Source organism: Dama dama, chromosome 17 (assembly GCF_033118175.1).
Source record: "Dama dama isolate Ldn47 chromosome 17, ASM3311817v1, whole genome shotgun sequence".
Classification (NCBI taxonomy): domain Eukaryota; kingdom Metazoa; phylum Chordata; class Mammalia; order Artiodactyla; family Cervidae; genus Dama; species Dama dama.
The window spans coordinates 31,412,508-31,473,844 of NC_083697.1; the positions used below are offsets into that span (position 1 = coordinate 31,412,508).

General features: G+C 38.3%; 1 protein-coding gene across 1 annotated transcript; it reads right to left on the bottom strand.

The window, feature by feature from the left end:
* Window positions 1-5,282: 5,282 nt before the first annotated feature.
* MTTP (microsomal triglyceride transfer protein) lies at window positions 5,283-60,198 on the bottom strand. Its single transcript, XM_061164348.1, has 18 exons — window positions 60,044-60,198; window positions 53,918-54,105; window positions 52,414-52,557; window positions 43,250-43,357; window positions 40,472-40,588; window positions 40,044-40,183; window positions 37,783-37,933; window positions 35,273-35,430; window positions 30,860-31,028; window positions 29,771-29,878; window positions 26,411-26,623; window positions 24,480-24,691; window positions 22,656-22,753; window positions 22,432-22,553; window positions 20,852-21,079; window positions 12,032-12,156; window positions 8,301-8,471; window positions 5,283-6,760 (listed from the first exon to the last, which is right to left on the bottom strand). Exons 1-18 carry the CDS (start codon window positions 60,102-60,104, stop codon window positions 6,589-6,591), a joined length of 2,685 nt encoding a protein of 894 aa, XP_061020331.1. The 5' UTR covers window positions 60,105-60,198; the 3' UTR covers window positions 5,283-6,588.
* Between the last annotated feature and the right edge of the window lie 1,139 nt (window positions 60,199-61,337).

The following is a 61,337-nucleotide window of genomic DNA, read 5'->3' on the forward strand; positions in this document are numbered from 1 at the left end:
TTTCTAAACACACACACACACAGTTTGCAAACTTGAGAAGAGACTGGGAGTCTTCTTATGACTTTAAGTATCTTCTTTTTCTCTAGGGCAAGGCTCTCCAAGTGTGGATCTAAGCTTGAGAAGCTCACCGTTTATAATTCCCAGGTGGGCGGTAGATGTACTAAGTGTACCTGCAAGCAGGTGGCTCAGTCATTGGCAGCTTCTACGCACAGGAAATATGATGGAAGCTGTGCTTGGGGAGATTCGTTTGGGCAGAAGGAAGGATGAGAGACGAGGAACTGGAACAGCCAAATGTTGGTGTGTTTGGAGAGTATATGTGGCAGGAACATGAGGGGCGCTGTTTGTGAAGAGTCATGTGGTTGAAGCTGGAATGAAATGTTGAATTTGAGTGTGGAGAGGAAACTGACTTCCAGATTTAGGAGCTCAGACTGAATCCTGGGTAGGTAGCAGAGGACAATGATTATGTGCTTGAACGCTAGAGGGAGATTCCTGGGTTAATCCTGTGTTCTCTACTGGTTATGGGATCTTACACAAGGCCCTGAGTCTCTCTGTGCTTCAGTTCTCCATACAGAAAATGTGTATAATTACAGTTTCTACCTTATAGGATTCTTTTGAGAATGAAATTATAGGCCACCTATGAAGTGCCTAGAGTAGTGTTTGATGCCTAAGAGGTTCTGTATAAAATGATGAATCATAGTGTAACTGGGAGACTGTGGAAGACTTTGGTGAAGTGCAAATAATTAAGTCTTAGGAACTGTCTGATCATCCCATAAGTGCTTTGGCTTCACCAAGTTCCCCTCAGATTTTACTGAAAAGTCAATGTCTTCTTCCCTAATTGGGGAATATATTAGAACATCTTCAGTCGTAAACATCTCTTCCTATCTCAATAATTTGATTCATCTCGCACGGAAATCTTACTTATGACTGTGTTTATATGGTTGATCTTCAAGCAAATTGAGTGGGAGAAGTTTAAAAAAGTGGGGATAGGTAACCCAAAGCAGAATGGAGGTGACTCACTTTCACCAACAAAAGAATCAGGTAATATAATCTAAAGCCTATTCTGGAAAGAGAAGGTCCAAACTTTTACATGTAATCCTAGAAGATTATGGCAGGAATCTTTTTAGTAAAAATAGAAGGATGAAAATAGCATACAGGTTTATGTGATGTTCCAAGTCAACTGTGAACAAATTAAACTCTTATTAATAGGAGGGTAGCAAAGGATTACTAACTCATTCTAGATTAATGTTAATCCCACTATGGAAGGTAAATGCTTAGTTAATATACCTCCAATGGTGGACTTTTTATTGATATCATCTTTTATGCTCTTCTCTAAACTCATCAAATAGAATATGCAATCATGCAGTAGGCTCTGCAAGTGTGAACTGCTTGTCTGCACACTTAAGCCGCAAACAGACCTGACTCTATCTAGATGTCCTGGATAGTAAAGGAGTAAAAGAGAAGCCAATCCTGGTTAAGTAGTAGCTGAAGAAAGGTAAAGAAATCATGTGGTCTTATTCCAAATCGCCCTCACGACTGTCCTCCCCTGCTTCCCACTCTCCTGGATGCTGCCTGTGAGAGGCTCAGATGTCCTGGCCACACTGCACCAAACCCTGAGAGTTAGAGAAGCGTGACCACTGCTATCTCACTAGTTGGAAGGAAGAGGTAGAAAGTATCAACAAATATCATTTTGTTGAAACTGATCATTGATGACTAAGAACATTGCTCATGACATCTCTAATACTAAAACAACATTAATTAAAGTGGAAAATAACATTTATCAGATGCTACTGTGTGCTCTGGTGGTGCAGTCGGTAAAGAATCTGCCTGCAATGTGGAAGACCTAGGCTTGATCCCTGGGTTGGGGTGATCCCCTGGAGAAGAAAATGGCAATCCACTCCAGTATTCCTGCCTGGGAAATCCCATGGACAGAGGAGCCTGGTGGGCTAGAGTCCAAGGGGTTGCAAAGGGTCAGACGCGACTGAGTGACTCAGCACAGCACTGTGTGCTCTGCACTAGATATATTCATTATCTGGAGGAATTCTTCAAACCACCCAGTGACATAGGATTATCATACCTATTCTAAAGGGGACAAATAGAGCTGTATGCCCCAAATCATTCAACCAACAGATTGTAGACCTGGAATTTCAAGCCACAACCTGCCAGTTCCACCCATCTTCCGTCCCCACTGTCTCAATTGACAACTAAATTAATGCAGAAAGTGCAGGAAATATTTTATCAACCTGAGTCCAGAACAGACTCTTCATGTCAGGAGCCAGCTGAAACATGTGGGACGCCCAATGACAGGATAGACATCTTGAACTCTGTCCCTCCTCCCTGGACAGGAGCATATTTAGACTATTTTCAATGTGTTAAGCTTTCAAATAAGTTTTTATGAATTTTAAAATAAATTAATTAGTGAGAATAGAACTGGGGTGTTACCAAGTGATTTGAGCCTTCCTTCACGTTCTGGGGTTATTATCGTCCCTCATTGCTCTCACCCCCAACACCATTGTCACTAGCACCACCATCTTTGCTATGTTCACATTCACTACTTCCATTCAATGTTCAGCCTCCAAGTTCTAGCCAGGGCATTTAAGCAATAAGAAAATTAAAGCAATTTATATTGGAAAGGAAGAAGTAAAACAGTCTTTATTTACAGGTGATATGATCTTTTATATAGGAAATCTTTAGGAATCTATCATAAGATATTAGAACTAATAAGTGAGTTCAGCAGGGTTGCAGGATACATGATCAAATACAAAAAATTGCATTTCTATACACTTGCAATGAAAAATTCGAAAATCAAAGTAAGAAAACAATTCCATTCACAATAGCATAAAAAATAATAGAACACTTGGAATAAATTTGACAAAAGAAGTGCAAAGCTTATACTCTGAAAATTACAAAACATCGCTGAAAGAAATTTTAAAAGATTTCAGTAAGTGGAAAGGTGTCTCACATGCATGGATCAGGAGACCTAATATTGTTAAGATGGTAATACTTCTCGAACTGATGAACAGATTCAATATAATCCTTATCAGAATCCCAGCTGTGTTTGTGGAAATTGACAAGCTAAATCCTAAAATTCATATGGAAACTCAAGGGACTCAGGATAGCCACAACAATCTTAAGAAAGAACAAAGTAGGTAGACTCATAGGTCCCAATTTCAAAACTTATCATAAAGCAACAACAATCAAAAGAGTATCCTACTGGAATAAAGATAACATGCAGATTAATGGAATAAAACTGACAATCCAGAAATGAGCCTTTACACTTACAGTCAATTGATTTTCAACAAAGATGTCAAGACAATTTAAGGGGAAAAAAAATACTTTCAACAAATGCTGTTGGGACAACCAGGTGTCCACATACAAAAGAATGAATTTGGACCTGTACTGCACATCATACATAAAGATTAATTCAAATTAGGTCAAATATTTAATTTGGAGCTAACTATGAAACTCTTCCCTGGTGGCTCAGACAGTAAAGTGTCTGTCTGCAGTGCAGGAGACCTGGGTTCAATCCCTGGGTTGGGAAGATCCCCTGGAGAAGGAAATGGCAGCCCATTCCAGTATTCTTGCCTGGAAAATCCCACAGACAGTGGAGCCTCGTAGGCTACCATCCACGGGGTTGCAAAGAGTTGGACACAACTGAGCGACTTCACTTCACTTATGAAACTCTTAGAAGAAAACATAGGGGTCTATCTTTGTGACCTTGGATTTTCAGTGGTTTCTTGGATGTGACCAAAAGTACAAGCAACAAAAGGAAAAATAGATTACTTGGGTTTCACTACAATTAAAAACTCTTGTGTTTCAAAGAACATTATCAAGAGAGTGAAAAGACATCACATAGAATGGAAAAAATATTCAGAAATTATTTATCCGACAAGGGACTTACACCCCCAATATGCAAGGAATTCTTACCACTCAATAATAAAGACAAATAATCCAATTTTTTAAAGGGCAAAGGATCTGAATAAACATTTCTCCAAAGAAGATGTAATAATATTCAGTGGCTAATAAGTGCATTGAAGAATGCTCAACATCATTAGTCATTAGGGAAACACAAATCAAAACAATAGTGAGGTACCATTTCACATCCGCTAGGATGGCTATAATTTAAAAAGGGCAGTAAGATTGTTGTTGAAGATAGGGAGATATCAGAAACCTTATACACTGCTGGTGGAAATGTAAAATGGTATAGTCACTTGAAAAACAATTTGGCAATTCTTAAAAGTCTAAATATAGAATTGCTATTTGACCCAGCAATTCTACTATGAGGCATATACCCAAGAGAAATAAAAACACATGCTCACACAAAAATTTGTACACAAAAGAATTCATAACAGAATTACTCATAATAACCAAAGGTGAAAACTTTGGTTTTCACCAAATGTACCCAAATGTTCATCAACTGTTAAATGGTATATTTATATAATGGAATATTATTCAACCATAAAAAAGTAAAGTACTGATCACTAGTGGTAAAGAACCCACCTGCCAATGTAGGAGATATAAAAGACGTGGGTTCAATCCCAGGATCGGGAAGATCCCCTGGGGGAGGGCAGGGCAACCCACTCCAGTATTTTTGCCTGAAAAATCCCATGGACAGAGGAGCCTGGTGGGCTATAGTACATGGGATCGCAAAGAGCTGGACACGACTAAGCATGCACACACACACACCACACAGGCTGTTACAGAAGTAGCTGGGATTTGCTAAGCATCACATGGCCAGGGCTTCTTAGCTCACAATACCTTGAGCTCAGTGCTCTGCCATCAACTTGCTTTTGCTGCAACAACAGTGTCTCTATAGAATGTTTCCTCCAAGGCCAATGTCACCACCACTACCAGTACCCCCCAAACCCTTCTGCTTTTTAGTCCTTTTTCTTTTCTCAATAACACAGTAAGTGTGCTGGTCCAAAGTTTTAAAAAAAACTGGGCTTAGAGCTTGTTTTTAAGAGCTTCTGACTGCTGCTGTTTTCAGCAGTGTATTTTCCAAAGGATTCTGACCACTCATTAGAGCACCTGGCCTATTCTGTAGAGCTGTAGAGCCTCAGTTGTATATGCGTCTGTGCTCAGAAAGTGAGGGTAACAGACAAACACGGTGCTCAAAGTAATGGATGGCTGGATGCATCGCTGACTCAGTGGACACCAGTCTGAACAAACTCTTGGAGATAGTAAAGACAGGGAAGCCTGGCGTGCTGCAGTCCATGGGGTTGCAAAGAGTTGGACATGACTTAGTGACTGAATGACAACAACCAAGTAATAGAAGACAAAAGCAATTCAGTAGGAATTCCACATATTTATTTCATCACATATCATCTTAAATTTACAATTAATGATAGGCTACTTAAACTTCCATTGTATATGTGTGTGTGTGCGTGTTTCATGGATAAGTGAGCACCTGTTATCTGTTTGGGGCCTGTCACTATTAACACATGTGTCTGTTTTATTAGTAAATACCTGAAAATGGTTAACATATGAAAAGGTGAAAACTATCCAAATGTTCATCAACTGTTAAATGGCATATTTATATAATGGGATATTATTCAACCATAACAAGAGTAAAGTACTGATCACTAGTAGTAGAGAACCCACCTGCCAATACAGGAGACGTAAGAGATGTCTCTTTTAATGTCTCTTTTAATTTGTACAAATAGAGACATTCTTTTCTTGATTTCATATTTTAGAACCCAAATCCATCAGTTCCTTAAAGTATTATTAAGTTCTCCCAGCCTTTGCAGATTATAGTCCAACAAGACTGGAACTTCCACCACAAAACAATTGATTGAAAGATAAAAAATGATGAATATTTGCGGATCTTCCTTATAAAGGACAGTGGACCACACTGAAGTCTCAATGAGACACAGCACAAGTCAAATGGAGTTCCTGAAGTTAGTATTTCTAATTCTGATAAGCTCAGTCTGACATTTTTGTAAGGCAGAAGGCAGAGGACTGACAGGCTTTCTTCTGGCAATCTATGTGGCCAGCAGAGAGACGAGATGGTACGTGTCAATTCTGTGTGCCTCCTACCTCAATGCTCAATAAAACTAACAACAGAAGAGATAAATATTAATTCTTGAACATAGCTGACAGAAGCCTTTAAAAGTCATGTCCCTTTTCCCTCATGACCCCTAAAAACAGCAACAAAAAGGTCTACTTTCCTGATTGGGCATGTTTGGTAGAGACAAGCCATGTAAGATTTTTACCAAGGACTTCATACAGTGATTGAACATTTTTGAAACACAATTATGCTCCCCCGAGTGTGTGTATGTCTTTTTTTTTTTAAACAATAGTTTCTTCTTAGGGCAGAACTGGTTTCACAGTAGTAAATGTGATTTGAGAGAGATGCAGGAAAACTAAGAATGCTACTAAAAGGATCACATAGATTGGCTCAGAATGACACTGTGGGTAGTATCGAATGATTCAGGCCCAAACTTAATTATGTGAGGTTTTTCATCACGTTTTACAAAACTCTTAAATACAGGTAAATATGTAAACACTGTGCTCTCAGAGAGCAATACTTAGGCGTGTCACATCGTATCCCTTCCAGCGAGATGGAGTCTAGTGAAACAGCCCCCATCAGTTTCAAAACCAACCACTGGAACTACTCTCTGGTTGAGGAGCAAACACCACCTTGCACATGTCAGAGTTCTCTTGGTGCAGCGGGAATTCACATCCTCCTATTAGGCTTTCTTTTCTCTTCCGAGAAACATAACCTCTGCCTGTAGACAGCCTTTCATATTTTGTCTCAAATTGCCTGCATGACAACAACAATAACAAAATCACACACATATTAAAGTCACGCCACACCCATCAGAGCCCAGTTATTGAATGAACACTTCAAGCTTCTGAGTCAAAGCCATTTGAGAAAGGATGTTAGTACCAAAGCTTTCATTCCCACGAGTGGGGTGATTTTTTCCTTCCCATTTCTTTTCCCACTAACAGATACACTTCACAGGCCTGGGATATGAGAGTCCTGCCACTCATTTTTCTGGAATGACCAAATCCCTCTCAGATTTTTGGAGATGCTGCTAGGCTTTCTAGGCTTTGCTATGTCCCCCATCGCTCATTCCAGGGGCCCTGCCTTTGGGGTACTCCCCTTTCAGTAAGGAGCAAATCCATCTGGGTTTAAGCCAACAATGCTGTCAGGGAAACATCCCCAGAGTTCTGGGCCAAGTGAAATGTGGAACCAGATCAGTTAGCCTTGTGCCTGGGCTGCTGGTCATTGCATTTTGACCACTGGAAGGTTGATTTTCTTTTTAATGTGTTAATGGAGGTTTATTCTAGATGTCTGTGTGTGTTAGTTGCTCATTCATGTTCAACTCTTTGTGATCCCATGGACTGTAGCCCGCCAGGTCCCTCTGTCCATTGGATTTTCCAGGCAAGAATACTAGAGAGGGTAGCTTTTCCCTTCTCCAGGGGATCTTCCTGACCCAGGGATTGAACCCAGGTCTACTGCATTGGCAGGAGGATTCTTTATCGTCTGAGCCACCAGGGAAGTCCATTCTAGACATAAGTTAATATAAATTAGCAACTGCTTAATAGCCTCAGAGAAGCTTCCCTGGTGGCTCAGATGGTAAAGAATCTGCCTGTAATGCAAAAGACCTGGGTTTGATCCCTGGGTTGGGAAGATCCCCAGGAGAAGGCAATGTCAACCCATTCCAGTGTTCTTGCCTGGAGAATTCCATGGACAGAGGAGCCTGGCAGGCTATAGTTCACGGGGTCACAAAGAGTTTAACACAACTGAGAGACTGAGCATGCACACACAAGTACTCTAATAAAAGCATGTTTTTTAAAATTCAAAATCCCCAACACTTACGCTTGGGCCAAAACTTAAACCAGGGCAAGTTGCTATTATACCGATTACATAAAACTTGTGAATTTATTTGGGCTTTTAAGCCATGGTAAATGATTGTCAGATGTTCTGTTTTGAGCTTTCTATCCAAGAGAAAACTGTGAAAACAGCTGATAGTAAATATGCATCTAGTGTTTTTGCTGAAACTATGTGGAAACTTACACTAAATCAAATCTCTTTGTTGCCTTGATAAATTATTTCTGGGCTAGAATATGATATTATCTCCAAAATCAAATGAACTTGTCATTATAGTTTCTTGGAATGCTAGAAACTGACATTATTTTTTTAGTCTTATCGATTATTCTTTACTCATTTAAAGAAAATTCATGTCTCACTGGGTTTTACCATTTTCCTTTCATTTCTGTGGAATGCTCAAAATTGGGTGCAAGCTCCTGGTGAACTCTAGATGGCCCTGGAACATTCCATAAGTCCTGTTTCTTACCTGTATGGAACATCTTCCTTGTCCATCTGCAGACAAACTAAAAATGGATACTGAGAAAACTGCACTGTGGAGATAAACTCCAAGCCTGCTTCTGTTTCTGCACCAATTTCCAAGCCAGCTTTCACAAAAGAGGAGTCCACCGTGATGTCACCAGTTATTAACACACTTACCCTAAAAATTGAGCAAAATAATCCATGAATCACATTTAATTGAGCTGAACTAACAGACCATGGGGTCTGAATTTCTGACATTGATAACTGGAAAGGGACTAAGAGGTGACCTAAATTTGCTTAGAATTCTGGATAGTTCTAGGAACTGGGCAGTGAAAATTTGCCTTACCTCTGAGTCCTCTCCCAGCCTTCAGTTCTAAATGTGGGAATGAAATGTCTATCTGGCATTAATGTTTGATATGGGCATACCAAGAGCCAAGAGGAAAAGATGCCTGGGATCTGGTCCTTTCAGAAAGTCAGAAATACCTGTTTATCTTAAAATCTAAGCTCACCCAGAAGACAGCTGATGTTTACAACAATTTTCTTGGTAACGATCTCTCTTTTGGCTTCTATGTAGCTATTTTAATTCATTTTATTACTTTCTCTAAAAGGTCTTTGGTGACAGAAGTCTCTGGTTGCCAAGATATTTTTTAAAAATACAGTATCATGAAGAACAATTTCTACAGCATGTACATTGCGTGCCTCAGAAAGGACAGGTACCATAGGTTCTCCAACGATCACAGACTGGACTGACTGGAATAAAGGTTTGGAGGAAAATGAAGAGGATAAGCAATTCTAGTAGAAGGCTTACCTCTAGGACCACGCTAATTTAACTGCAGACTTCAGATGAAATCTGAGTTGTACGTTATGCTCTTTTGATAGACCTACTAATGTCTGCTGTCCTACTCACAGCACACTTGCTGCCATTGCCAGTGAAAAGTCAGAGGTGGTATCATTTAAATCCCTGAATCCAAAAGGGAACCCTCTTACACTGTTAGTGGGAATGCAAACTAGTACAGCCACTATGGAGAACAGTGTGGAGATTCCTTAAAAAACTGGAAATAGAACTGCCATATGACCCAGCAATCCCACTGCTGGGCATACACACTGAGGAAACCAGATCTGAAAGAGACACGTGCACCCCAACATTCATCGCAGCACTCTTTATAATAGCCAGGACATAGAAGCAACCTAGATGCCCATCGGCAGATGAATGAATAAGAAAGCTGTAGTACATATACTCAATGGAATATTACTCAGCCATTAAAAAGAATTCATTTGAATCAGTTCTAATGAGGTGGATGAAACTGGAGCCTATTATACAGAGTGAAGTAAGTCAGAAAGAAAAACACCAATACAGTATACTAACGCATATATATGGAATTTAGAAAGATGGTACCGATAACCCTATATGCGAAACAGCAAAAGAGACACAGATGTATTGAACAGTCTTTTGGACTCTATGGGAGAAGGCGAGGGTGGGATGATCTGAGAGAATAGCATTGAAACATGTATATCATCATATGTGAAACAGATCGCCAGTCCAGGTTCGATGCATGAGACAGGGTGCTCAGGGCTGGTGCACTGGGATGACCCAGAGGGATGGGATGGGGAGGGAGGTGGGAGGGGGGTTCAGCATGGGGAACACAGGTACACCCATGACTGACTCATGTCAATGTATGGCAAAAACCACTACAATATTGTAAAGTAATTAGCCTCCAACTAAAATAAGTTAAAAAAAAAAATAAATCCCTGAATCCTTTACCATAGCTTCTCACATCTTACACTCAACAAAGGCTTAGATCATCTTTAAATGAGCAAATGGAAAATTGAAGATGAATTGGCTATAATGTGGACACTGGTAGACACTTAGTGATACTGTGTCCCTTTCAAAAAGCCAGTTTTTGGGGGGGTTTTTTTTTGGCATTGCTGCTGTTGACTTCCTTCTGCAAATAATTCAATTCAGTTTAATCTGGGAAAACTTCTATCCAGAAAATACATCAGAAAGAGGTGAAAGATGACTGATTCGGGGGGAATCCCTAAATTACATTGCTTATCCTTCTGAAAGTTTCTCCCATTCTCATTCTTTGGTTCCTTTTAGTAACCCTGAGCGTCATCTTCCATATTAAGTGTGCTACCTTTTGATTTTTCTCAGTTCTTTCATCCATTATTCAAAATAAATTTTAAAAATCTAATTTTAGCACTCCTATCTCACTTCTGCCCCACTGTATTTTTAAATATCCAAAAATGTAAAAATTAATTTCATTTTCATTTTATTTTCTTCAATACTATAACAAACAGAAGAATAATCCTTTTTATTATAACGCTGGTTCAAAGATGCTTTAAGGTCAAAATAAAATGCTTTCATTTGATCTAATGGGTAAATTTAAAAAGCTAAAGGACCTGAGAAAATTCTGTTTAGGAAAATGAACACTGATAAATACACTTATAGGACTCAGAATGTTTAAGACTTAGATTCTGCACAAAAGTGATCATCTTTCTTTCCTCCACTGAAGACAGCAAAACAAGAAAGATTTTAAATCTCAACAAGAGGGATAAGCTAAAATAATTTGCTTAAAAGTAAAGCTTTATGACAGCATTCTCAACTACTAAAGTGGAATATTTTATCACCCTGCTTGTTTCATGACTGTAGCCATGAAATTAAAAGACATTTGCTCCTTGGAAGAAAAGCTATGACCAACCTAGACAGCATATTAAAAAGCAAAATAAAGGTCTGTCTAGTTAGAGCTATGGTTTTTCCAGTAGTCATGTATGGATGTGAGTTGGACCATAAAGAAAGCTGAGCACTGAAGAATAGATGCTTTTAAACTGTGGTATTGGAGGAGACTCTTGAGAGTCCCTTGGACTGCAAGGAGATCAAACCAGTCAATCCTAAAGGAAACCAGTCCTAAATATTCATTGGAAGGACTGATGCTGAAGCCTCAATATTTTGTCCCTCTTTTGTGAAGAACTGACTCCTTGGAAAAGACCCCGATTCTGGGATATACTGAAGGCAGGAGGCGAAGGGGATGACAGAGGATGAGATGGTTGGATGGCAACACTGACTCGATGGACATGAGTTTGAGCAATCTCCAGGAGTTGGTGATGGACAGAGAAGTCTGGCGTCCCACAGTCCATGAGATCTCAAAGAGTTGGACATTACTGAGCGACTGAACTGAACTGAAAGTGGAATACTAAGAGAAGATGGACGTCTCACCTACTGGGCAAGCTGTCCATGGATGTCTTTAAAAGCAAAAAGATCCTTCTCTAAGTTGTATTAGATACCTACCTGCTCATAAGGATCTATGGTAAGAATGACTTCCCATGGTTACTACCCGCTCTATGATTTAATGATTACAAATAGAAAGCATAGAATTTGAGGTGTTGGAAGGTTAAAGAATTCCAAAAACATATCTCTGCATATAGAGAACAGTCTTGTGGTTGCCAAGAGGGAGTGGGGTGGGGAAGGAAAAGATTGGGAGTCTGCTATAAGAAGTTGTAAACTATTATATATAGAATGGGTAAATAACAAGGTCCTACTGTATAGCACAGGGAACTATATTCAATTTTCTATGATAAACCATAATGGAAAAGAATATGAAAAGGAACATATATATGTATCAATAAAACCAAATAATTTGCTGTACAGCAGAAATTAACATTGTAAATCAACTATACTTCAATAAAATTAGAAAAGAAACCTCTGTGGTTCTTTTCATAGAGTACTATACATAGGCTTACCGATTTTTCACTCGGGTTTTAGATTCACGATACCATAGACTAAACTCCATGGCACCTGTGATATCAATAGCTAGACCACCCCGGACATCCATATTGGCCTTAAGTCCAGATTGCAGCTGAAGCTCCTAGAAACAAAAGTATGTAATAACAGTTAGAAGGAGAAAGGGAAGGAGGAAGAGGGGAAAGGGGAAGGTGAAGGGAGAGGGGGAGGAGAAACAGCAGCACAATTCAGCCAGCCACTTTCTAACAGCACGTTCCTCCTGTGATACCATTGGAGTTGTGTTAATGATGAAGTCTTCCTCTAGGCTGGGAAACACATTCTAATTTTGATCACTGGAAGTAGATTACTGATATGCTACATTATTTAATGAATTAAAATACTGAAGAAGTAAAGTGTCAGTTGAGAAGGGTGCTTTCTCTCAATCTTTGCCTCACTTTGGGAGGAATATGGTTCTCAAAGTGTGGTTCTCTGATGAGTAACAGGAGCATTCATGGAACGTGTTAGGAATGCAAGCTCCCTATCTACTGAATTAGAAACTCTGAGGGTGGTGCCCAGGGATCTGTGTTTTAACAAGCCCTCATGTGATTCTGATGCACCCAAATTTGAGAGTCAATAGACTAGGAAAAATGAAGCCATCTCCATTGGAAATCCAGCATTGGCTTTGGCGTGGGGATGAGGGCTGGGATAAATGATTTCCAGAAGTCCTTTAGCCCTTCTATAGTTATGTGCTGTGTCAAATAAAGTAAACTGCATCTTGCTGGCAAATGTAAGGAAAGATGAAAGCTGCTGGTGCCGTGTACAAATTCTACAAAATTGCCTAGGAAAGGAAAGCTGGGAAAGAAAGGCAGGGTAACTTAATTAAGCTTGAATACCCTATTGTTTGACGTTTGGAATGACATCAATATAACAAAAACGATCAACATGAACCCCACAGCATATTCCAGAGCAACAGTAATCTTGTACAAACATAGTCCATCCTCAGCAACTTTGTAGTTGTCTGAAGCCCATTGTTTTATACTGATTGCCAGCATATACCTTTTAAGTCTTGCAATTTCTGTGTACACTAGACGGGGTGATGTTGGCTGAAAACTTCTTCAGCAGGGTTGGAATCAGATTGCCCCGGGACAATGTTGGAAATGCAACAGTTCTGCGAAAAAGGCTCAGTACCCTTAATTTTTATATTCCTCCAAAGATCTTAGGTTCATGGCAACTGGCAACATGACTAATTTCTTTATGTGACTGCCCTACTCAGACCAAACAAACCATGCTTTCATCAACCATTAACACTGCAATTTTAATTTCTAGAGAGGATTGTGTTGGTCATTGATCTCCCTGGATTTTCTCCAACTTTCCAAAAAGAGTGGCAAGAATCTCAGTCATAGAACCTGGTTTACTAAAAAAGTCTGATGGTGGCATGAAACTACCTTTGGTCTGAAAGACATTCAGATGAAAACATGAGATTCTTTATGCAGAGCTCAGGACACATTAGGAGACAGCCCTAAGGATACCTACTGCTACATTAAGTCTAGAACAAAATGTGGTTGTGGGAGGATGCAGGGGTTGTCTCAGGCATCACAACTAGTATGGAGGAACACAAATTATCCTGAAAAAAACTAAATTAGCATGTTCAAATTGTAACCCATGCCTATGAACTGCAGAACCAAGATACAAATTCTGTATTTGTACCATGATGGTGACCGCTTCCAAATGGGCCCTACTGTGTGCCCTGCCTCAGAAGTATTTCTTTCTTTGGATCACATTCTATTTTCCCAATTTTAAAGCTATAATCTTGTTAGTCCACCCAACTCAGCAGAGGTCTATGATGTAGACTTTGGTTTTCCCACTGACCATACGTTACGTGGGTGTCAAAATACACCAAGCACCATGGGAAAGAACATTTCACGGCTATTAGACAATGTGCCTTTTGTAGGGAGAGAACATTTCTACTGCAGTGTGGGTTTTGAGGAGAGCCTTGGCTTTCTGGGAAGATTCCATCTCTCACGCAAAGGGATCAAAGAAGAATTCTTACATATAATCACAGAGGAATATGTTCAGGATAGACCACTGACCCCAGTAGAAGGACAAACCACTCTTTCCTTCATGAAAGGGACTAAATCACACAGCACAGTGGTTCTAATTTTTGAGGGATGTAAAATAAGTAGAACAAATGGTTTTTTAATATCTATTGTGCCCCTTGAAGCTCTGTATTTTGTATCTCATTTAATTTCCATTCAAATCTTCCATGGTTGGCATTATATCAGAAGATTGAAAAGAAAAATGAGGCTTGGAGGCTACCTGTGCAGCTAGACTGGATATCCAGATGGTCTCTAGTGGGGAGACTTTTCTACTACCCTGCATGACCATCACAAAATCATAACTCTCACTCGTCTCCTACTGTGCAAGGAAGCCTGTTCTAAGAAATATTGCAAAAAAAGATGAAGTACAGGCTTATGGGTTTCCCTGGTGGCTCAGCAGTAAAGCACCCGCCTGCCAAGGCAGGAGACTTGGGCTCAATCTCTGGGTCAGGAAGTCCCCTTGGAGTAGGCAATGGTAAACTACTCCAGTATTCTTGCCTGGGAAACCCCATGGACTGCGGAGCCTGGTGGGCTACAGACCATGGCATCACAAAAGAATCGGACACAATTTAGTGACTAAAACAGCAATAGGTTTATGTCTTGTGTGACTCAGAGTGCATATTTAATTCTTGTCCATGAACTAGAAGAACAAGATACTGGAACTTTGTATTTGTAGCTAATGGGACCCCTTTGGTCTTTTACTTTTGGTCCTAAAGGTGTCCCTTATAGCTCAGACACCCATATTTTGACAACTCACCCCATTGCTTCCATTCAGGAAAGTTTGTTCTTTGCTGGCTAAAGAGGATCCCCCTATTAATCTTACTTTATCAAACATCCTTCTCTGAGGAGTAATCCAATTAGCCAAAAGAGAGAGAGAGAGAGAGAGAGAGAGAGAGAGAGTACAGGGTAATTCCATCTGCCCTGGTGGCTGTGACAGTCCCTCAACTGCCAAAATTTCCTTCAATGTCAGCACTTGACCTAGAGTGGTATGTGCCTCTCAAGCTGGAATTGCATTACTGGAGTGCTCTGCAGAGCCAGGGAGACTCAAACGGCTCATTTCTATAATAAATTGAGATCTGCCAAATACTTCAATTTAAAATACACTGCCACTGGGCTATGTTTCATAGCTAAGTGAAGATCTTTCTCCTAGAATATGTCTGTGGTGCCCTAACTTAATTAATAAAAAAAAAATACAATAACTTAATCACTTTTCTGTATGGTAGAAACTTACACAACATTTTAAATCAACTATGCTTCAATAAAAAATTGTTTAAAAAAAAGAAAAACCAAAAAAAAAAAAAGAAAAGAAAAAAAGAAAAACCATAAAGATAATCTAGATCAGGGGTTGGCAAACTATGGACTGCAGGCAGACCTGGCCCGCTGACTACTTTTGTAAATAAAATTTTATTGGAACACTGCCGCACTCATATGTTAATATATCATTTATAGCTATTGTCACTCTACAATGGCAGAGACCGTATGTCTCACAGAGCCTAAACTATTTACTTCTTGCCCTTTACATAAATTGTTTCCCAACCCTGGTCTAGATTAGTATTTATGTTTGCATCAAGTTTAATATCTGATTCAGACATTAAGCATTGCTGATGGGAAGGTGAGTACATATAGATGATATTGAACTGTTATTATTCCTGCATCTTAAATTGTGGACTACTTTCTCAGCATGCTTAGAACTTCTTCAGTCCTTAGTGGAGATGGAGAAGGCAATCATTAAGAATGCATTTCCCCAGCACTTCCCTGGTGGTCCAGTGGTTAAGAACCCACCTTGCAATGCTGGGGACACCGGTTTGATCTCTGGTCTGGGAAAATCCCACACACTGTGGAGCAACTAAGCCCATGAGCCCCAACTACTGAGCCCACATGCTGCCACTGCTGACGTCTGTGTGCCTAGTCTTCTGCACTCCGCAACAAGAGAAGCCGCCACAGTGAGAGGCCCGCACACCTAGAGAAAGCCCATGTGCAGCAACAAAGACCCACCACAGCCCCCTGACTGAAAAAAAAGATGCATCTCCCAGAGGTAACACTTTAGTGAAAATGTGCAGTGTAATGATGTGCAGTTCTCTGATTAATTTGGGAACAATTTTTCATGTGTGATTCTGAGAATTAATGGGTATTAGAGGCATTGCTGGTTTCCTTCTTTTCATTCATAGTAACAGAAACAAAGTTTTGTTCAGAGTGTCAGTACAACCACCAAAAAAACTACATTTACCAGCTTCTCTTGCAGCTAGAGAAAGCCATATGACACAGTTTTGGTCACAAGAAAGGACTTCCATTTGCAGATGCTTTTCTTTTTTAGAAAGAGATAGGGCTTGTAGGATGGTTCTTGAAAAGAGTCAGACTCTGATGCCCCTTACCCTTCCCTCTTCCTTCCTGGAATGAGAAATTAGTTCTGGAAGTACAACAGCCATCTGAGAATCACGAGGTGGCAAAATGAGGTTAAAAGCCACAAGCAAATATGGGAAAAGAACCTGCATCCTAATAATACGTAGGGTTGCCATATCAGCCCTGGACTATCTACTTCTATATATCTTTTACATGACAAAAATCAAACTATTTGGTCAAGCTACCCTAAATTAAGTTTTTGTTGTTGTTATACATAGCTATCCTAAACTGTTATCAAGAATAATAAAGAAAGGGAATTAATATCTAGTTGCAACCAATGATGATTGGGTGGATTGTTAGTAAATCTGATACTTCAGGTCACTTACAGATCTTAAAATCTTTGATTTAATAAGCAAAACCCAACAGATCAAAATCCTCGAGTTATCCAGCAAAGAACAAAACTAATAAAAACTTAGAATCATTTGTTCCAAATACCATACTTTATGTGTAGGAATTCCTAGTATAAAGCTATGAACTGCCCAAGAGTACACAGGACGTAACTCGGTTCAATTCAGTTCAGTTCAGTCACTCAGTCGTGTCCAAATCTTTGCGACCCCGTGGACTGCAGCACACCAGGCTTCCCTCTCCATCTCCAACTCCCAGAGTTTACTCAAACTCATGTCCATTGGGTCAGTGATGCCATCCAACCATCTCATCCTCTGTCATCCCCTCTCCTCCTGCCTTCAAACTTTCCCAGCATCAGGGTCTTTTCAAATGAGTCAGTTCTTCACATCAGGTGGCCAAAGAATTGGAGTTTCAGCTTTAGCATTAATCCTTCCAGTGAATATTCAGGACTGATTTCCTTTAGGATGGACTGGTTGGATCTCCTTGCAGTCCAAAGGACTTTCAAGAGTCTTCTCCAACACCACAATTCAAAAGCATCAATTCTTTGGAGCTCAGCTTTCTTTATAGTCCAACTCTCACCCCCATACATGACTACTGGAAAAACCATAGCTTTGACTACACGGACCCTTGTTGGCAAAGTAATGTCTCTGCTTTTTAATATGCTGCCTAGGTTGGTCATAACTTTCCTTCCAAGGAGTAAGTGTCTTTTAATTTCACGGCTGTAGTCACCATCTGCAGTGATTTTGACATTATTTTGCAGTGACTTTATCTTGCCCCCCAAAATAAAGTCTGTCACTGTTTCCACTATTTCCCCATCTATTTGCCATGAAGTGATGGGACCAGATGCCATGATCTTAGTTTTCTGAATGTTGAGTTTTAAGCCAACTTTTTCACTCTCTTCTTTCACTTTCATCAAGAGGCTCTTTACTTCTTCTTCGCTGTCTGCCATAAGGGTGGCGTCATCTGCATATCTGGGTAATTGATATTTCTCCTGGCAATCTTGGTTCCAGCTTGTGCTTCCTCCAGCCCAGCATTTCTCATGATGTACTCTGCATATAAGTTAAATGAGCAGGGTGACAATATACAACCTTGACATACTCCTTTCCCTATATAGAACCAGTCTGTTGTTCCATGTCCAGTTCTAACTGTTGCTTCTTGACCTGCACACAGATTTCTCACGGGGCAGGTCAGGTGGTCTGGTATTCCCATCTCTTTCAGAATTTTCCACAGTTTATTGTGATCCACACAGTCAAAGGCTTTGGCATAGTCAATAAAGCATAAGTAGATGTTTTTCTGGAATTCTCTTGCTTTTTTTGATGATCCAGCGGATGGTGGCAATTTGATCTCTGGTTCCTCTGCCTTTTTTAAAACCAGCATGAACATCTGGAAGTTCATAGTTCACATACTGTTGAAGCCTGGCTTGAAGAATTTTGAGCATTACTTTGCTAGCGTGTGAGATGAGTGCAATTGTGCAGTAGTTTGAGCATTCTTTGGCATTGCCTTTCTTAGGGGTTGGAATGAAAACTGAACTTTTCCAGTCCTGTGGCCACTGCTGAGTTGTCCAAATTTGCCAGCATATTGAGTGCAGCACTTTCACAGCATCATCTTTTAGAATTTGAAATAGCTCAGCTGGAATTCCATCACCTCTATTAGCTTTGTTCGTAGTGATGCTTCCAAAGGCTCACTTGACTTCACATTCCAGGATGTCTGGCTGTAGGTGAGTGATCACACCATCGTGATTATCTGGGTCACGAAGATCTTTTTTGTATAGTTCTTCTGTGTATTCTTGCCACTTCTTCTCAATATCTTCTGCTTCTGTTAGGTCCATACTATTTCTGTCCTTTATTGTGCCCATCTTCGCATGAAGTGTTCCCTTGGTATCTCTGATTTTCTTGAAGAGATCTCTAGTCTTTCCCATTCTATTGTTTTCCTCTATTTCTTTGCACTGATTGCTGAGGAAGTCTTTATTATCTCTCCTTGCTGTTCTTTGGAACTCTGCATTCAAATGGGAATATCTTTCCTTTTCTCCTTTGCCTTTCACTTCTCTTCTTTTCACAGCCATTTATAAGGCATCCTCAGACAACCATTTTGTCTTTTTGCATTTCTTTTTCTTGGGGATGGTCTTGATCACTGCCTTCTGTACAATTTCACAAATCTCCATCCATAATTCTTCAGGTACTCTATCAGATCTAATCCCTTGAATCTATTTCTCACTTTCACTGTATAATCATAAGGGATTTGATTTAGGTCATACCTGAATGATCTAGTGGTTTTCCCTATTTTCTTCAATTTAAGTATGAATTTGGCAATAAGGAGTTCATGATCTGAGCCACAGTCCACTCCCAGTCTTGTTTTTGCTGACTGTATAGAGCTTCTCCATCTTTGGCTGCAAAGAATATAATCAATCTGATTTCGGTGTTGACCATCTGGTGATGTCCATGTATAGAGTCTTCTCTTGTGTTGTTAGAAGAGGGTGTTTGCTATGACCAGTGCGTTCTCTTGGCAAAACTCTATTAGCCTTTGCCCTGCTTCTTTCTGCACTCCAAGGCCAAATTTGCCTGTTACTTCAGGTATTTCTTGACTTCCTAGTTTTGCATTCCAGCCCCATATAATGAAAAGGACCTCTTTTTTGGGTGTTAGTTCTAAAAGGTCTTGTAGGTCTTCATAGACCCATTCAACTTCAGCTTCTTCAGCAGTACTGGTTGGGGCATAGACTTGGATTACTGTGATATTGAATGGTTTGCCTTGGAAATGAACAGAGATCATTCTGTTGTTTTTGAGACTGCATCCAAGTACTGCATTTTGGACTCTTTTGTTGACTATGATGGCTACTCCATATCTTCTAAGGGATTCTTGCCCACAGTAGTAGATATAATGGTTATCTGAGTTACATTTGCCCATTCCAGAAGGTAACTAGTGGAGGCAAAAGTCAAACCTAGGCTATTACTTCTGAATAAACCACAAAAGCAAACTTCCTCAGAAAGTTCTATAGTCTGTACATTTTAATCCAATCTCCTCATACATCTTCAACATCAAAAATACAAGCTAGAGTGCAAGTAATCACTTTAAGGATTTTTCATAAGATCCTCTTTTTTGGCAAATATTCCACTTTTATATTGCTATGCTTAGTAAGGCAGGAAATGTCGTCATTAAAGAAAAAAAAAAATTAAGCATCAAACACACTCAAACTCAAAGGTTACTCCGATTAACCCTCTTCTGTTTCTGAGAAAATTCCATGAGGCAGATCACTCACACCCTACAGTAACCTGGTCACCTAAATCTTACCACACAGAATATACTATTGTCATATCTTAGTACAGTAATGTAAGATTTATGAGTGAAGAAAATTGAAAACTATTCTGAAGAATGCAGGTCAAGTGAATGAAAGTTCTCTTATTCTTTAACAATGAATGGACCTTTGTAAGGTTCTATGAACATGAGAATGTGGGGCAAAGAGTGTCCATTAAACATGTGGTTGGTGTCTGTGATTGCTTGTGCCTCTACTGATATGGCAGGGATGATGCACTACCTGAATCTTTACCACTGTCGTCATGTTAAATGTCATCAGTAACTTATGAAGCCTTGCAGTTCAGAGCTTGTGTTCAGGAAAAAATATCATCTAAGTACCCAAGAAAGCCAAATGAAAGAAATAAGGCCATCACTCCTCTGTTGAATCCTAAGTTATTTTCTCCATAGTTTCTTTTTTCTGGTCACATCAGTTTCCTTCCCCCACTTTTAGTTTTACTGAGATATAAATGACATTATATTATACTCATGTTGAGTAGTTCCTCTTTTGCCTCAACAGTGAGAAGATGTCTTAATCAGATAACATAGGCAAAATAAAACCCATTTTCCTGTAGGGAAGGAGAAAGGGCAATAATGCCAAGAGGGTCGAATGCTTAGAATGTGAGCCCCAAGGTGAGTGGAACTTTATCTTGTATCCTCCATGTGTATAAAGTGTGACTAGTATATTCAATATTCACGTGCAGACTGAATTACCTGGGAATGATCTATTAGCAGAAGAAGTCCTTTCACCACACTCATAGGGTCGCTAGAGGCTGACAGCATTTTAGACATCAAATCACTGTATCCGTTGAAAAAAGTGACAGGTCTGAGCTGAACATCAAAGAGGAGAGCTGACAAGCCAGCATAGGAGTCAAGGTTCTCTTCCCCCTCATCAGGAGTGGCTGCAATTAATGCCTCCAGTCCTTGGGCTTCAATGACCACCTACGGAAAACGGATATAGCGTTCATGACATTAGTTCCCTGCCTGTTATGTATGAGAGGATGAGCTACACCTACAACTTTCCTGGGGTTCCAAAAGTTGCCTGAAGCTGCAAAAAAATAGGCAAAAAATAAAACAAAAATAGCTCTGTGCGTGAATATGAGTTTGTTTTCTTCAATTAATTCTCACAGCCACACTTGGAGGTACATGTGATTGTATCCATTTTGTTGATGAGCCTGAAAAAAAAACTCAGATGGTAGAGATAGGTCTCAAACTTCTTCTGTCTGACTGCAAAGACCATGAACTTTCCATTTAATGGCATCATCCTAGAGACACAGCCTCTGCAGAATTGTCATACATAGTGGATTTCCTGTCTTGGGGAGCCTCTAAAAATGAGGTGGAGAGAGGTTGGCACAGTTGGCCCAAGTCTGTGCTATGAGAGGGTGTGCAACTCTCTAAGCCATGACTCACCCTCTTCCACATAAAACCTTTTCCAGTAAAAGAAGAGATGTTGAACATCGAGAGCAGGCTCACATCCTGAGCTCTACCACACACAGGAATCCTACATATTCTCGGTACTCCACACCCAGGGCCCTAGCCAAGGGCGTCTGGCATTTCAGAGCGCATATCAGAAAACAGATGGTGATTCCTCAGGACAGAGGCATGGTTTCTGACTAGAGTCCTGTCAAACAGTGTAGTAACACAATATTGATAAGAACTCAAGTTTATGGAACACTGGATCATTTCTAAAGATAAAATGAGCTTATTTAGAAGGTTATAGTTTTGATATGCATAAAAACTAAAAAGAGAGTATACTTTGAAGTTAGGAAGCCTTTCAAGATTGTCGCCAAATTTGGGGCAAAACTAAAGGGATGGAAGTCAGCCAGTTGTCAAATGCCTACACTTTATTCTTTTCTGTCTTAGAAGTATTGGAAAAATTAGATTGATTCTTTGGAGAACCATATTCTATTATGAGAGCTTTCATTATGAGGAATCAATCTCTCCATAGAAACACCAAGAGAAGGAAACACATTCTAGAATTAAATATCTGGAGCTCCAAGGAATACATCTATGAGTAAAAATAAAATATTTTTACAAAACATCTGTGAGAAATACTGGCATGACTTCAATTTTGTGAACATGTGTACCTTTGAAAAAATATGGATGCTTGCATATTTGAAACTCTTTGGGACCATAAACCACACAGCCTCTTGCAGATGATGGAATCAGGGTGACATGATAGATCCATGATTAATTTACACATTCTATAGTGTTGTCATTAATATATATTTTATCCTACTTCACACTAACTGCTTACATAGTCAAATAAGCAAAATTAATGAAAAATGAGATACCTGGATACCATGAAGAGGAGTTTTCTCAATGTACTGAAAGATGTTCAGGTTACTTCTCCTTAGAATGCCAGAACCAGAGTAAAGAATGTCAAGGCTGTAAGTAGATGCCGAATGGGAAGTCCCTAATGACACCAACAAAATAAAATCCCCGAATTTAACAACAGTCACAGCAACACCAAGAGGGCGTGGGGCAGGGAGGGAGAACCGCTTTCTGGGTTACGTACGTTCTACGTAGCCAGTATATGCAGAGGAGGAGCCACTCTTGGAGAAACGATCATAGTTATGAGCGACCATTTCCTTCAGAACTCGACGGACCATTTTGCTGTAACACAAAAAAAGGAAAAAGCTGCATTGTGATGGCTGTTTCCCAAGTCAGATTTGGAAGGAACCCAAATCCTCAGTGGAAAAAAGAAGGGGCCAAATTTTCCTCATGCCACTCCAAGACTAGGGAGGTGCCAGCTGGAGTGCCAGCACCAGGATGAGGGTTTTCCCCTTCATTCCTCAGATATCTGAAGTTTAGTTTGCAAGTTTAGGCAGCAAGGTGAGGATACCCAGATACTAGATGGTTGAAGCTGAGTGATGGACACAACTCAGAAGTGGAAAACAACACGTTCTTTGAATCATTGTGGTTCTAGTGTCAAATAGTATATACTTCTAAGGAAAATTGTACCAAACTGGGGAGGCTGCCTAATCTTTCTTTAAACGTTTTCCTATACCGCCTAGTGTTGTCTAATGTTCAATTAAAGGGACATTTCACAAGGGACTTCTCTGGTGGTGCCACAGTTAGGACTCCACGAGCTTCCACCATAAGGGACACAGGTTCGATCCCTGGTCAGGAAACTAAGATCTCACAAACCACTCAGCATGGCCATAAAAAAGGGGAAAAAAAGAAAAGAAACATCTCAATAAAATGCAATGTGCATGCTAAGTTACTTCAGTCGTGTCTGACTCTTTGAAACCCTATGGACTATAGCACACCAGGCTCCTCTATCCAAGGAATTCTCCAGGCGAGAACACTGGAGTGGGTTGCCATGCCCTTCTCCAGGGAATTTTCCCAATCCAGGGATTGAAACCACGTCTCTTTCATCTCCTGCATTGGCAGGCAGGTTCTTTACCACTAGCGCCCCCTGGGAAACCCGAGAGCCTCTTTCTAAGTAAGTCTTACCCCTCTAAGGGATAAGCTATGGACTTCAGTATTCTTGGGCTTCCCTGTAGCTCAGCTGGTAAAGAATCTGCCTGCAACGTGGGAGACCTGGGTTCACATCCCTGGGTTGGGAAGATCTCTTGAAGAAGGGAAAGGTTACCCACTCCAGTATTCTGGCCTGGAGAATTCCATGGACTGTATAGTACATGGGGTCCCAAAGAGTTGGACACGACCAAGAGACTTTCACGCTTGTTTTTTTTCTTTATCTTATTTACTTATCTAATTAGTGTTGAGATATTCCTGACTACTTAACATTAATTGCATCAGTAATAATAATATTTAAACAGCACAGCAAAAAAGAAATTAAGATAATCCACCAAAGAAATCTGTACCGAGGTCTGATGTAGAACATTATTGAGAGGAAGAAGAAGAATGTTGCCTTACAGGGTTCACCCCAGTATCACTAGGTGATATGATTTTAGCCTGGAGAAGAAAAGGTAAAGAGCAATTCTCAAATATTCACAGGGACTGCATGTGAGTGAGTGATTAGCTCTCTTCTGCTTTGCTCCAAGGATGAAGTCAGGTCGAGAGAAGAGTTCAGTCCTACTGAAAATGTAGTTGGATTTTAAAACACTACTAACATTTGGCAATATGATATTACCAGACCAAACAGGAGACCTAGAGTGAAAAAAAGAACCATATCCAGAGTTCCAAATCATAGTGCCAAAGCGAAGTTTAATCTGGCCTGCTAAATACTTCTCTTACGGGAAATTTGGCAAACTCTATGGTTTTACACAACAACATAACCCATCATAAAGACCACACCATTATTATTAGCCACACGTGTATCATATCATTATACAAACAAGCTCGGAGAAGCAGAGAAAGGGGCGCTGTCCCCTACCTTGCAGGCATTTCAAAACGTAGGATGTCTTGGACAATGGAGAGCATGTACTTATTCATTTCTTTGGGAAGTTCCCCAATAGAGAGCAGGATGTTTTTTACTTCCATGTAGGATGGATTGTTTTTTAAAATGATGGCAGCTGCAGTAGTGCGCACAGTTTTTTCATGTATTTTACGATTCTGGTGGTATATCCTGTTCATAGTCTTCTTTACCTGTACACAAGATGTTCAAGCTTGGTTAGCGCACATCTCCTTTCATGAATTGATACCATGGAAGGAATAGTTCATGCTCATAAAAATAGACACATGCCTCTGTATTTCCCACATTTCTTTGCATTTAGGATGGGGCCCTAGTTCTGGCTAACAGACCGTAAGCAGAAATTCTGCGGGTGACTTCTGGGCTGAGGCAGTTAAGAGCTGATATATCTTATCCCTCTCTTTCGTCTACTACTATAGTGAGTTCATGGCCACATTTTCCCTTAGCGTGGATTAGCCATAGCATGGATGAGAAGCTGATATGTGAGAAACAGATTTTTGAGTCTTGATTGTTATGCAGCGTATCATAGTATTACCTAACAAACACAGATTTTTCAAAGGTACTACTGCTACGAGGCAAAGGGCCTCTATAGAGAGATGGCTATATGAACCTATATTCCTCACAATGAAGTGCCTCAGAATTTTCCATCTTTTTAAAATTAATAGACTATTTTTTAGAGAAATCTTAGGTTCACAGAAAAATTGAGCTGCAAGTATAGCATTCCTATATACCTCCTGATCTCCATCCCTTCCCACTCCCCCTCCCACACAACCTCCCCTCTATCAACATCCTGCATCTCAGTGGTACGTGTATTACACTTGATGAACCTATACTGATACATCATTATCACCCAAAGTCCATAGGTTATATTAGAGGATTTTCTTTTTTCTTTTTTTTTTTTTAACAAAATGTTAATACTGAAGAAAATTCATCAAAATAATTACATTCTGTGGCAACAACTAATTTATTAGTCACTAGCATCACCTAATAATAGGTGATGTTTGGGGTTCTATACTAGGTATTTATAAATATTTCTTTCAATTCTATTCCCCTCTGCCTTGTTCTCTCTCTCAAATGTTGACCTTGTTCTCAGGTCTATAGGAGTTAAGAAACTCATCAAAACAAAAACAACTAAGAAGAGACTGCGCTAGCGTCTAAAGAATCTGTCTCTAAGTCTGTCTGTCTCAAAAACTCTAATTATCACACTTCACAGCCTATCAACTTTGATAGAAAACGTAGCTGCAAACTTAGAACATCAGTTTCAGCAGGCAGTTTATCTTATACTTTGTAAACATTCTCTGTCCTAAAAAAATTTTAATTTGGATGGCTTCCTGAATGGTCACACTTAAGCCAGGTAATTCCCATGTCAAACAATTTAAGAGCATCTTAAAACTTGTGGGGGGTGTGTGTGTGTGTGTGTCTGTGTTAATTGCTCAGTCATGTCTGATTCTGCAACCCCATGGATGGTAGCCCATCAGGTTCCTCTGTCTGTGAGATTTCCCAGCCAAGAATACTGGAGTGGGTAGCCATTTCCTTCTCCAGGGGGATCTTCCCCACGCAGGGACCGAACCTGGGTCTCCTGCATTGCAGGCAGATTCTTTACCGTCTGAGCCACTAGGGAAACAAAGATATTTTGGAAAAGAATTTGTTTCTTAAAGTAAGAGAAGGTGCTTCAGTATTTATGCTTCAGGATATAGGACATTATCTACTCAGAATGTGAGGCTACTTCAGAACAGCCTTAAACCCAATTGAAGTTATTTCTAAACAGGAAAAAAGAGATTCTTAGTTTGGGAGGGAAAATAGGGTGACTTCAGAGAAGTTTGCATTTGACTTGTGATTATGCATGCTTTTTTTTTTCCTTTTATGAAGGTTGCAAATATTCTTGGAGAACTTACCTCATCAGTTATGAAAGGGACATCATATCTCTGGAGTGTGGTGGCAGCGAGGTGGCTGATGGGCCCTTCTCCGGTCTCTGTGTACTTCAGAAGGAGCGGGATGCCTTCTGGAAGCCGGGCATTCTTCAGAGCCAGCAGGTACATCATGATGTCCTCTTTTTTCTCTGCTTTTTCAAGTCCTCCCAAAATTAACTTCTTGGCTTCTATCACTCCCTAAAAGAACACATTCTACATTAGACATATGTGTAACCATACATGAAACAAAGCTTGGGTAAGATCAGCTTCACTCTTGTGTCCAAGACAACAGGTTAAAGTTTTACAACTTTTTGCACTAGTTGCTTGACTGAGGCATGCAATGAAAATGAAAAAGTAAAGCTTGATAAAGGTATTGTTGTTATTTTTTAAATACGTACATTAACACATCTGCAAGAAGCAATGAGTATAATTAACAACGGGCATATTTACTTTTGAACACACCCTGAATGTATAAAGTCATTTTAAAAATTCCCTTGTGGTCGATTATTCCTAGAATTACTCATTCATTGAAATTCTAAAATAATGGTTAGAAGATGCCTAACTGGTGGCAATCACCTTTTCTTTTGTAATAACTATCATGAAAGCACCTAGGACTCAACTGTAAGATCTTGTTCTAAATGTTTAAAGAGTGCTCATTTCCACTCAATTCCAAATTTCATTAATGCTGACATACTGTTCAAAAAACCTTTCTTGAATGCCTTCTGTGTAGCAGGTACTTTGCAAACATATTCTTTAACCAGGCGAGGTCTTTTGTTTTCTGGCCTAGAAACTATTAACTAGTAAGTTAATGGAAAAGTAAATTAGAAATAGGCTCTATTTTACCTTTGTTACTAGGTGTGTTTTAGGGGCTTCAGTGTCATCTGTAGGCTTCAGGTACACACACACACACACACACACATTGGGAGAGATGGGGGGTAGTGAAGACACAAAAAACTCTCAAATAGAATGAAGATGCTAAAGTTCAAATGTAATAAAGAAGTGCTATTTCTCAACTATCAGACTGATCTCTAAAAACCCAAAAGTTTGATAACATACATTGTTATTGAGCCTACTGGGAAATAGGCATCCTAGTGGGAGCCTATAATGTTACAATTCCCATGGAAGATAATTTGGCAAAAGCTAACAGATAGGCATTTTGATCCAGTACCCTAGCCCTGAAGCTATAGTTCCAAAAATAAGAGAAAATGTGCCCAAGATTATCCATTTAAATATTATTTGTAAGAGTAAAAACAGTGGACATCACCTAATGACCTTACATGGGAGAATAAACTGGTGCCTCAGTTTAACACACAATGGAGTACTAGGCAGCTGTAAAATGAAGGAGAAAGCTCTCTGTGAACCAGTGTGTGCTGATTTCCAGAATATGTTAAGTGGAGAAAATAAGATACAAGAGAACGTATATAGAAGTTTATAGTTTGTGTAAGAAAAAAGGAATAAGAATGTGTGTGTACACCTACTTACTGTTGCAAAAAGAAACTGGAAAGAGAACCCAAAACTAATGATACTGCTTACATAGAAAAAGTAGGTAAGAATGGGTGGAAGGGTAGGAAAGGGAATGAGACCTCTTTGAGAATATTTTTAAAATCAAGTTTTGACTTTCAAATCATGTTCCTATTCCATATATTCAAGAAATAAAATGAAGTCAACAAGGATGAAAGGATGCTAAAATTGAATTCAAACAAAATCTAATGAACATGAATAAATATCAGATTAATAACATAACTAAACAAAAGAGAATAAAAAAGAATTAATCCAAGTAATGTTTGAGCATAGTACTCTGATTGTATGCCTTTAGTGTAATATATTCTAAAGACAAAAAGATTGTGAAGTCTTGAACTTTACTAAAGATATTTTGTTTTTTGTAGTGATATTCATGTACAATTCCAAAGCTATTGTACAAGTGCACCTTTTAGGATTGAGCAAATGAATCAGTATCGATGTTCTTGAGAACTAAGTTTCTCACTGTGGGAGAAGGAAGATATAATTATGGATTAATGGAAGGAGAGAAAGAACCCTGTAGAACTGGGTTAGAATTAGAGGTAGCAGTATGAACTCATAATTTAATAAATATAAATACATGTATCTTGTCCATTGTAAGAGCCTAGATGCAATGGCCTTCAAGTAATGAGAAGTAAAAGATTTTAGGGGTAAAATGTCAGATGTATGCATCTTACTCTCAAAGGGTTCAACCAAAATAATATAAAATGAAATAAGATAATGCAAATAGGACAATATAGTAACAATGGTCAAATCTAGATGAATCAGGTATACAAATATTCATGGAATTGTGCTATTCTCACAACTTTTCCATAGGTCTGAATTTTTTTCCAAATATAAATTTGGTGGAGAAAAGAAATTAGGATGCAGTGAGATAAAAATGTAAGCAAAAACAATATATTTTTTCAAGTTAGAGGTTTTGTTTCCTTTGGATATATGCCCAGAAGTAGAATTAAAGTAGTTCTATTTTTAAAAAAAAAAAAAAAAAGTAAGCAAAAACAAATATTAGTAGGAAACAGAAATAGAAGTAAAATGCTGACTAAAAGCTGATTATATAATAAACACGGATGGAAAAAAGACTATATTTGTATATATTTAACATCTTTAACCTATTTGCCTTACAGAAAGATGAGTTGTGTTGGATATTAATTCATTTAGATATTCCATATATTTTTTTTTCCATATTTAGTTGTGCTTAAAATTTAGTGTTTTGTCATAGTTTAATGAGAAAGATGTTAAAACTGATAGTCTACTCAGGCAAGTGGAGAAGCTTTGAGGAAATGAAATTAAAAATAAAATATAAAGTTCTAAAGTAGTTAGAAGTAATTAAATTTCTACCATAAAAACTCAAAACTGCAAACCATACTTACTATAGAAAATAGTCTGCTCTAGGAGGTAGCCCTAGAATCTAATATCAAAGAACAAGAACTTTACCATATATACATATATACATCATTCAAAGTTGAGTACAGTACATAGTGGGTACTCAATAAATATATCTTTATGGGGGATTCTTGGACTATTCACTTTCAGCAAGCATTTATTGAATATTACCTATGTACCAGGCACCATTTTAAGCAGTTGGTGTGGAATAAACAGAGATCCATTTCTGCAGTGAACTTATATTTCAGTGGGAGACAGAATAAATAATCCATGTAATAAATAACTGAATTATAAAGTATGTTCAACAGCAATAATTGCCATGCAAGTAATGAAAATAGAGTAGGGTGAGGGGAATTACAAATACCAGTTGGGGACAGCATGTGAGTGTTAAGTAGGATGGTTTGGAGCTATATATGCAGTGGCTGAGATTGGATTTGCACTTACTTTCAGTTTGCAGCCTTCGTTCTGACACAGCTTCCTGACAAGGGCCCCGATGATGATCATAACGGATTCTCTGATGTCATTGCTTCCAAAGGAACCTTTGAACTTACTCTATTAGCCAAACAGGGATAAAATAGATTACCAAAACACTTTAACATTTCCATGGCATATTTTTCAGTAAGAAACAAAGTAGCCAAAGCCTAAAGACACTGTTTCCATATTTCTAGATTGCAAACTCTGAATTTGGCTTTGGGGACACATAAATTCACTATCTAGCTTTGAACTGAAGAGTTGGTAGAGTCTTTCTAGGTATTTTTAACATAGATCTGTGAATTCCTGAGAGGTTTATGGATTATATTCACTGCATCAGTGAATCCAAAAAATGGTCTGTAAAATCGTATGTGTGGGTAATGAGGGGCTTCACTGATGCTATTAAATTTTCAAACAAGCCCATTTTCCAAAAAGATTATGAGTTATTCCCCTAAATCACAAGTGAATAAGTGCACTTTCTGTTTTTTAAACTTAGGGTCCAAGAGAACTGTAGCTTTTGCTTCCAATATAATTTTTCAGCATCAGAAGAATTATATGTATTAGGTTGGTGAAACGGTTCATTAGGGTTTTTCAATAATAATGTATTGAAAATCCCAAAGGAACTTTTTGGCCAACCCAATGCATAAAATATAATGATTATATGTTATACAATATACTGTACATTAAATAGCATGAAGATTTTTGAAGTCAAAATAAATCTTTTAAAGTCAAATTGTGAAGCATAACCAAGATTGAAATTAAAATTCTGTCCTATGTCACATTACATGATAGGTGAATATAATCTTTAAATTTCCATAAAACATAGCTTAAGTTATCTAGAGGAATTGCAAAGAAGACACTATGTGAAATGTTCTACTTTGTGAAATAATCTACTGTACAATTAATGATTAATGGAAAGAAAACAGTCTAACAGAATTTGAATATGAATAATCAGAAGGCTGTAGTTTCAACCTTTATTCTGATGCTGGCAACTTTTAATTACTGCTTAGATTCCGAAGATCAGATGAGAGCTTTAATTTTGGCAGTGTCCATCTGACTTACAATGAGGGCTCTCAGGAGTTCTTCATCGGGATGTGAGGCAAATGCACAGGCATAGAGAAACCTTTCCTGGAGGATAACGCTCTCGGTGCTTTTGAAATCCAGAAAGTCCAAAATGGCATCTAATGAGTCTGGTGTCTGAGCAGAGGTGACAGCATCCACTAGCTGGGGTCTACAACAGAAAACACAGTCATAGATATCACTGTTTAGGGTGCTTAATAAATTATTTTGAATTTCTACCATTCATAGACCCCATTGGTTTGAGATTCCTAGAGAAGTGAAAATTTTTTATTTAAACAAAAGAAAAGTGATGGCTTTCTCTGAAAGACACTACCCCATTTTATTTTAAGCCTCTCTCTTAACTCCCTTCTTTCTCACTCAATGTACCCTCAGAATATACAGATTAATTTTACTGTATTACCCTAAGCCAAATGAAATTTGGAGGTTTGTAAACAAAATTATATAAATAATATTACAAATTAGGTTCAAATTCTTTCCTCCATAAGTAATATACAAAAGCTATGGTCTCCTAAATCATTTCTTTTTCTAATTAGCTTTGCAACTATATACATTTCTTAAATGCATAACTAAGGTAGTATCATTCAGTGGAAAGATGGGACATTCTTTTAAGTTTCATTTATATCCAAGAAAGAAATTTCGGCTCTTTTTTTTTTTAATAAACACACCATGGTACGGTTCAAGTTTGGACTTCCCAGGTGGTGCTAGTGGTAAAGAAGCTGCCTGCCAATGCAGGAGAGGTAAGAGAGGTGGGTTCAACCCTTGGGTCAGGAAGATTCCCTAGAAGAGGGCATGGCAACCCACCCCAGAATTCCTGCCTGGAAAATCCCATGGACAGAGGAGCCTGGTGGGCTACAGTCCACAGAATCACAAAGCGTCAGACACAACAAGTGACTGAGCATTCACACAAGGATAGTTCAAGTCCAATCACAACAATTTGTTGTGAGCAGAGTGAAACTCCTGCAGGAAAGTGCTAGTTACATATTCTACTCATCAAGAATCTCTGAACTGAAGAGTTGGTAGAGAATCACAACAATTTGTTGTGATTCGCAATATCAATTCGCAATATCTTGCGATGATAATATTTCTGAAACTAGCTGCCATACTAATGAACATAAGATGTCTGTATATATTTCATTCCACATCTACATAACATACCATACATGTATTTAATGCATTATATATATACATATTTTAAAAAAGATATTCTTGTACTACACCATTTTGGTCCTAACAAAATCTCATGGAATGAAGCAGACTGAGAGAGAGATAATACTTATTAAGTGTTATAATTGCAAACACTGCACTAGAAATTTTAGGTATACAACCTCTTTTCCAAATTGGGAAAGGAGTACATGAAGGCTGTATATTGTCACCCTGCTTATTTAACTTATATGCAGAGTACATCATGAGAAACGCTGGGCTGGAGGAAGAACAAGCTGGAATCAAGATTGCTAGGAGAAATATCAATAACCTCAGATATGCAGATGACACCACCCTTATGGCAGAAAGTGAAGAAGAACTAAAGAGTCTCTTGATGAAAGTGAAAGAGGAGAGTCAAAAAGTTGGCTTAAAACTCGACATTCAAAAAAACTGAAATCATAGCATCTGGTCCCATCACTTCATGGCAAACAGATGGGGAAACTGTGGAAACAGTGACAGACTTTATTTTCTTGGGCTCCAAAATCATTGCAGGTGATGACTGCAGTCATGAAATTAAAAGACGCTTGCTCCTTGGAAAAAAAGTTATGACCAACCTAAATAACACATTAAAAAGCAGAGACATTACTTTGCCAACAAAGGTCCATCTAGTCAAAGCTGTGGCTTTTCTAGTAGTCATGTACGGATGTGAGAGTTGGACCACAAAGAAAGTTGAGCGCTGAAGAATTGATGCTTTTGAACTGTGGTGTTGCAGAAGACTCTTGAGAGTCCCTTGGACAGCAAGGAGATCCAACCAGTCCATCCTAAAGGAAATAATTCCTGAATATTCATTGGAAGGACTGATGCTGAAGCTGAAACTCCAATACTTTGGCCACCTGATGCAAAGAACTGACTCACTGGAAGAGACCCTGATGCTGGGAAAAAATGAAGGCAGGAGAGAACGGGATGACAGAGAATGAGATGGTTGGATGGCGGATGGCATCACCAACTCAGTGGACATGAGTTTGAGCAAGCTCTGGTAGTTGGCGAAGGACAGGGAAGCCTGGCATGCAGCAGTCCATGGGGTTGCAAAGAGTCAGACACGACTGAGCGACTGAATTAAACTGAACCTCTTTTTGCTTTAACTTCTTCATCTGTAATGTAGGGCTATAAAGAGCAGTTATTTTAGGGTTGTCAGGAGGATTAAATCACATGATCTATGTAAAACACTAAGAATAGTGCTTGGCACATTGTAAATGCTCAATAAATATATGCTGTTATTAATACCATCAGCTCACTGAACATCTCTGTCAGTTTAATACTAATATTCTCCCTATACATAAGGAAACAGACTCAGAAATATCAAATCATTTGTTCAAGGTCCTATAGCTGGTAAAAATAGAGCTAGGATTGGAACTCAGTTTTTTCTGACTCTGGAATACATGGGTCTTAATTACAGTGTTTTCTAAAGTGTTTTCATATAATACTAACCCTACAAAATGCTTTAAGAGGAGGGATTTTCAAGGTCATGTAAGTTTGGAATATATTTAAGGAAACTTATATGTAATATTATCAGATTAAAGATGCCAGATATTTCCACAATAAAGAGAACTATTTGACTTGGTTTTTCCCAGTGTTTTTCAAACTCAATTGCTCACAGGAGCCTTTCCTCTTGGCATACTTGTTAATAACCTCAAAGTCATAGGATACACATAATAAAATTGGGAAATGTTATATTCCACCATCCTGACTTTCACTATACTACAATAAACAGAAGGAATTCTCTGTATTTTATGAATGTTGAAAATGAGGCTCAGGGAAACTAAATGTAAATGACTTACTTAAAGGTTATATGATGTTGGAAGTCAGAATTTAAAACTAGGACTTCTGATTTTAGTTCATCTTAATATCTTTTCTACTATACTATGTTACATGTCTATTTCCTATGATATGATGCAATACTGAAAATATTATCAGGTAAATAACCTGATTCAGAAAATACATCATGCAATCATACAAATTATTGCCGCCATAAGATTTTTAGGATACAAATAAGGCTAAGGTTTAGTGTAATCTCTGTTCTAAGTTAACAGCCAAATTTTCACTGTTTTTGTCAGGAATTTTTTTTTTTTTGACAAAAAGATAAGTAACTCTAAAATATACCCTTAAGTTCTATAATTAAAACAGAGTCTGAGAACTTATAATTTTGCATATATTTAACTCAGTTTAAATGTTTATTTTTGAAGACAGTATCCAACTAACTTGTAGTTAGTCATATGGAATTCGTATCAATTTTTTAATGCCCTAAGTCAAGTCAATAACAGTACAATCAAGAATAAACAATCTTCTCAGGAAAAAAGCTAAATCCTCTTATTCTTGAGTAATCAAGTCCTTAGAACTCAGTGACCACTGTTGCTGTGTGTTGTGTGTGTGTGGGGGAAGGGGTGTAACTTGGCCATTTTATACTTTTGACTATCTTAATGGCTAGTTTCCACTGTTTGTCAAACTAATTGAGTCATGTTCTATATCATCAATTAGCGTAATTAGTGTTAAACAGTTGAATTTGTAGTTGCAGATAAATTTTGTTTTACAGACCGAAACATTTCTATTTAGAAAGTGTATTTGTGTTGGTATTTACAAAGTAAGTTTGAGAATTGTCAACTCTCTTTATTGTGGATGTAAAATAAGGCACTCTTCCACTGAATACTCAAATGATGTACGTATTTCTTCTCTCTGGATTCTTTTGGCTGTTTATCTCAGTTCTCAATTTTCTTTTCAAAACAAGGCTTCGATGAGGATCATCACTGTATCTTTAATGAAAGCTCATTTTCAATAGAAAAAATCATACTGGTCTTTTTTGTTTTTTGTTTTAATAATCAATTCTGAACTCTTTTTGAGTATAAATTAATAGCTCTGGGAACACAATTTCACCAGAGTGTGGCAGCGCCTGCACTGTGGTATCACATCAAAGTCCTACCCTCCCCCTATCTATGTACCAATCTAGACCTGATTTACACTCATGAACAAAATGTTTAAAATAAAATGTTCACTCTGAGTCACTGCTGAAAACTTGCATTTCTGGCCAATTAACCATTGAGTTACTGCAGTGAGGTATAAGTGTTCAATGCAAATGTGAAACAGCAAACAATTGATTTGAAGGTGAGGCAGTTGATTAAAAAGGGATCTTATCTGCTTAATAAACAGCAACCCTGAAACACTTTCTTATAGACAACCCCAGGAAATGTTCAGGGAACTTACAGTACTTCCTTGTTTTCTGCCTTCAGAATTTGGAGGATCTCTTCTTTCTTTGCCGTCCTGAGGTGCTTGATGAAGGCCAGGAAGCTTCTGACAGCCTCAGCCTTGGAGAGGTTGTCAGGCTGCAGATGTTTTCTGATGGACTGCCAGTGCTCTGAGAGCTGCAAAACACGGCCGCAGGCCCAGACCACACTCATAATTCTGAACATCCATGTTTACAAAGAATGTTCTCTCCAGAAATAAATTTTTCCTTGTATCTGACAAGCAAAAGAAGCTCTTTGTATCTTACCTCAATATATCTGATTGCCCCTGCCCCCATCACATTCCTGTGACTCTCAAATACAGAGAGGCCTGCTGACCAGTGCACAAGTCCTCCTCAAGAGGACAGTTTTTGTCGATTAGTACTTAGCTCAAATGACCTCAAGATTCTGGGCATGTAGGTCATTCCATGGTTACACAAGGGAATTACATCTGAGGCCAGGCTTTGACTACCATAGTGAAATTATGTCGAATTTTCATCAACAACAGGATATTTTGGAGGGGGAAAATCATCTGAACTGCTGAAGAATTGTGTCATGTTTCTTATGAACTGAAACCTTAATGAAAACCAGTTTTTATAATAATTTGATCTCCCTATTCTCTTTATTTTACTGTTTGTATGAAATACAAGTAATAGTAAAACACCTTGCTGAGGTCTGAACTATTCATTTCATATATCTGTGTTAAGTAGAGTGGCATTTAGATAAAGGTAATCCTCATATACACTACTGTTATGCTGCTGTGGTTTTAAAAATAGTAAATAGTTCTAATCAATAACATCTTTTGGCTTAGGAAAAAGTTCAAAACCTTATTTTTCATAGTTTATCACTTCTCCCTTAGTTGTAAAAAATGTGTTAAATCCCATAAGTGACCTCTCTCTTAACTCTGCATAATCTGCATGCTACCAGTTTTTAAAATATACATTCCTTCCAATAACAACAGATACATATTTTGCTCTTCTTCAAATCCATTTTGGTTATCTAATCTTAAGAGGGTAGTCCAAAACAATATTCCAGTTGTACTTAGCTAAAGATTTACTGGGTCATTTCTGAGGGCAGAGATCATATCAGTGTTAAGTCAGAATTTTTCTTTTAAAGAATTGCAATGGTGACATTATACTGACATTGAATAAGCAAATTCCAAAGACATAAACCTTTTCTATAACAATGAAGAAATAGTTTTGAGAAATCTTAGATGGCTCATAATATTTGATAACTAGGAGGGGAGAAATTAACAGAATAAGCAAAGATCATTGGTTTCATTAGTCACCTTTCTAAATAATTTCCATCACATATGACATTAGAAAATGACACTGGAACATTAGATAATTTATGGGGAAAAGAAGAAGAAACAAGGTTTGAAAACAATTATTTTTTTTGTCTCATTTTGTTTTCCCCTTCACTCAATTTTGATATATTTGAAAAACTAATAAGGAATTAGTGCCTTGCACTTTAAGCAGATTTTGGTATTAGCTCTTGATGATTCCACTCTTCTGAACACTAATAATGGCCAAGAGAAGGGCATCTTCTGGTAGCTACAAACAGAGGCTGAAGCCAAGGGTTAAGTGTTAGGAAACGCTGGAACCCAGAGTCATATCTGTGGCCATATATCACAACTGATTTATGCAACAAAAGAAATTATTCTTTATTAGATTAAAAATATTACACACTCACAAATACATACAGATACACTCATACATGCACACACACACACTCACACACTTAGCCTTGGGGGTGTGCTCATTTCTGGCTGTAACAGTAGGGGAGGTTGGGGTGTGGTAAGTAAGTGTTCCTGATTTAGTGAAGAGCTTATTATCCATTTCTAGTCCTCCTAGCAGTTCTCAGAACACTGAGCTCAGTAAAACATTTCTCCTGTGGACATTTTACTGTGTGTGTGCTCAGCTGTTTCAGTTGGGTCCTACTCTTTGCAACCCCATGGACTGTATGTAGCCCAGCAGGCTTCTCTGTCCATGGGATTTCCCAGGCATGAATACTAGAGTGGGTTGCCATGTCTTCCTCCAAGGGATCTTCCCGACCCAGTAATCCAGCTCATATCTCTTGCATCTTCTGTATTGCAGGTGGATTCTTTACCCACGGAGCCACCTGGGAAGTCTGGACATATTACTCCCGAAAGGCAGAACTTTCAGGATTCAGGCCACTGTCCATGCTCTCAAGGCTGTATGCTTCCCCTAACTTCATCAGGCCCTTATCCCCACTGCATTCTGAGGTCTGCTTTGAGGAAGCTGCCTTCAAGTCATGACATTTTTATTTGAAATAAGTGGATGTGGTAGTCATTTGTTAATTATTATAGCATATTATTAGGCTGCTGCCATTATAACTCAGTGGTGGCTGGAAGTTCTTTGTAAACTTTCCTTATAAATTAACTGAAGCTTCCATTGGAGACAAAAGGAAAACAGAATGGTAGGCCATGATTATTCCATGATTGGGCCACACAATGCTGTGGCTCACACTCACAGAAGGGCATCCTTGGCACTTGCTCTGGAAGACCTGGCCCACAATGGGAATGGCCGTGTACTTCGAATCCACTGCTTTAATGATGGCTGCAACCTGCTTTCCCGGCTTCAGTCTCAGACCTGCTTCCGTGGTTTTCAGCTCCAGTTTCTGCCTGCATAACCAAGGAAGAGAACCACATCAGCGGCCTTCTTTTGAGTGAACAAGCTATTAATTGTCACTCTTTTGGCAAACAAGAAACTAATGTATTCAAATTCTGTAAGGCCATGTCTTTCAAACTGAGAGATCTCCAGCAGTAACAGAAACCTCTAGATCATTATGAAAATTTTCTGGAGCAACAATTTTATTCAAAGCTTTGAAAGTTTAAGCCTGGGATTTCAAAATATTATGACAAGAGATTACAGGAAAGAAAATTTGCCTGGATGCTGAGTAAGATATATGATGTCACCTCTTTGGGCTTTAGCCCAGCTCTCTGAAAAATAATATCTTTGGGACAACCACATGTCACTTACTAAAACAATTAGGAAATCTTGTTTTCCAAACATGGCCTCAAGAGTCTGATATGCTCTTTCAGTAGCTTGCCTCTCTCCCTTCAAAAGGTGGAGTCTACATCCCTCTCCTTAAGCCTGGGCAGGACTCTGTGACTGCCAGGACTTGTAGAGCACAGTAGAAGTTTCAGTATATGGCTTGTAAGGCTAAGTCCTTTTATGTTGGAGAAGACTCCTGAGAGTTCCTTGGATTGCAAGATCAAACAGTCAATCTTAACAGAAATCAAGCCTGAATACTCATTGGAAAGATAGATGCTTAAGCTGAAACTCCAGTATTTTGGTCATCTGATGTGAACAGCTGACTCATCACTAAAGTCCCTGATGCTATGAAAGATTGAGGGCAGAAGGAGAAGAGGGCGTCAGAGGTTGAGATGGCTGGATGGCATCACTGATGCAATGGACATGAACTTGGGCAAACTTTGGGAGATGGTGAGGGGCAGAGAGGCCTAGCGGGCTGCAGTCTATGGGGTCGCAAAGAGTCGGACATGACTGGGTGACTGAACAACAACAAGTCACAAAAGGGAATTCAGCTTTCATCTGGCAAGCTAGCAGCACATACCTTGGGAGACTTGAGCTACCATGTAAGAAGTCTGGCTACTGAAGCTACCATGTTGAGAGGCCACATGGAGATGAAGAGAGATGCATGAGGAGCCCAAGTAGTGTGAATCTGCAGCCCAGACACTAGATATGTGAGGGAGCAGCCTGTGAACCAGCTCTGCAACTGCACAGCACACAGCAAGCAAAGCGTGCCTAGCAGGATCAAGTGTCATGATTGTGAGAGAAAATAATAAAGTGATTGCTGCTTTTCATACTACTAAGTTTGGAGTGGTGTGTTATAGAACAATGGAATCCTGATAAACCTAAGTTTAAAATATTAATTTTATATGAAATCAAGATGGATGTAGTAAAAAGTAGGACGCAAGGTTCTAATCCAGAGGAGACTTCAATAAAATTTCAAGCATTTATGGTTTGAGGCATTTCTACCAAGATTTTGCAACCATTTACCTCTGACATTAGAGTTACTTCAGAAGAAATATTTGAGAAATAATAGCAGAAGATATAACTTACATTTAATGCTAGGATTTTACTCTAAATTAAAATCTGAAAATAAGACATACTCTTAGATTTGAAATTCTAGTCCTATAGCCTGTGAGAACTGTTCTGACCAGAGAAATTTTCTCAAATTGAAATAACAGTCTTCAATATGTAAGTACTATAAATCACAGCAAAAATTCTGTCATATCACTTTACTATGGAACATTTTTGTGTTTAATAACACACAATGACAAATAACACAATGACAATAACACAATGTGTGACAATATCACAATGACAAAAAAATAATCTTGAGGAGAGAACACACAAATGCCACTTTTTTATCTTAACATTAAAAGCATTTGATAGAGAAATCAGAAAATAAATAAGAATAAATCAAGGTGTTTGCCTTTTTAAAATTTAAATTCTATTCAATAGACAATTTGTTTTTAATGAAGTCCTATTTTAAAACATTAAGTATTTATTTCATGCCACATACTATTATAGATAATATGAAAAATAAAGATGAATAAGACACAATTATTGTTCTAAAGGAGCTCACAGTCAAAATGAGGAAGCAATAAATATATTAATTCATGTGCATGTATATATGTGCATACATATTTTTTAATTTTAATAATATACTAAAGAACAGTAAGGAAAATTTAAGCATTATCTTACCTTGATACTATTTTGCCTGCTATTGATTGTAGAAAATTCAGCCTCAAGGCATGTATCTCTTCTGAGAGCACAGCTACAACAAAGCTGTCTTCTATCTTATAGGTAGTGACAGATGTGGCTTTTGAAGTGACACCCAAGACCTAAATAAATAAATGTGGTTGTAACAAGCAATCAGCTTTCTATCTTTGAATCAAGCCAAATAGCAAATTATCTTCTCATCTTCACAAGAACACCCCTTTCATATTTGTTCAACACACAAACCTATAATACATTAAAATAAATCCATTCATTTGATATTATATAATACTATACCCTAAACTAAAAATTGCAAGTGTTCCCAAATTATATTGCTACTTTATTCACCTATTATTTTTGAATCGTCTCTACAAAAAGAACTTGGTTGCTTCAGAAAGTGATAGCCAGCATACCTGATGTGGGGTTGTAAATCCAGCCCTCTCTATTTTGCATGAATCCAAGGCCTTAATTTTGGTCACTTTGTCTTGCTGAGCCTGGTAGGTCACTTTACAATCTCCAGAGATGTCTACCTAAAAAGAAAAGCCAAAATACAGTGTTTCAGATGGGATTCTCACATGAACCATTTGAATTCCAGTGGCAAGTAACTTAAAAAATTGGGGTTCTAATACATCACGCAGGACTCCTTTCTCTGACAAGATAGGAAAACAGAAGAATTTAGTGTTTCCTGAAGCATGTGGATTCCTTTCCATCCTCTTTGAGTCTTATGAGCAAATTCTTATTGCCCCAGGAATAATAAATGATTTCCTACTTCTCTCTAATGCCTAATAGGAATTGGCCAAATGGCCTCAATTCAGTTCAGTTCAGTTCAGTTCAGTCACTCAGTCATGTTAGACTCTTTGCAACCCCATGGACTGCAGCATGCCAGGCTTCCCTGTCCATCACCAACTTTTGTAGCTTACTCAGACTCATGCCCATTGAGTTGGTGATGCCATCCAACCATCTTATCCTCTGTCGTCCCCTTCTCCTCCCGCCTTCAATATTTCCCAGTAACAGGGTCTTTTCAAATGAGTCAGCTCTTCGCATCAGGTGGCCAAAGTATTGCAGTTTCAGCATCAGCATCAGTCCTTCCAATGAATATTCAGGACTGATTTCCTTAAAGATAGACTAGTTGGATCTCCTTGCAGTCCAAGGGACTCTCAAGCGTCTTCTCCAACACCACAGTTCAAAAGCATCAATTCTTTGACTGTCAGCTTTCTTTATAGCCCAGCTCTTACATCCATACATGAATACCGGAAAAACCATAGCTTCGACTAGACAGACCTTGTTGGCAAAGCAATATCTCTGCTTTTTAATATGCTGTCTACGTTGGTCATAACTTTTCTTCCAAGGAGCAAGCGTCTTTTAATTTCATGGCTGCAGTCACCATCTGCAGTGATTTTGGAACCCCAAAAAATGATGTAGTCATAATCAAAATCTCTCAAATGGGTAATTATGGGGTGGGGGGAGTTGACTTTTAATACTATGTGTAGGCTCTGTGTGTGTGTGTGTGTGTGTACGTGAAAACACACACAGGCTTTGATGAGCTAAGTCCTTTAAAACCTGCAGCATTATGTATATTATCTATGGTGAAACAGATCACCAGCCCAGGTGGGATGCATGAGACAAGTGCTCGGGCCTGGTGCACTGGGAAGACCCAGAGGAATCGGGTGGAGAGGGAGGTGGGAGGGGGGATCGGGATGGGGAATACGTGTAACTCTATGGCTGATTCATATCAGTGTATGACAAAACCCACTGAAATGTTGTGAAGTAATTAGCCTCCAACTAATAAAAAAAAAAAAGGAAAAAAAAATTAAAAAAAAATAAAATTATCAGAACAACTCTAAAAAAAAAAAAAAAAAAACCAGCAGCATTAATTCAGCTCACCATAAGGCACATCAATAATTTGAATGTAAGCAAATACATCTCAATACTGACTCTGTATAGCTTCTCTGAGGCGTCCCTTTGGCCTCTACAAGCCAGTCTTGCTACCCTCAGTCTTTCCAGCAAGCTAACCAGCATTCTCTTGGCCCAGCCTTGCCATCAGATTTTCTTACCAGCTCATGAACTGGCTGAATTCAGACAAGAAAACTTGGACTCAGCTCTGCTTTAGTTATAATACTTGGGGAGCCACTAAACTTCTGTTGTTTAACCTTTGTTTTCATCTATTAAATGGAAGGGTTCATATAGATCAAACTGACCACACCTACATTAGCTGAGAAGACTATTAAAATACAGATGCTAATCTACTGAACCAGAATCTCTGCAGTGAATCCAGGGAATCTTTATTTTTATAACCTCCCTATGGCATAGGGATACACAGTGAGGTCAGTGGAATGTTCTCCAAGGTTTTTTGGGTCTCTATCATTCAGCCATGAAATTAAAAGACACTTGCTCCTTGGAAGAAAAGTTATGACATATATTAAAATCTAGACATATATTAAAAAGCAGAGACATTACTTTGCCAACAAAGGTCTGTCTACTCAAAGCTAAGGTTTTTTTCTAATAGTCATGTATGGATGTGAGAGTTGGACTCTAAAGAAAACTGAATGCCGAAGAATTGATGTTTCTGAACTGTGGTGTTGGAGAAGACGCTTGAGAGTCCCTTGGATTGCAAGGAGATCCAACCAGTCTATCCTTAAGGAAATCAGTCCTGAATATTCATTGGAAGGACTGATGCTGATGCTGAAACTGCAATACTTTGGCCATCTGATGCGAAGGACTGACTCATTTGAAAAGACCCTGATGCTGGGAAAGATTGAAGGCAGGAGGAGAAGGGGACGACAGAGGATGAGATGGTTGGATGGCATCACCAACTCGATGGACATGAGTTTGAGTAAGCCACAGGAGTTGGTGATGGACAGGGAAGCCTGGTGTGCTGCGGTCCATGGAGTCATAAAGAGTCAGGCACGACTGAGCGACTGAACTGAATTGAACTGATCATTCAGTCATTCTATAGGTCTCCTTAGTGTAACTGATTCTAATTTCCTTTCCCCTGTATTCAAATACAAATTGGGGTAAATAACAATTTGTTTCATATGTAAATGAGACAACTACCCAACTCACCTTTTCTAATCATTACCATAGGAGTATTTTTTTTTTTTTTTTACTGAATCTCTCCAAATAGAAACCCATATAAACAATTTTAGTAACTATACATAAGATTCTAGATGCTTAATAATATTACTAAGTACCTCATTGGTAGTTCCAGAGCTTAACTGCATCTGAAATAGGCTAGCCAGGCCTCTCTTGAGATTTTCTATGGCTGCTGGTTCATTTTGATACGAGTAGAACTCTTTGATCTAGGTGAAAAAAGAACAAAGATAAATAGAGCAGAAATGGATCATTTACGAGACTTGGTTAAATAAATATCAGGAAAGGTTAGATTCTCACCCCTATCAATCCTGGGAGAAAGAGATCTGTTAGTTCAAAGCTGGGACTTCTTTTTTTGTGAAAAGAAGCCATTTATTTACATTTCAAAAAGCTAGACCACCAAAATATGACATTTATGGAGGCTGATAATGAAGGCTTTGGGTATGATGGGAATAACATAGGAAAGGAAAAAGAGCACTGATATAGGATAGGGTTTCTGTGAAAACAAGGATTGCCCAAGAAAGAGAAATCAGGAACATTCTCTTCAAGCATGTTGTCAACATATTCCCTACCTGTAATTCTGCTTGAAACAAAAATTAACCAATGTTTGGACTTCCCTGGTTGCCCAATGGTTAAGAACCTGCCTGCCAAAGCAGGGGATATGGGTTTGATTCCTGGTCCAGGAAGATCCAACATGCTGCAGAATAACTAAGCTGGAGTGCCACAAATATTGAGTTCACATGCTACAACTATTGAAACCTGTATGCATAAAGCCCGTGCTCTGCAACAAGAGAAGCCACCACAGTGAGGAACCTGCACCTCAAGGAAGAGTAGCCCCTGAAACTAGAGAATTCCTGCTCACAGCAGCGAAGACAAAAATCAAGTCTTCATCATAGTCAAAAGTATAAACCATTCAATATCACAGTAATCCAAGTCTATGCCCCAACCAGTAATGCTGAAGAAGCTGAAGTTGAATGGTTCTATGAAGACCTACAAGACCTACTAGAACTAATATGCAAAAAAGATGTCCTTTTCATTATAGGGGACTGGAATGAAAAACTAGGAAGTCAAGAAATACCTGGAGTAACAGGCAATTTTGGCCTTGGAGTACTGAATGAAACAGGACAAAGGCTAACAGAGTTCTGCCAAGAGAACGCACTGGTCATAGCAAACACCCTCTTCTATCAACACAAGAGAAGACTCTACACATGGACATCACCAGATGGCCAACACTGAAATCAGATTGATTATATTCTTTGTAGCCAAAGATGAAGAAGCTCTATACAGTCAGCAAAAACAAGACCAGGAGCTGACTGTGGCTCAGATCATGAACACCTTATTGCCAAATTCAGACTTAAATTGAAGAAAGTGGGGAAAAGCACTAGACCATTCAGGTATGACCTAAATCAAATCCCTTATGACTATACAGTGGAAGTGAGAAATAGATTTAAGGGACTAGATCTGATAGACAGAGTGCCTGATGAACTATGGATGGAGGTTCATGACATTGTACAGGAGACAGGGATCAAGACCATCCCCAAGAAAAAGAAATGCAAAAAAGCAAAATGGCTGTCTGAGGAGGCCTTACAAATAGCTGTGGAAAGAAGAGAAGCAAAAAGCAAAGGAGAACAGGAAAGATATACCCACTTGAATGCAGAGTTCCAAAGAATAGCAAGGAGAGATAAGAAAGCCTTCCTCAGTGATCAATGTGAAGAAATAGAGGAAAACAATAGAATGGGAAAGACTAGAGATCTCTTCAAGAAAATTAGAGATGCCAAGGGAACATTTCATGCAAAGATGGACTCAATAAAGGACAGAAATGGTATGGACCTAACAGAAGCAGAAGATATTAAGAAGAGGTGGCAAGAATACACAGAAGAACTGTACAAAAAAGGTCTTCACAACCCAGATAATCACGAAGGTGTGATCACTCCCACTCACCTAGAGCTGGACATCCTGGAATGTGAAGTCAAGTGGGCCTTAGGAAGCATCACTATGAACAAAGCTAGTGGAGGCAATGGAATTTCAGTTGAGCTATTTCAAATTCTAAAAGATGATGCTGTGAAAGTGCTGCACTCAATATGTCAGCAATTTTGGAAAACTCAGCAGTGGCCACAGGACTGGAAAAGGTCAGTTTTCATTCCAATCCCAAAGAAAGGTAATGCCCACAATTGCACTCATCTCACATGCTAGTTAAGTAATGCTCAAAATTCTCCACGCCAGGCTTCAGCAATATGTGAACTGTGATCAAGCTGGTTTTAGAAAAGGCAGAGGAACCAGAGATCAAAATGCCAACATCTGCTGGATCATCAGAAAAGCAACAGAGTTCCAGAAAAACATCTATTTCTGCTTATTGACTATGCCAAAGCCTTTGACTATGTGGATCACAATAAACTGTGGAAAATTCTGAAGGAGATGGGAATACCAGACCACCTGACCTGTCTCTTGAGAAACCTGTATACAGGTCAGGAAGCAACAGTTAGAACTAGACATGGAACAACAGACTGGTTCCAAATAGGAAAAGGAGAACTTCAAGTCTGTATATTGTCGCCCTGCTTATTTAACTTATATGCAGAGTACATCATGAGAAACGCTGGGGTGGATGACGCGCAAGCTGGAATTAAGATTGCCAGGAGAAATATCAATAACCTCAGATATGTAGATGACACCACCCTTATGGCAGAAAGTGAAGAAGAACTAAAGAGCCTCTTGATGAAAGTGAAAGAGGAGAGTGAAAAAGTTGGCTTAAAACTCAACATTCAGAAAACTAAGATCATGGCATCTGGTCCCATCACTTCATGGCAAATAGATGGGGAAACTGTGGAAACAGTGTCAGACTTTATTTTGGGGGGCTCCAAAATCACTGCAGATGGTAATTGCAGCCATGAAATTAAAAGACGCTTACTCCTTGGAAGGAAAGTTATGACCAACCATGATAGCATATCAAAAAGCAGAGACATTACTTTGCCAACGAAGGTCCGTCTGGTCAAGGCTATGGTTTTTCCAGTGGTCATGTATGGATGTGAGAGTTGGACTGTGAAGAAAGCTGAGTGCCAAAAAATTGATGCCTTTAAACTACAGTGTTGGAGAAGACTCCTGAGAGTCCCTTGGACTGCAAGGAGATCCAACCAGTCCATCCTAAAGGAAATCAGTCCTGGGTGTTCATTGGAGGGACTGATGTTGAAGCTGAAGCTCCAATACTTTGGCCACCTGATGCAGACAGCTGACTCATTTGAAAAGACCCTGATGCTGGGAAAGATTGAAGGTGGGAGGAGAAGGGGATGACAGAGGATGAGATGGTTGGATGGCATCACCAACACAAGGGACATGGGTTTGGGTGGACTCCAGGAGTTGGTGATGGACAGGGAGGCCTGGCATACTGCGGTTCGTGGGGTTGCAAAGAGTAGGACACAACTGAGCGACTGAACTGAGCTGAATCAAGTTTCAAAGTAACATCACAGATATAGATTCTTGTAGAGAATGGCAATCACCATGCTTGAGAATCCTGAGATGCACGCCTCTAAGGGCTATGATAAGGGCCCACACGTGGCCAAAATGCCCATGGAGAAAATTCCACATGACTGATGTTCTTCAGCCCTCCAGAGCATTCCTGTTGGCCTTGGGTATGAGGAGACACAGAAGGTTGGAAGAATTGAGGTTTAGGGTGCTAACAGTGCACGGCCTGCCACAGGGACTGCTTTGAGTTTCTCTTCAGAAAGCAGGAAAAAGGCTAGAGTGAAGAAGGAGACTGTGATTTGGCTGCAACAGTAAATGGCTTATCTTAGCTTTATTTCATCCTTGACAATTACAGGCACAGAGACGATAACTATGTCTTATACCATTTTGACTATTTAGCTCGTGTTTAAGAAACAAGGATAAAAATACAAAGAATTTTCTGGAAAGCAGGCTGTCATTTTTTACCCTGTATTGACTTCAAAGACATCACATGATTTAGAAATGGAGAGGATAGATATAGCTTCCCTATAAAAATTCCCAAGGTTTATGCTAATTATAGATGCATGTCTACCAGAAATATCCTGAATGCCTTCCTATTTCTCATTAAAACCAACCATGACTTCTCAAGTAAAACTGAAACCTCAGTCATTATGCAATAAATTTAATTAATACCAATCTGAACAATTTAGTGTACATGAAAACTCCCTCATATCTTAGATGAAAATACTTTGCCTGATAATTCAAACAAGTGCCTCAAATTTTCTATTTTTATTTTCTACATATATTCTGCCTAGGGACAGATTTATCGGGTACTCTATCCAGCAATCAATTTTAGTCATTACATTGGATGAACCTATAAATGTTGGGATTGTGTTTGTCCAGGTTAAAAGGGAACTGGAACAGTGACCTCAACGTCTGGAAATCCATGGTATCACATTCTCAAACAAATCACTGACAATTTCTCAGAACCAAGGTTGAGTTTCTGATGTTCTATTTTGTAAACTAGGTCTTCTTGCCTTTGAGGAATTAGAGTGTAACTTTCCTTGCAAATATTTGGGAGAACTTAATCTCTAAATATCAGGACAATTAAAGGAACCTAACTGGATTTCTTGAGACCATACACAGTCAGAAGGGCTCACTGGTAGCAATACGCTTACGGTCTGGGACATTTTTGGCCTGAGCCTTAAATACCTCAGAAAGTGAGAGGATCCATTAAGTAGGAAAAATACTTGTACCACCATCAGATCAGTACCCTCACTTTGCTTCCAAGCTATAAAATATGCCTGAATTGCTTATAAAGTTTTACCTAAAATTTCAGAAACCCAGTTGGCAGATTTAATCTTCATATATAAGGTAAAATACTCTCCTCTTACTCCTTCTTCTGATTTTGACTGCTATATCCCTAGGAAAATGGTGTGACAGACTTTTTTTCCTGGCAGGCTGAACAACACAAACTCTGAGACAGAAAATTCTTTTCATTCCTCCTACTAGTTTTTATTGTCTCCATAGAACTGGAAAAGTGGACAAGTCTCTTTTTCCTTTTGTATGCCTGCTGACCTTTGGGGCCTAAATTCCCTCCCTTTAGTTGTAGACCACTGAGACCCAGAGAGAAGACAGCATTTGTGTCCATACTAGCTAAACGTCAAAACTGTTAGAATAAAGTGGACTTTTGGTAATTAAGAAAATAACAAAGTCAGAACTTTGAAGTTTAATCCACATGGCTGACACAATCTTAAATTCATTATTTCACAACAGGAACTGAGTAAGTTTTATTATGTTCAGGCCATAAATCTGATTACTTCATTCAGTTCTGAAATGAGCTCTGAATATCCAAGAGCACAGGACACTTATCTAAATGCACAGTCCCTGAAGCTTCCAAAGAGCAGCATAGCCTTGTCACAAAGTAAGCCGTCAACCCAAGGAAACTCAACTCAGGGGGATAAGGGTGGGTTGTGACGAAGGAGATGCAGTGCTTCTTTGGGCCAAATTTTGAGGGCAAATTTCCCCTAGAAATCAGTAGGGATTATTCATATTTTTTAAAGAAAAAAATGCTTCTATACATTCCTTCAATTTACACATTCATTACGGAAAAGAGAAAGCAAAATTTCATTAACTGGCCAAAGAGCAAAACTAAACAAAAAAGATCACAGCAAACAGAGATTAGTCACTTTCTTTGGTCTACTTAGCTGAAGCTGTGTGTGTCTCATCATATGTACCTAAGAAAGAGCATAGCTAGGAAATGGTACCTTGTAAAACAGACAAGTGAAGAAATACACAAAGAATTAGGAGGCTTTCAAGGCGTCACTTTTCTTTCGGAGGTTGGGTGTGGGTACAGGAGCCACGCTGCCAGATTCAGAGAGCAAATCAATGCCTGCTGCTGCTAAGTCACTTCAGTCGTGTCCGACCCTGTGCGACCCCATAGATGGCAGCCCACCAAGCTCCCCCATCCCTGGGATTCTCCAGGCAAGAACACTGGAGTGGGTTGCCATTTCCTTCTCCAATGCACGAAAGTGAAAGTGAAAGTGAAAGTGAAGTCACTCAGTCGTGTCTGACTCTTAGCGAGCGACCTCATGGACTGCAGCCTACCAGGCTCCTCTGTCCATGGGATTTTCCAGGCAAGAGTACTAGAGCTGGGTGCCATTGCCTTCTCCAAAATCAATGCCTAGGGACAACAAAATTAAAGAGCAGACTCAGCAGCCACATGATTAATTCAATCAATATTGAGTGAAAACCAGAAATAGAAATCTGGTAATATTCCAGTTAATTGGATTAGCATTTCAGGCCAAAAAAGAATCCATGTGGTAATGAGGCATCTTTTGCATGTCAGTCTTAAGTAGAAACTATCATGTTTCCAACTTAATTTGTAAATAAATTAGTCATACCCAAACATTTAAGTAGGGGGAGATGAAAAAAACATATGTGCAATAAACATGCATCTATGTATTTTCATGGGATATCTTTTATAATGTAAGTTTGGACTCTGAGAAGACAAAAATACATGCTGGTGAGAAACCTTGAGATCACAGAAATTTCAGGGAGTAAAACTTAAATTGAGTCTGGGATAGAAAATACTCTCTGAGAAAACTGCCAATCAGCAGTACAGACTTTCCTTTCATAATTTCTCCCATAGTAAGATGATGTGATAGTTAAAATAATGATATTTTTGACAGTGAAGTGGCTAAAATTCCACGTGGCTTCTTTATCTCCAGGGTCATGTTTTTTTTCCAACAAGTACTTTATCGTATAAATGAAAGATACCACAACGTACTTTAACTTGTGACTACAGTAAATCATCACAAGAAACAGCTCCTGCAGAAACGACACGCTGGGGCCACTGAAATAATGATGTGGCAGCTCCGTCCCAGCCTTTGTACAGGGAGGGCACTGAGTCCTTTTGTACGTGTAACCGAAGACTTTGTACTCAACTGCACCCACAGGGCTATAAAATGATTGGCTGCGGTTTAGCCAAAGTATTGGAGCTTCAGCTTCAGCATCCTTTCAATGAAAGGATTTCCTTTCATTGAAAGGAAAGGTTGATTTCCTTTAGTACTGACTGGTTCGGGCTTCCCTGGTGGCTGAGATGGTAAAGAATCACATGCAAAGTGGGAGACTTGGGTTTGATCCCTGGGTTGAGAAGAACCCCTTGAGAAGGGAATGGCTACCCACTCCAGGATTCTTGCCTGGAGAATTCCATTGACAGAGGAGCCTGGTGGGCTACAGTCCATGGGGTCACAGAGAATTGGACACAACTGAGTGACTAACATTTCACACTTAGAATATAAATGCAATTCATATGTTATGGCTCAAGCATGTTGCCACAATGGAATGCCAAAGAAAAAAATAACAGTATTTCCTGTTGCTTCCAATTTTGGGCCATATGAAAATCAACTGAGTTAATAGATACAGTGAAGAATGACAAGAAGACTACAAAGCAACCAGAGACATGGTTTTTCCCCCCAAATACTTTCCAGATAGAAAAGACAGTAAAAACATAGAAGTTTCCACGCAGACCCTCTCTTTTAAATCCCAGCTCCACCACTTGCTAACTGTGTGACCCTAGGCAAGTTTCTTTCCTTCTCTTAACTTTGATTTCCTCATCTATTACAAGAGGATGAAAAAGCAGCACTTGCTCCCCAGGGCTGTTATGGAGATAAAAGAGAGAATTCATGTAATACTTTCAGACGGTGCAGGTATTAAGCGTTAAGTATGTTTTAGCTAAATTGTATCTGACTCTTTTGTGACCCCATGGACTGTATGTAGCCTGTCAGGCTCCTCTGTCCATGAAATTACCCAGGCAAGAATACTGGAGTGGGTTGCCATTCTGTCCTCCAGGGGATCTTCCCGACACAGGGATCAAACCCACATCTCTCATGTCTCCTGCATTGACAGGCAGGTTCTTTACCACTAGCAATACCTGGGTAGGCTCAGGGGAGCATGAGGTTTGGGAAAGGCTTCCAGAACACCGAATCAGTCAGTGCAAGACTTGGTTCTAACTGCTTTGCACAGGAAGTGTAGAAGGGCTAGAATATAAAGAGGAAGAACAATTTTCTTCACCAAAACCCATCATCTAGCAATGAACACAAATGACCAAAAGGAAAGTGATAGGGCTATGAGTGAGCTATAATGTGCTAAGAAGGTTCTAAAGAGGGGTAGTTATTTCCAGCTGGTTAAAAGGGTGTGAACTTTACAAAAAAAAAAAAAAGCCTGTAAGCAAAGCTTGAAGCATAGTAAGTATTAATATTTTCACAAGTAGAGAAGAGAGAGAAGCATTCCTGAAATGGTGATTCATATTTGGTTGTAAGAGAGTGATGATACAATAATCCTTCTTGAGAATCCCTTTTTAGTACTTTACTAAAAATAAGCATCAGGAATAGCAACATATTACATGTCTTAAATTTATATTTTAAAGTATTTGTTTTCATTTTTAGTTTGAATCTGGAAATTTTTGATCAAGAGAAATTTTAGAGATTTGAAGTTTTAATGATCCCTTTCTGTTTTTCTACATTAATTCCTGAGAGTAAGTTTTCATCTTTACTAATATAGTATGTTTTTACATGTCAATATAACATCTATACTCTTCATAAACCCGTATATGTAATGCCTTAAAATTCACAGATCACAATTGTGTTTCAATTCCAAACATACTAAGACCATTTTAAGAGGTGAGACTCAAATTGTAAGTAATCACATTTACAGAATTTTCAGAGCAAATTTCCAACACACAGTGCTCATTCATTACTTTAGTATATAAAATGCTTTTCAAAGTCATAACTTTAAAATAATCTCTAAATTTTTTTTAAAATAAACTCTATCTTAGAAATGCCATGTCCCTTCAAAAGCTTCAGTTTTGTACTTGAGCCAGTTATTGATACTCTTATGAAAAATTTATATCACTTACCTAATTTAGATCATTTCATTCTTATAATTTGTCTACTTTCCTGAATTTATCCATTCATCTATGATGACTTATTGTGTTACAGTAGCTTTTTAATCCTTTCAAATTTAATAAGGAATGTACCTTTTAATACTGCCTGTCATCAATAAACAAATATTTGATTCTACTATAAAGATTTTTCATAAAAATAGGGAACATAAATGGCTAGGTAATATAAGTGAATCCAATGCCTTGATTTACTTCTGAAACATTTAATTTGTGACTTCTATTTATTAGTTCTTTAAAAAAAAAAACCTCCATTTTTCACAAAAGTAGTGACACCATGATCACCTAAAATAATATTAATATCTACCTAAGGAAGAAAAATATGAAGTTGGGGAAAAAAAGACATGGAACTCCAAAAATCTCTTTTACCTTTCCATGAATTAGATGAAGGAGCACAGGTCTTTGCATTGCTTCCAAGTTTTTCTTTCTTATGATTTGAGATGACTTTTTTCCTTTGAAAATGCTCTTCTCTCCTCTCCGTTGATTCACATTTTCAACATTTACATCTTTCATCTGGAATCACGGAAAGAAACCTATTAGAAAACTTCCTATACCTGTTTCCATCAGAGTTTCCTAGAAAATAAAATGGTAAAGCAATAAACAGGGTTGGCCATAATTTCTTCTGTCATTCAATACATGATTCACGGTACCTAGCCATCATCTTTAAAAGAAAGGAGAAGGTATTAAAAAATTAGATTTTTTTAATTAGGCAAAAATACTGACATTAAAGGAATCTGTGACTTCAGGTTTATAGTGACTGTGGCTGGAATATGGCTCTTTAATGTCGTTTTCACTCTCGTTTAATGTTGTTTTGAACTGCTGCTGTCTGCCTGCTCTCTTCACTTTCTGTACCATTTGTTTGAAAGGTATCCTGCCCCATTGTGCCTCATCTATACATACAAAATTAAGGATTAACAATCTGATCACTGAACAAAGAGGTACAGAATGTTTTCTGCAGAATACTGTTCTACTGAGAAATGGGGAGGTGGATGATAAAGTTTTGATCCAACTTGGAAAACACACACAGCTATTAGAGACAACCAAAGAAGTAAAGATCACTTGATAAACATATTGCAATGATACCTCATGATAAAGTATATTACCAGCTACTTACCAGTTACAATGAGGAAAATCTTGGTCCTGGTACCTGTTTCACACTGACATGAGGGGAACTGACTTTACTAAAGAAATCTATTGCTTTTAGATCCTTGAAAAGCAAATGTGGAATCATATATTAAAGTTGGAAGAGACCCCAAAGGCCATCTAATTTGACCTTTGCCAACACATAAATCTAAAGCATCATAACTGACCAATCACTGCCATTCAGGGAAGCACTTGGTTCTGTCCTCAGGAAGAAAGCAGAATAGGTTACTCCCTCATTGGTGATTCTACCTGTCAGATCAAGGAACTCAGGAAAGCTAGAAGGTCACAATTTATCTCCTTCTTTACTTAGAGTGGTCTCAATTGCTTTTCATATGACATGGATTCTACACTCCTTACATGCAGAACATTTCAAATGGATTCTGGTTTATTGTACCTATTAAGACATATTAATAGCCTGGCATGCTGCAGTCCATGGGATCACAGTTGGACACAACTAAGCTACTGAACAACAACAAAATATGACATCTAGAACTGAACATAATACTTTAGTTACCAGTAGACACCTTCATTTGCCTGCTTCATTAATTTGGAAAGATCAGATAATTTTTGATTAGCAAAAACTTCAAAACTGTATATCTACTTACTTAAGTGATGGATAACATTCAATGAACATATGACCAACAGCACAAACAAGTGCTATTGAATGGTACACTTCTCAAAGACTTTGCTAACATCTAATCTTTGCATCTCTCTGGTAGAAAATACCCACCGTAATTTGGATCAGTTGGTTATCATCACCATCAGGACTCCTCCACAGTAAGACGACATCCACATTGGATGAAATTCGGTAGCCCACACTGTCTTGGAGGTTTCCTTTGCCCCGATCGAGAAAAACTTCAGTGGAGTATGTGAGTTTGTATAGTCGGTCATTATTTAATGAGAGACCAGTTGTGTGACCTGTAAAAAGACAGTGATACAAGTCAAGTCTTAGTTGTAAGTCACCCAGCACGCCAGGGACTATGCTATCTTGCCATCAATGCATTCCTTCTCCAGTACGTTAGTACCCAGTGGGAGCTTATATTTGTTAACGGGAGTAAATCTTTGCTAAGTGAAACATGGTTCTACTTCATCTGCTGAAATTATTGGTTGAACAACAACAAAAACAACAATTAACAAAGAAATAAGCTTCCATTTCAGAAAACTTAGTTTGTATCTTTAAATAATAATCCAATTATCTAAATATTGCCTTGGTTGAACTATAGAATATTTTTAAATAAATATCATTGTATTGCTTTAACTTATATGTATATTATTTCTTCCCCTCTCTCTGCCCAGCTTTCTTTAAATCAAATAATAAAATTTGATTTCAAGTAGAAGTTCAGCCAGAGATTGCTTGGTAATTTGCAATTAACATATTTAAAATACAACAGGTCAAAGTCAAAGAAATTTTAGCAGATAGATGATGGTCCCTTACAATATATATTTTGAACATTTAAACAATATCCCTTCAAGGTAATTTATCCTATTAATTAAATTAGCAAACTTCCAGTATGAAAGTACATTTCAAGGCAACACATATGTAAATTTAAATTAGCTGTTCCTGAATAAAATGATGTTTTCCTACATAAAATCCAGCACAGGTTTTAATTTGGAAGGGACAATTTAATGTTTAATGTCAAATAGTATACAAGTCGGCATCATAACCAAAAAAAAAAAAAAAGAGAGATATATGGAGGAGTTCATACACTTTCCAGTCAGTATATCTTAACCCAAAGAAAACATAAAAGAGTAGCATCCAGTCTTTCCCAAAGATGAACTGAAGTCATACAAAGTCTTTTGAAATATCTTCTAGTCATAGCTCTCAGGAGAGAGTAAAAAAAGATTTCAGTATGCATTTTTCCTCAGGGCTAACAGGGCAGAATTGACTAGTTAACTATAACAGGCAACCATGTCTCTTTTTCCCCCCCGCAGGAAATATGCATATGGGGGAGGGACAGAAAAGGAGGCTGAGATGACTAGGCAAGATGTGAGGCAGCTGAGAAAGGAAGTAAAATTACTTGAAAAGTCAAAAATTAAGAAAACCTCCTTACTGTCTGTTCTAAGTCTTTCCTACATATTAACTTATTTAATCCTCACAAAAATCTAATGGGGTAGGTACTATTATTAGCCTGATTTTATAGTTGAGGAAATCAAGAGACACAGAGATTATATAATTTACCCAAGATCACTCAGGAAATTAGTGGTTGAAGCCTCTAACACCCTGTCTGGATCCAGAGACCATGTTCTTACCTACACTATACACATATAAACCTTTAGGTTAAAAAAAAACAAAAAACCTTTAGGTTGACCTCTTCCATTCCTGGGGACTGAGCTAGGAATTCATTCATTCATTCAACAAGGATGTACTGAGCAACTACTGGCTAGTCAGCACTTGTCTAGGTTCTGGGGCTATACCAGTTAACAAGCAGACAATATGTCTACCTTTGTGGCGTTTACATTTAAATGAGGGGGGGTGGGCAATAAAAAATCAAGTACATAAGTAAATTATAAAGAATATTAGAAGTGCTAATGAAGAAAAATGAAATAGGAAAGGAAATGGGGATGCTAAGGGGAAAATCTTTATTGAGAAGATAATATCCTGGGCAAGGACTTTAGGCTAGTCACTTGGATATCTGCGGAGAGGGCACTCCCCACCCCTCCTTCCTCCCATTTCTCACCACCACACCCGCCTCCATTCCTCGACAGAAGGGAGAACAAGTTCAAAGATCCTGAGGAGAGTTCCCAGAGGGGAAATGGAGGAACAACAGAGAGGCCAAAGACTCTGGGATTGGGTAAAAGACAAAGCTGAAAAAGATGAGGTCAAATAGGCACCCATGAGTGGCTGGGAGATGGTGGGTGAGGGGGGAAGGTCTTTGCATAGACTTAGAATTTGACTGAGTGAGATGAAAAACTATTGAAAAGTTTTGGGTGGTGAAGTTACATGATCTGACAAAACTTCAGTGAAAGGGGATGAGGATTTTAACAGGAAATTTTTTAACAGAAAAGCCAGAAGGAAGTAATAGAGTGGGTACCCAAATGTGTACATGAAAACAGGCTGTGTCCAAGCACCAAGTCAGGCAGAACCTCAGGTATGACATAAGGAAGGCAGACAAAGGCAGGAAAAACCTTGAAGGAGACAAAGTCTGTGACTCCCTCTAGCCTCCCCAAACTGGGGATACTGCTGCAGGTTCAGACACCAGCTTTCTGACCGGAAAGATATTTTGGTCAAAGAGGCCTTCCTTTTTATGACACCTATCAAATTCCACAAAGGGCAAAAAGGAAATACTTGTTGCCTTATCTAACCCTCACAGCAATTCTGAGAGGTAAGCAGTATAGGACAGTTGAGAAAAGCTGACTCCACATTTAATTCAATGTAGCAGATACAATGCTGAATTTGATGTTGGAATATACTAAAATTCAAGTTTTGTGGACAACCTGAAGGTGGCTTCTGTTTAAAATAATTATGAAAAAAAATAATAAAATAAAATAATTATGAAAAGTTTCTCTTTAATGCCAAAGCCTTCCAAACTATCATGCTGGGGTTTCTTTTGTTTGTTTGTTTGTTTGTTTTTACTTGACTGGTCAAAAGAATGTGAAAAGGGACAATATATTTCAGTTTCTGACGATGACTTGGAATTGATAGAGGAAAGAATGGCTTTCTTCTACAACTTTTCCTACCTATTTCAATAGGAGATACATCCTAAAAAGGATTTAAAGATACATCCTTTAAATAAGTGGATGGTGCTGAAGTGTTGTCCCTGCTGTCCTTTCCTCTTTGATAAGTATTTCTCTATTTATGTTACTCAGAGATTCAGCAATACTGGCAAGTGGTGGCATGTGCCATTTATATATCTTGACTAAATTTCTGTCTTCGGGTGTTGCTCTGTAGAGTATGCAGCAGGGCAACAGGAATTGATGGCAGATTAAATGAGCAAATCAATTTTAGCCCCCAAAGGAGTCTGTACCTTTTCAATGTGTTCCTCTGAGGGAATTTTTTTACTACCATAAAAGGAAAAAAACTTTTCATTTTGAACTTTAAAAAAAAATCTTAAAATATTCTTTTATTAAACTCAGATCAGTGTAATAGTTAATTGACTTAAGCAAAAAGACAAAATAGAAATAAGCTAGTAAAGGTGAGGCTTGAAGAGACCTGCAGTGATGATAAGGATGAAAGATAAAGGGACTTAGGAGTCCAATAGAAACCCAGAAGGCCGGAAGGAAAAGAGTAGGATGGAGGCTAAGGGAGGGGAAAATATGGAAGATGTTGTTGTGGATGGACCGAAAAGTACAGTCAAGCCAGTAAATGAAAGAAAGACTGGTGCGAAGGAACAGTTCAGGTTTAGAGGTAACAAGACTAAGTAGAAAGTGTACATATGGGTGGATTATCAAAAGGAAAAGCATTATGAAGAAAAGCCAAAAAAGGCAGAGAATAGACCCACCATTACAAAATATGATTTAGAAAAAGCAAAGGAAACACAAATCTCCCCAACAATGAGTCAGCATGTCTCTTCTCTACACTAACTCCTTCTTCATTCAATTTACAATCTAATCTGCTCTCAATATCCACCCAGATCTGGAGATTTGCTAAATAATTGCATTGATAATTAACTTTGAGGCAAGTTTTGAAGTGATGCATAACATCCCAAATTTATAATGGCCTGATTTTAAAGTAAACTCTTCACAACTAGTTTGCTTATTAAATATCAGTCATGTCAAAGGACAAGGAATCTATGATTAAACCATGACACACGACTTCCCAGGTGGTGCTAGTGGTAAAAAATCCACCTGCCAGTGAAAGAGACCCAAGAGACTAGAGTTCAATTCCTAGGTCGGGAAGATACCCTGGAAAAGGTAATGGCACCCCACTCCAGTATCCTTGCCTGGGAAATCCCACGGTCAGAGGTGCCTGGTGGGCTACAGTCTATGGGGTTGCAAAGAATAGGACACAACAGAGTAAACAAAGCACCATAATATAAGAAGTTACCCCATCCATGTAAGAGAAAATTGTCAAATCCTATATTTTTTATTCATGACATTTGGCACAAGAAGCTTATATCACAACACGAATAACACTTAAGCATTGAAGCCCTCACTTGCCCAGGCCTTTTCCAAGATCTTGGAAGGGGACCCTAGTGTTATGCATACATACCATACGTTTTTCAGTAATATTTGCAAAAGTAGGATTTTTTTGTGTGTGAAAATGTAGATTTTTTTCCTCAAATTTGGCGCCTAAATTGTATAAGCTTCAGTTTCTAAAACTGTGGATTTGTCACTGAACTTACAACAAACTGTAGCTATCTATTATGTTCTCAGTCGTATTTCCCTGTATGTCATTTCTCTGTGTGTATATATGTGTATTTAAATCTTTACAAATGCATTTATTTGAAAACATCAAGTTATCCAATATTCTATGTAGGAAAGGGGAAAAAAGAGAAACCCACACTATCTCAATTATTTTTCTCAAAATAATCATGGTATTAGGTTTGATCTCATGGTGTATAAATCGGTCATATTATGAATATTTAGCAGTATTTGACATAAAATGCAAACTGTTTCACAATTCTCTGTCAGATATAATTTACAAACCTTTATTTTTTCTCATTAAAATTTTCTTTCATCCAAGTAAGGACTGTATCTTTACCAAACATTTTAGAAAATGGTAATATATATATATATACACACACATATATATATACATATTATATATATATACACACACACACATATATATACACACATATATATGTATATAAATATATGTATAATCTTTAGTTCAAGAATCTGAAGTGTGATTTGCTTAGGTGAAATAATTTAGTCCCCCCCACCCCATTTATTGTTCCAATAGCAAAAATTGTCTCTTTTCCTCATGTGGAAATTTTCCATGCAAAAAATTTTGAGACAAACTTTACCTTATTAAAAAAAGTCACAGTTATCCAAAGAGGAGTTTAGAAGCTTACAAGTGAATTATTTTATATCAATTGCTTAGAGTACACAGTTATTAAAATTGGACCCTATCAAGCTAAGTTTTATAATAGGTCAACTGATTTTGACGGCAAGTTCTCTTAAGAGATTCTAAAAAGCGATCATTTTACAGGTGCAATATGTAGAAATTCAAGGCATGCATAAATTAGCTGATTTAAAACAAGATTACATATTAATATATTTCATACAGCTTTTTGAAATTATTACGCAAAAGTTTGTTTGCTCTGAAAGTTCCAAATTCGTATGTTTTTAAATCAATATTATCTTAAAATAGAAACTATAATGAGCAACACTGTTTTTCCAAAGATAAATGTTATCTCTTAAATCTATGTAATGTAGTTTTATTTTCTATAATCCACCAAATATGATAATCTTATCTTTTTTGAATGGTGATAGAATTAAACAGGCTTTACCATTTCATTCATAATCCTTTGAGTCAAATGCCTTTTTCATTGAGTCTAATTCTTTTTGATGTCACATTGCTAGGCAACTAGAAGAAAATTTAAGAACTGTTTTTTTTTTAATCTACTTTTACAATTCAAATGAAGGAGCTGCATTCATTGAGTGACCAGCAGCAGCAGGTAACAATAGCTGGCATCTTTTTTCTCCCTTTTAAAAATAAACCATGAATGAGAATGAAGCAAGAAGCATGCTAGTCTGAAGGATTGAAACTAAAAGGAACCTCTGTTTTCTTAATGTATGTAAGAATTCGAATTTAGTTTTCATTCCAACCCAGTCACGCCTTCACCAGCATTCTAAAGTTACATGGGTTTGAAGAACACCTAGTTAAGAATTCTTTCATTACACATACACACACACTTTTTCCCCCTCAACAATTAAAATTAAAGTTTATCAGAAGGCAACACAAACTTACCTTTAACAGAAGCTGAATATGAGGAAATGAAGCAGAGAAAAAGCACAGCCAGAAGAATCATGTTGATTAAGCTACCCTCTAATGCATGCAGCTCCTAGCTCGAAGTCACTGAGAAGTGGACTCTTTCAGTGGCAGCAAGGGAGTGACCCTTCTCAGAACCTGCAACAATGTTTATCTTTGGGAGAAAGGTCAGATTCCAAACTCCAAAATCAGGACCTAAGTTCACAGAAGGGCTCACTATTAATAATTAAACTTAGGTGGGCTATAGTTTTCAATCTCTCGCTCTTTTACCTTTTTACTCAATAAGAAAAATCAAGAAAGTTTTCACTTTTGAGAGCTAAACTAAACCAGTTACCATCCTGTAAATTCAGAAGTACGGAGGGGCAATCAAGGAAAACTAGGGATGATACTTTTCTGCTCAGCACATAATCATCAACATTCCTATAACATTAAATGCCTGTCTTCACATTTACCACTCGATGTGGGAAAGTGAGGATTTGCAAACTCAGATAAACTTGATGGAATTTTATTCTCTTGTATGGTCATCTGAAATTTTTTATACCATGTGTATGCTATTATTAAAAAATCACTCTGAATTTTAGAATTTAAATTTTAAAATTTTAACTTGAACCACCACCAGTCACTTCAAAATAATGTTAGAATAGATACAACATTCATTTCCAAAAACTAGATGATTCTTCCTATGTGTGAATCAGCATTGTCTACCATTAACACACTAGCAGGCGTGTGATAGCAAACTATGATAGCAAACTATGCAAACATAGCAAACTATGATAAACTGAGTTTATGACTGAGTTTATCATAGTAGACCCCTAGCTATAGCTATGACAATGAACAATTGTCTGGATCCTCAGATTGGCTGGCTGGAGTTCCCTGTGCTTTCCGAATCCCAGTTCTAGGCAGAAATTCAGAAAGGGGATTCCAGTCCTTAACACTTTTGCAACAGAAAATTAATTAGGACACTTCTCTAGAGTTAAAGTGAATACCCTAGAATGGCTAAGACCACACTAACTAAACCAGCTCTGCCCTTGTAAACTTCTGCAAGAGAAACTTGCTATGAATAAAACCTACTGAAATGAGGTGATTTGCAAACCATGTGGGGATGCTTTGGCAAAGGAAGGAATAATGTGTTGGTGAAGGGATTTTTCAAATAAAATTGAAAATACTTATGGCCATGTTTGGGGCTTCCCTGCAGGCTCAATGGTTAAGAATTCATCTCTTGGCCAAGCCGGAGACCTGGGTTCGATCCCTGGGTCAGAAAGATCCCCTGGAG

What these genes read in the sequence shown, in the direction of transcription:
- MTTP (XM_061164348.1), bottom strand. Translation starts at nt 60,104, where the DNA reads ATGATTCTTCTGGCTGTGCTTTTTCTCTGCTTCATTTCCTCATATTCA. An exon ending in GCTCTGGAACTACCAATGAG is followed by an intron (nt 40,589 to 43,249) that starts GTACTTAGTAAT and finishes TTTTCTTTTTAG; the next exon opens with GTAGACATCTCTGGAGATTG. An exon ending in GCAGAAAACAAGGAAGTACT is followed by an intron (nt 31,029 to 35,272) that starts GTAAGTTCCCTG and finishes TTTCTGTTGTAG; the next exon opens with ACCCCAGCTAGTGGATGCTG.